The 72,089-nt window shown below is 35.4% G+C and overlaps 1 protein-coding gene and 1 long non-coding RNA gene across 2 annotated transcripts; one reads left to right on the plus strand and one right to left on the minus strand.

Annotated features, from left to right (window-relative positions):
- Positions 1 to 3,667: 3,667 nt before the first annotated feature.
- Positions 3,668 to 19,126, minus strand: LOC127841614 (uncharacterized). Its single transcript, XR_008031182.1, has 3 exons — positions 19,072 to 19,126; positions 5,310 to 5,892; positions 3,668 to 4,414 (listed from the first exon to the last, which is right to left on the minus strand). It is a non-coding gene; the product is annotated as an uncharacterized LOC127841614 (long non-coding RNA).
- Positions 19,127 to 22,228: 3,102 nt separating this feature from the next.
- On the plus strand, positions 22,229 to 54,582 carry LOC127842307 (uncharacterized). Its single transcript, XM_052371738.1, has 17 exons — positions 22,229 to 22,245; positions 24,516 to 24,600; positions 25,173 to 25,308; positions 27,514 to 27,706; positions 29,273 to 29,285; positions 32,254 to 32,341; positions 32,737 to 32,912; positions 35,112 to 35,237; positions 37,271 to 37,944; positions 40,686 to 40,791; positions 45,158 to 45,283; positions 46,843 to 46,952; positions 47,146 to 47,743; positions 47,912 to 49,291; positions 49,858 to 49,953; positions 51,146 to 51,241; positions 51,844 to 54,582. The coding sequence occupies exons 2-17, from the start codon at positions 24,516 to 24,518 to the stop codon at positions 51,984 to 51,986; spliced, it is 4,146 nt and encodes a 1,381-aa protein (XP_052227698.1). The 5' UTR covers positions 22,229 to 22,245; the 3' UTR covers positions 51,987 to 54,582.
- The last annotated feature ends 17,507 nt before the right edge of the window (positions 54,583 to 72,089 follow it).

Raw genomic sequence — 72,089 nt, forward strand, 5'->3', positions numbered from 1 at the left:
ATCTGTGAATTTATCATGTTTTCAATTTCAAACTGATCAACTGATTCCCTTAATGTTACATGGAAGACACATTTAAAGTCTTTCAGAGACGTTAAATCGTCAAAGACATTTGAGTATCTCATATGTGTATTAGAGCTGAATGTAGTAGTATTGTCGTCAATTGGCAGCTTATTCTCTGCTGATTGTTCTGATGTTATAGTACACCAATCCATAACCAATTTTGCAAGAAAAGTAGATTTTCCATACCCTGCTTCCCCTTGAATAAATATCTGTTGGTTCGGTTTGGTATCCGATAAAAAAATGTGTTCGTATTTCAAAATGCGTTCCCCAGTTTTCTTGAAAAACCCTCTTTCCTTAGCCATTAGTTTGATATTCGGTGGCATATAAATATCAAGTAACTTTTCCTCAGCCCAGTCATCCAATGGGAAGACATTTGCATAACAGAAACGATTCCTGTAATACTTTGTCAAAGCTCCAAGCATTTCTGAAATCACGGAATGACAACATATTGGTATACATGAAACAAAAGACTCTTTAGAACTATATTAATCATTATTCAATACATAATGCATGTTTGTACACATATAGCTCAATTATAATTCAATGATTGCAAAGACATGTGTGAAGTTCCATATAATACCTATAGCAGAAACTGCAATGCTATGGAAAAGTTGCAAGAACAGTATGAGGACACCGACGCAAACACTGGGATGAGTAGTATACGTGTACTTTTGACTATTTGGTAAATATAATTATTATCGAAGTCGTAGTGATCAGTATACATTTTGAAAATTAATGACAATTTTTTATTGACCCCCAAACTCATATCCTTTACACAAATGCGTACAGAGAACGAATACGTTATCTGGAATGTTATCATGATCTGAGGTGACTACAGCTAATCACTACTTGCAGATCGTAGTGATCAGTACACATTTTGAAAAATCAACTACAAATAATTGTCCTGAGCCCCATGGTCATGTCATCAAAAAATGCGTACACAGAACGACTAAATTATCTTAAATATTATCATGACCTTAGCTGACCACAGATTATAATTTCCTGCAGAGCCTGTTCCCCGCTACACGTAATGATTATCTGTCTCTCAATCATCCAAAGTTGACCAGGACAACAGCTTCACATTTTAACCAGATACAACTTGGATTATTCAAAGGATACGCAAACAAAACTTTGAGTCAAATGTGTTTAAAACTTCGTCTACACTAATATTTATTAATTTACTTAACGATGAAACTGAGGCCAAATACTAATTATCGAAATCGCAGACTATTACCAAGTGTTTATAATGATACATGTTATTGAAACACGTTTTCATAGATTAGCTATTGTTATCTTACACTGACATAGCATCAGTAAGTTGTACGATAATATACTTAAGTGGATTTATAAGTTGTTTTGGGGTATATAATAATTGGAATCATATACGTTTAATACTGATTATACTGTTATCAGGGCGTTTTTTCTTGATTTGGGTAAAAAGCCTGGCCTTCAATTTTGAGGGAACAATTATATACAAAACTGAAATAGGGGAAGACATTTCCAAAAGTACTTTTGATATGTGGAACAATTGAATCATTTTAAATGTATTCTATTAGGGACAAAGAAGGGGAAACAGCTCTAGTTATATTTTACTTTTATCCAGTATATGCGTATACTTCTGTTTATTGTATATTAGGCAAAACATTGTTTTACTTTTTAACATCAACATGTGAATGAATATATTAAATTGATCAAGATCATTCGATTTGTTTGAAACCCACTGTTGAATAAAGTTAAATGTTTGCTGTTTCAAAATTGTATTGTGGAATAATAAGACGTTAGTTATACCTTTACATAACTGTTTGTAGGTTGTTTCAGTGAAAGCTGTATATCCAAACTGTTCTTGGATGTCCTTAATGCATTTTACTGCCTGCTCATCTAAGCCCTGTTTGTGTCTACTGGCGTGTTCATCTATGCCCAGTTTGTGTCTATCCGAATGTTTATCCATGCCCTGTTTGAGTCTACCAGCGTGATCATCTATTCCCTGTTTGTGTCTATTGGCGTGTTCATCCATGCCCTGTTTGTATCTATCGACGTGTTCATCCATGCCCTGTTTGTGTCTGTCGGCGGTTTTATCCATGCCCAGTTTGAGTCTATTGGCGTGTTCATCTATGCCCTGTTTGTATCTATCGACGTGTTTATCCATGTCCTGTTTGTGTCTACCAGCTTGTTCATCTATGCCCTGTTTGTGTTTTCCGGTGTGATCATCCATGCCCTGTTTGTGTCTACCAGCGTGTTCATCCATGTCCTGTTTGTGTCTATCGGCGTGTTCATCCATGCCCTGTTTGTGTCTATCGGCGTGTTCATCAATGCCCTGTTTGTGTCTATCAGCCTGTGTATCCATGCCATGTTTGTGCCCATCGGCGTGTTCACCCATGCCCTGTTTGTGTCTATTGGCGTGTTTATCCATGCCTTGTTTTTGACTGTCGACGTATTCATCGATATCCTGTTTATGTATATCTGCCTGTTTTGCAAGCTCTTGCTTACATGTGTACAGAAAATATTTTATGTTATCAATACACAATGCTGTGTTTACTCTGAGGTCATTCACTGATGCGTCAACAACGTCTTTGGCAACATCTTTCAAGTGTTGTTTCAAAGTTGTTTCTACAGCATCCAGGAAACACATCATCTCTACTGTCGTCAATAGTAATGTGTCTTTTTCCAGCTGTATCATCAAATGGAAACAGTTATATTTAATGACAAAAACAGCTAAATTTCAAAAATAGGACACGTTATCCTGATAGTGAAGGGAAGAAACAAATGAGTGAATTTTATGTGTATTTTAGTGCACGTTTGTCTCCAGTTAGATAATTTACTTGATACAGACAGCCAATGATTGTTCTTTACTTGATATTGAAGGCAATTATAACTCATTAAGTGCGGTTCAGTTTCCATATTAAATACTTGAATTGATAGCGACAGCCAATTATAAATGATTTTGTGTGGTTTAGTTCCCAATTAAATAATTTACTTGATATAGAAGCAAATGATACAGTACGAATTACCATGAATTTAATTGAGTATTATCAACTTCATGGAGTAGTTCTCATCTTGAATTGAGTTTGAGTAAAGTTTACATGTTTGTAGCCTCCAAATAGACGTTCATTTAAGGAAAAGCAATACAAAGAATTATATTATATGCGTATATCGGCTGGCAGGCTGCCAGTTGTCAGAAAAACAAACATTGTTGACCATGCAGAAGATCAAATTCGACAGGGTTTTAAAATCCCAACCCCCCGATGTGTTCATGCATAATCGTCTCCACTTGAGTTCTTTCATCAGAACATTTTATTTCCAAACAAAATCAATTGCACAATTTTAAGCCCGCACAATAATGTTTACAATTAAAATTGAGCGGAATCGGTAACAGAGATTTCAAGTGACTTCACATTTGTGATACACTGAGAATCTCCCCTCACTTGTTATCTATATATTTCAACTGTTAGGGACGATTGTAAACCCGGCTGATATCATAAGAACAACCTTTTACGGAAGGTGTCAGGTTTCACGATTAATGAGCAAAAGGTATTACTTTTTGCAAGATTTACTGTACTGTTATAGCAAATGTTCCAATCGAAAACCATACATTTCTATTTATCATATCATTTATCAAATTTTGCATGGATATTACAAGATTTAAGATGTCTGCAACAATGTGTTTTATGATTCGGTAAACGGTGTTACTACCAGAGGGTTAACAATGTTTCGTAGTGAGAATAGCTTATGACTTGACTGATGGTAATTAAACAGCCCCACCACTTGGAAGCCCTGTTTTCCAGAAGAGTAGCAATACTTTTTATGTCGAGATATCATAATAAATATCGTGAGCAAGTTATGTTGATATATAAAGTCTGTATAATGCCAAAACAAGCTCGCTCCTCAAACCAGCCATAACTATTCAGTCAAAGTTATACAAAATTAGTCACTCAATATGGCGACTAATGTTAACAATGTAAATGCTGACGACGCACAACAATCGGCTCTGTACACATGATACAAAAATGATCACAAAATCTCCCCATAAGCGGTAAGAGCCCATATAAGCTCAAAACGATATAGTGATGGTGCTTTATCTGTTTGATATGAGTATTCAATGGTGAAAAAGGCAGGACACAATATGTTACGTTATAATTTGTATACAATAAGCAAGGGAAGTCGTAAAATGACAAGACATAACGCTAATACACCACCTGGGCTAATTTTTAACAACAGCATTTTTGGCAACGTTATCTTGGCTGAGATATCTTGAATCTTTCAGCAGGTTGTTCAATGTTGTGAAATAGTCTTGGAGATCGACATCAGTGACTTTCATTTTTGAAGAGTGCCGCACGGCTTGGTGGACTTCTCGAGCCTAGTATGAAAACACATTATCTAAAGATGTGATGTTTTTTGCAAATGTGCCAGTTATCCTATTATCAAAACATGCACATCATTTTTTTTGTAAGCGTTTGTATATCATATCTCGCCATTAGCGCAGAAAGGTACCATGCGCCTATTAAGTTAAATGTCACATAGTACCTTTTTGCATCAATTGGGCGATATGCGAAATATAAAACAAACACGTTCTGTTTAGACCGCTACTGTTTAATAGCGCGCCAAAAATAGCTCCGCAAAAATGTCAGTATTTTTATTTAAAAGAAAACCTTGGACATTACAAAAGCTAGGTTATGTAAAATGTTTATAGCAGACAATTTCAGTGCAATGCTTGTTTGAAGTGTTACATCCTTTAAATGTAAAGTTATTTATTTTATGCTTTCCGGTGATTTATAGAGAAATATCAGTGAAATAAAACTGGTATTGCACTGTTTCAAACTGTGAAAAATAACAGTGAAAAATATCGATATTTTCCACTGTTTTACTGTGAAATGACGTCATTTTTGCGACAAAATGACGTCATGATTCCAGCGAAATTATCCAGATAAACTCATTTTCAAAGTAAATAAACGGTGAAAAAAGCATAAAATAAAAAGAAAATTTGTTGGATTCGATGGAATATCGATTTTATTTCACTCGTGATCATAGAAAATATATATTTTCACTCGTGGCTGCGCCACTCGTGAAAATATTTTTTCTATGATCACTTGTGAAATAAAATCGATATTCCACCGAATCCAACAAATATCCTATATATATATCAATTTCACATCATTGTACATTCATATACACTTATAACTCCTGTAATACTTATGCTTAAAGTATTTAGTATAAAATACACTACCTCTGTCAGAAGGCACTGGAGTTCTTACCTTATACAGGAGGCATGCAGGCTTGTTGTGGGTTGGCTTTCCTTTTGTTATTGGAAAAGAAAACTTGCTATCAAAGCGTGTGTGGACTTCAGCATAAAACTGACAACTCCGTTGAAGTCTGTATCTTGAGTCGATATCTTGTCAGCATATCCATTTGTTTGGATGTAACATTTTGCTATTTCCCAATAGTTCGTTTGCCATAATTGCGCAGATGTATTATTCCAAGAACATTTTTTGTACCGATGTTCGTTGATAATTTCTTGGCAAACTTTATCACAAATATTGTTTGGACACTGTTGGTTTCGCAGTAAATTTGCCATGTTGCAGATGTTGCATGTATTCCATTGTGACTTAAGAGTAGATGTTACTTGGTTGTAAATGTGCTGGTGAAAATTCTGAGCCTCGTTGTCAGCTAAATGCTCCAAGCCAGATTTTGCAATGTCTATTGCTAGCCATGCCTTGAGCCAGTTCGACCGTTCCTTCTCCTTAAACACTTCTGCTAAACTCGCCATAATGTGAACATCAACAAAATTGTCTTCATAGTCATCTTTTGTCGTAGAAACACGCCATTGTTCAGTGTCACCTATTAAACATAATTTAATCATGATTAAACACAGTGAAAATTATTTAGAACATTTGGGTGATAAGCCCGCTCTACAATTAGAATACGTCCTCTGAAAGCTCAGATAGAACGGGCACATTCATTTACCTAACGATGACAGACTGCACCATAAACAAAACATTCCATGCAAGTCCAGAATGAAGGAGCACAATAATTAACATAAGGGTTTTGCAGGCCACACAATACGCATACATGTACGTTCTATAAAAGCTCAGATGAAAGGAGCACACTAATAAACGTAACGTTGGCAGGCTCCGTCGTAAGAATACATCATTTAAAAGCTTAAAGAGAAGAAGCAAATTCATGTATGTAACACCGGAAGATTTGACAATAAGCATGCATCAATGAAAGCACAGATGGAAAGCGAAAACAAATAAACATGATACTGGCAGGCTAAAAAATAATCATACAACCTATGAATGTTCTGACGGAAGTAGCACACTTATTAACATAGCCCTGGCAGGCTCTGCAATAAGCATACAACCTTTGAAATCTCAGATAGAAGGAACTTACTTATTAACATGAAGCTGGTTGCACACCACAATAAGCATATAAAGGTTGTAATATACCAAGATTCTTGCATGTTGAGAAAGAAAATCGACATTGATTTTTTTTACTGTAACACATTTAATTTCTTGCATTTATTTGACCAATTCTCAGTGTGCTATCTATAGTTGTTTTATATGGCATGATAAATATTTGTTTCCGATTAAATTCTTGTTCTCGAAGAAGGCTTTGCCATTTATTCTGAATCTTGAAGTTTTCTGCTGGGTGTTTAATTTGTAGTTTGTAAAATAGTTTGTTTGTTTTGTTTTGTTTTGCAAGTATGTTTTCCGTGAATGATGTTTGAGTACATGGTGTGTTATTTGTATTAATTGTAGATTTAATATGTACGGGTATGCTTTTAATTAATGTGTAATACATTCGGAAATTGCTTGACGGTATTCCGTATATATATAACATATATTCTCAAAAGAATAGAAGTCCTATATTCGATAATCGTACAATTGGTCGACATATTTAATGTTTTGTTCAAACCAGTGTTTATAGAAAAAAGTATTATTGTTTGAAGTTATGTCTTTGTTGTTCCATAAAATAGTTTTACTCGTGATTTGTGTTTCTAGATTATGAGTAACATAAGTCCATGCCGATAAAACACTAGATAGAAATATGTTTTCGTTTGCAATTTCATGCAAAATGGTATTGTTGATGTTACATACAAAAAGTAAGGAGTCACCATATTTTTTTAGGATTTTCTGGTAGAATAATTTCCATTTACTCGTATTGGTATTATTTAGGTATCTTTTAACCCAGCTGCATTTAATTGCATTCAAGAATGGGTCGATGTCTGTTAATTGGATACCTCCATTTTCTACAAATTGAATAACTGAGTTCGTTTTATTTTATCAGGCTTACCGTCCCATATGAAATTAAATATTGCTGATTTTATATCGTTGATAATATCATTTGGTGGATATGGGAGAACTGTTAGTACATAAACTAATTTAGGGAGTGCAAACGTTTTCAACACCGTGTTTTTTTCCGATTAATGTAAGTTTACGGTGTTGCCATGATTTTAAGCAGTTTTTAAATTTCTGTAATTTAGGCAGTATGATTTTTAGAACTGTTTCATTTTCATTATTTGTAAATGTAATTCCTAACGTGGCGGCTTCATCTGATGTCCAAATGAATTTCATTTCTTTTTTATGATGGACATTACTTTCCTACTCGTAGCACAGTACCTTTATTTTTGTTGAGTTTAAGACCCGATGCCATTCCGAAAATGGTTAGCGACTCTATAAGGTTATGGAATGTGTCACTATTGTCATTTAAGATATAAGTTGCATCGTCAGCAAATAGGGACTGTTGAATTTCGTTGTCATGTTCTAACGATATGCCATTTATATGATTATTTGATTGGATGTTATGTGATAGAAACTCGATGCATATGATAAATAGAGATAATGAGAGTGGACATCCTTGTCGAATCCCTCGTTCGATGTTAAAACTGTTTGAAAAGAAGCCATTGTTAATGAGTATACTGTTAATATCGGTATAGAATAGTTTGCATGAGGCTTTCACCAACGTTCATATTTTCTAAGCAAGATAACATAAATGAATGATCAAGTGAATCGAATACCTTTTCAAAGTCTGCAAAGAATATTAGACCAGGATTATTTGAATTGTTGAAATAGTTTATGCATTCTTGGATAAGACGAACGTTTTCACCAATGTAACGTCCTTTTAAGAAACCAGATTGAGATTTTGAAATGATTGATGGTAATATTTGTTTTATTCTGTTTGCTATACTTTTAGTTACTTTTTTTATAATCATTATTCAGTAAGCTTATCGGGCGCCAGTTTGACAAGGATTCTAAGTTTGTTTCGGGTTTTGGAATTCGTGATATTATACTTTGTTTTTGAAGCGCAGTTAAACTTCTGTTGTGAAATGAATAATTTAGCGAATTATTTAAATGTGTTTTAATATCGTTCCAAAATATTTTATAAAACTCGATTGTGATGACATCAGATCCCAGGCTTTTGTTCTTTTGCATTTCTGTAAGAGCTTATCCTCATTCATATTCAGTCAGTAATCCGTTACATAATTGTTTTTCCTCTTCATTTAAAGCATGATGTGTATTTTCAAAAGGGTGTTATTTTCGACATTCTTTCGTTTGTATAAGTTTTCGAAAAATAGGCGTTGTTCTTCTAGTATTTGATTTCTGTTTGTTATGTCTTTGCCATTGACTACTAACTTGTGTATAATTTTTTGTTCGCTTCTACGTTTTTCAATGTTTGCAAAGTATTTTGTATTTTTTTTTCATTATGTTCAACATGTTTTGCTCTCGCATGAAGTATTACGCCATTGAGGTGTGTATGATAGATTCCTTCTAATATTAGTTTTTTTAAGGCAGTTTCATTTTCAATGGCGGTGGTATCATTTGTGTTTGTTTCATGCAACTGTTTTTCAAGTTTGTCAATGTCTTTCATGGTTTCAAGTTCAAGTTTATATGTTTCTTTTTGTTTAAATGATGTGTATCTTATTGTTGTGTTACGTATATTACCATTAATTATTTCCCATAAGGTGTTTGGATTTGCATCTATGTTATTTTGAACTGTATTGGTTATTTCCTGTTTTATTTGTGTTTGATAGTGTGTATCTAATAGGATGCTATTATTAAGTTTAAAGTATCCTGGGCCTCTTTCAGGTTGTATTTTATGTAGTTTAAGTTCAACTAGCGAGTGGTCAGTCATGAAACCTGGTTTAATGTTGCATTTGTCAATTATATTGCAAAGTGACTCAGATATCAAAAAATAGTCTAATCTGCAAATATTGTTGGTTTTGTGTTTGAGTGCCAGGTGAATTTTCTATCAATCGGGTTTACTGTACGCCAGATGTCTATTAAATTGTAGTTTTCAATTATGTTATTCAAAATGTTTCTATTGTTTGAGTGAGTATAAAGGTTCCCATTTCTTTTATCTAATAATGGGTTAAGAACAATATTGAAATCACCTCCGATTATAATGTTTTGTTTTGGTTACTTATTATATAGGATTGCAGTGTTTCGTAAAATTTTGATTGATCTATGTTAGGTCCGTAAACGTTTATTAATGTTAATTGTGTTTCGTGTATTTTTATATCTATACTTGCTTGTCTGCCAATTATTATTTCGTTAAAGTTATCCACTGTTATTCCTGTATTAGTTTTGATCAAAAAAGCGATTCCTTGTTTATTTGTGTGTTGTCCACTAAGATAAATATCTCCGTCCTATTCGTTTTTCGAGGTTTGTGCTAAAGTAAGTGTTAGGTGATTTTCCTGTTAACGACATATATTATATTGTTTTTCGTCTAACCATTTGAAAATTTGTGTGCGTTTGTCTTTGTTATTAAGCCCTTTAACATTTAGAGTACGTATGTTAATACTCATACAAAATGATAGTTAAGTAAATGGTTATTTGTTGTGCGCCAGTCCAGTTGGCTGTTAGTACCGTTTGTAAACAAAGGCAAAAATTTTAAGTTAATGATCTACAGTTTAAACGGTGATTTGTACAGCACCCAACAGACATTCTAGTTACAAAGGTTACAACAATATTGCAAAAGAAACAAAGTCCAAAAGATAGGTATCCAGACATAATACATGTATCTACAATCATATTGCATATGAAAAACACGATACAAAAATAACGCTATTATGATGTATATGTCAACAGCAAGTAAACAGCACACAGGCCAATGTTTTAACTTAAGCAATAGTATGGTAGTACGGGTATCAGCTTACTGATTTACAAAAGTTTCCAGAAAGTTATAAGTGTGACGTAAGTAATAAAACAAACTCAAGCATATCAAGCTGAAAATTGGTTTTTTAAGGCAGTTGAAAATGATGATGATGATGACGATGATGATGATGATGATGATGATGATGATGATGATGATGATGATGATGATGATGATGATGATGTTGTTGATGATGATGATGATGATGATGATGATGATGATGATGATGATGATGATGATGATGATGATGATGATGATGATGATGATGATGATGATGATGATGATGATGATGATGATGATGATGATGATGATGATGATGATGATGATGATGATGATGATGATGATGATGATGATGATGATGATGATGATGATGATGTTAAAACCATGAAAACAGGAAAATAACGAAAAACACACACCTTTATATTAGCTACACTGATTCTTGCTTTCCCGGAAAAATGTTATAAATTGTCAGTAAATTAATACTGGTTAGTAGTGTTCTTTTTTATGAATGTGTCTTACCACGCTCAATTATTTATTCATGATTAAAGAAGTGGTATTGATGGAGTTTACTTTTGCTGTATTTAAATAAGACGTCTTGTCCATTGCCTTGCAGTCACTTAACGTTAATAACACTTAATATGAACAGCTGCTGACCTTATAGGAAAAATACGCGGGAAGAAACGTCACCTGGTAAAATAATTAAAAAACGAATGTTCTGTACCAACACGGAGCGTATATTGACTGGAGTTGAATCCATTATTTGACCCTTACTTTAGTAAATTCAATTTTATGCAAAAATAAATCATCCGATTTTTTTGGTTTATACGTTTTCTTGTTGTTTATAAATTCCTCTCTCAAAAATATAACTTTTATAATGTTTCCGTTTTTATTAATGGATTTATAGTGAGTTAAACACGAGAAATGAACATGTTAGGTTTTACCCTCGCGCGTTTAACCCATAGGGACCGTTAAGTAAAAATATTCTATTATACTACATATATATATATACAAGGGATTCAACTGTGAAAATTCCTGCACACAACCATGGTGTAAACAATAGCGAAAAATGTGCTTCCAAACGCAATAAATACACCAATTAAACTGTATTACAACAGCCAAGACATTTATCTTTCAGAAAATAATACACTTGGCAATAAAGTACAAGCTTTTCATTGAACTAAGAGAGAAAGTTTCATTCAAAATGCTAAAAAATCCTTACTTGGACACAGGTGTGCACAGCTGAAAACTGAGAATTCTAGAAGTAATTTTCTTATTCCTTTGTTATAAAGCTCTTCTGCTGGTACATATTCCTTTGATAGTTTTTTTTCATAGTAAAATAGAACATAATTACTATTTAGTGAGCATATTTTGCTAGAAATTTATATCAATCTGCTTCAATTTCACAATGACAATGTTTTACTTTCATTTTGGATAGTTCACATGTATTTCTAACTTGGATTTGATTGGTTGAAATTCCACTGCAGTAATAAATCCAGCCATTCACGTTCCACGTAACATTACCTGACAAATTGCATACAAATCCTTGAAGATAGTAGAAATGTAAACAAATTTAATATGTACGGTGTTTTACATATATGCAGTTACATGCAATTATGGAAGGTGTCTACTTTCATTAATAAAGTGTCTATGGATAATAAAACAAGGTAAAATTTGCTCAACTTCTCTGTAATTATTAAATTATGAAAAGTGGGTGTGCACACCTGTGTCGCATTTCGAAAAGTTTACTGTTTTTCATGAAACTTTCGTTTCAAACACAACTATGGACACTTTTACTGCTATAAACATAGTTATTATCTGATAGATAAATGTCTGAGCTGTTGTTATACAGTTTTTTTGGTGTAATTATTGCTTTTGGAAGCGATTTTTTTGCTATTGTTCAAACCATGATGTTGTGCAGGAAATTTGACAGTTGTATCCCTTGTATATATGTATATAGTATAATAGAGTATTTTTTACCTAACGATCCCTGTGGTTTAACCTTGTCGATACTTTGTCACGTGACCAGTCGCTATCGATTAGCGTACATCGAAGCGCCGAGGTTATACATTTGTATGTACCCACTAACGTCTTTTTTCTAATTTTACTTTTATTTATCATTATTTTATTTGACAAATTATACATCATTAGAAAGCCTACGTTTCGTAGTTTTCAGATATATAAATATATATTAAGTTTTTCTTCTGATATGGGCAGCCTGGCGAGTTATATCTTTAAATTTTGCAAATATCATACAGTTTTAAAATCTATATTTACGGTAAACATGGTCGTACTTTATAATGATTTGTAGCGTTTATATTTGGAGTTTAGTTTTTAAAACTTCATCCTGCTTAGGAGAATAGAATTTTGTATACGATAGAATTAAAACGGGTTTTAAAATGAAAGTAAATAAAGAAAGAGTTTGTACGAAAGTAGCGCGCGGTCATAACGCTCCGAACGTTTGGAGTTTTAGAATCTAGACTGACATGTTTGTACTTTATACCGATTTGTAGCGTTTATATTTGGAGTTCAGTTTTAAAAATTGGATCTTGCTAAGGAAAATAGAATTCTGTATACGATAGAAAAAATGGTTTAAAATGAAAGTAAGAAAGGAATGAAGACGGAAGAAAGTATTGCGCGGTCTTAACGCACCGAACTGATGCTACGGTCTTGGCGCTTATGCTATTGTTTAGATACCGGCCATTTAATTTCCTTTGACATAATTATTATTATTTTTATGGAATAAATTGAATTTTTTGTTCTAAAACATATCAATTCAGCTAATTATTATTGAAGCTTAATTAATTAACGATTACAGCTCTTGTTTATAACACAGTCAGGGTGTTAATTTTATTATGAGACAGCGGACCCTCTTGATATTTTTCGGCTTTGCATACTTCAAATAAAATGGGTGTTAAACAATTCATCGTTTGTTGTTGTGTTTTTTCAAAGAGGTTATTGGCGTCGCACTGAATTTCGGCGACTAGTATGTACTACGTTTTCTTTTTCGCTTTTGGGAGAAGTTATTTTACTGATCAATGTATATATTTTTGTCAGAATATCTTGCATAGTGGTGATTTTTTGTGTAAATTAGTGTAAATAAGTACTGCATTTACTACAATCTGTATTGCCAATAATGCAAAGCTAATTCTTTTAATTAATAACTGATCACAGGGACTGGGCAATAATAAAAGATCACAGGGACTAGGCAAATGTGACATTCGCAGCGATTTGGGGTATTGTTGCGCAAATGACGTTGTTGAGAAAAACGTGATTTTAAAATGTCAATTAGATTACGGCAAATTACACACTTTAAGTAATTGCAATTCCATCTAAAAAAGACGTGTATACCCTTCTTACTACTAATAATACATCTCATACACTGGCAATATTGTTAAATGACATTTAATTACTATAAATTACGATATCGACAACAGACCTTAAAGTATTTGTCGGAGTATGTGCCCTTGTCGGATTTCCAAAATGGCGATGTCAACGACTGAGAGTTAATCTCGAGCGAAATAACTGGCTTAGTGTTAATAATACGTACATGACACGGCTGATAAATGGAAGGATACATCTCAGAAAGGTATTTATTGATTTTACGGCAGTTGTCATATGAATATTCTGTTTTATTTAGTTAGAAAATGAACAAAAGAATTAACCCGGAAGTGACATTATAATACTTTTATGTCAAACTTCTTTGTTTACTTTTACATCGCAACATCAATATTAACGGAAGGAAATTTGAAAAAAAATGTCATAACAAAGTCAAGGCTCCATGATTCCTTATGAATATAGTCAGGGCAGTAATTTTTTAGATGAAATTCCTGAGGTTGAATCTCTTTACTTTGGTGATAGTGTCTTACAACCCCAATGTGCAATCAAAGCCGTACATGGATATTCAGAATATTCAGTATCGCTATCAGATGAAAGTGAACATGATGAGAAAAGTGATTTAGATTATTCAGATACTTGTCATACATGTAGATTGGTTAAATAAAAGATGACGAATTCATTTGTAATATGTCAGTGCATAAATAAAATTCATTTGATAAGGTAAATAAATTGTAAAAAGACTAATTGTTTCTTATGTTCTTTTTTCAATAACGAAAAACAAGTATTTTACATAGCTGATGAGGGTAGATCACCAGGTAATGGTGCCAACACTTTGGTCAGCTATCTGCACCACTACTTCCAGTGCTATGGGGCAGGTGAGGCACATGCACTCCTTCATGCTGATAACCGCAGTGGCCAAAACAAGAATATAGTCGTTTTGTGGAATCTAATGTGGAGAATAGCAAAAGGTGTGTATGAAAAAACAAGCCATGTTTGGTTATATTGATTGTTAATTTATTTTGTGCCTTATAACTATATACTTTGATAGAATTAAGTAATAGTTAATAAGGGTTAACAGATTAGCTAGACTTAATTGGACCAATTCAAATCTTGTTGTGAACAATTCCATTCCATTTTTAATGTAATTTTTCTTTTAGGTTTGCATCACAAAATTGGGTTCAGCATGATGATAGCTGGACACACCAAATTCGCTTCGGATCAACACTTTGGCATTTGGAAGAACAAGTTGAGACACATGGATGCAGAAATTTTGCAGGTAATTCTACCACTTTCAATGACTTAATACCATGTTAGACATATTTTAGTTTGGAGATATAGTTAATAGACATGCATTTTTAATTGACAGTAAATACGCGCCTTATTACATACGTGATTTAACAATACTTGCTGTTCTAAACATGAAATCGCGTTTATAGAATAATTTATAAAACTCACTTTGTTAGTTTCTGGATATTGCAAAACTGTTTTGTTTCATTTTTCACGGTTAGATTTTCATCAAACAATTTCTTCAATTTTTACTTATTATATGTGTACTTGGTTGTTATTCAAATGAAATAAATTAAATGTGTTTTGCTCCTTATTACAGGATGTAGCAAACAGCGTAGAAAAATCCTCCCGCAACAGACACACCCACCCACACATTGTAGATGAGGATTTTGATTCCCATGGCTGGCGGCTCTGCTTAAGCAAGTTTTTCGTGCCTTTGAAGGGACTTTTGAGGTATCACAAGTTTCTGTTCTGCTCAATAGAACCTGGTTTTGTTTCATGCAGTGAACTTCACAATGGTGAGGTAATAAAAATAAGCTTATTGAAAAAAGAATAAGCTTCAATGACATTCACCGGTCACAATTGCCAGTGACAATCTCAGGACCAGGCCTTACACCTGAACGAAAGTGGTATCTGTACGATTATATTCGGGAGTTGTGCAGGTCACAGGTAACAAAAGACTCTACCTGCCCATTGCCTAATGTTGAAAGGCCCGGTAAAGCCACAAACAAAAGCGGAAAGAGTAATGTTTTGATGTTGAAGTAATATTGAATGTTCATGATTTGACAGTTTTGCCTTTTCCTTATTGTTCATACTCTGAAAATGGACAACTTACAGATAACTTATGTTCATGTAATGTATGTGTTCGTAAGAAAATTGGTCCAGTGCTCGATCAATTTTGAACATGGTAAACAGATTATGTATGTATTTGTAAGATATTCCAGAGTCTTTACATATTTTGTTCAATTAATCTGCAATTTTACTTTGAATAGTAAATATGTAATATTGTACTATCTATCAGACGTGTATTTGGACTAAGAGCTTATTTAAATTGTTGACAGGTTTTGTCATGCAAATATGTATGAATGTTCTTACAATTTAACAAAGAATGATTTTAAAAAGTGGTTCTTTCAGGCTAAATTTTTAAAATTGTTATCAAACTGTAATCAACTTTCAAAAAAGGTGAGAAGTGAATGACTTAATAATCAGCTGTAAAGATGTAAAATGTAGCTATATGTTTGTGGTGTCCTGGGCCCGTATTCACCAAACAATTCATAGACTTAAGTCTAAGAATAAAGAAAAAATTTCAAATTAGAATATTCACAGATTTCTTGAATTTTGAGTCAAACTCTGCAGTAAACATCTCTATCTATATTATTCTTCATATAGAACATTTTGTTGACGACATAATCACCAGTGGAGGCCTGTATATATTCAAGCACTGAACACATTTTTCTTGGTTCCAAGTCTATTCTGTATTCTTAAGTCTAATAATCGGTTGGTGAATACGGGCCCAGGATAACTGTTTGGACCAATAATTTGAATATAAATGTATTGTTATCACTGAGTAATGTACTACTTTAAGCACAGTGCTTCTTTAACATTTCATAGAATACATTGCAATGCAGTGTTAATCATGTTATTGGGTTAATTTTAGTTTTGTAAATTGAACGATATTGTAACATATTTTTATTGTCCTATTATTTTTTAGTTTCCATAGCAACCAATAATACTTTTTATTTGATAATAAGTGGTGTGGTGATCGCGTGGTGACAACGTTAATTAAAATGTCTTACATCACTTAAATATCTTATAAAAGTACACGTGTTTTTGTATTAACAAATAAATGCAAACAACACATTTATTGTCCATGTATTTTTATGGTTGTCTATCATAGGCTCTTAGTACTATCCCTACCACATATAGAGCGCAAAGCGCGACACGTATTATTGATTTTAACATTGAGATGCGATAAAGGAGGAGCAGCCGCTTATCAAGGAGGAGCTGTGTCCCAGCAACCCGTTTCCATGGAATCAAGCAATACTCCTAGTTTGTGTTTTAAGAACCACATATAGAGCGCGAAGCACGACACGTATTACTATCCAGGTGGTATTGACCCTTAAGTATTATCTGACCATTACGTCCATAGTTATCTTCCTTAGAATATGAGAAATTTTGAAATCCTTGTTCCAAAATTTTCATCCGATTCTTCCCAAACTTGCACAGGTTTTTTTATCAATGAGGACCCAACCCAAACACTATATGAGCAATATCGGACCATAAGCTCATAATTATATGATTATGTCATCATTTTTCATCAGATTCTTTCCAAACATACAGTGTCTTCATATCAATGAGCATTTTTACCTCATTTAAAATGAGAAACATCGGGACAATAAGTCCAGATTTGTTTGTCTATTAAATTTGAGAAAATAAAGAATTTCCACTTGTTTAAAATATTTCACAGCTTTCGTCTGAATCTTTCCAAACTTGTTAAATGTTTTATATCAGTATTACTCGAACCCTATTGAAAATGATGAATATCGGAGCAATAAATCTATTATGATATTTTACTGAATTTGTTAATATTGTGAAATGCAGCTTGTTTATACAATTTACAGTTTGCATTCATTTTTTTTTCAAACTTTTACAAAGTTTTCATATCAATGATTACTCAAGCCCTATCGTAAATGAACCATATAAGAATACGTTAATAATCATCTTCCCTTGAAGTTGATAAAAATATGAAATTACGCTTACAAGATGAAGCAGATTTTTTAAACCTACACAGTTCTGTTCTATTAATGAATACTGCACACGGATGCCAGTAAAAAAAGGAAACCAATGTAAATAAAATGAACTATGAAATATTTGGGGGTTACAACACAAAATCATAGATAATGGTTATTTGGTAGTTGTGACACAACATCATAAATAATGGTTATTTGGGGTTATAACACAAAATCATAGATAAGGGTAATACCAGTTTCTTTTTATATTTTGTCTAAAATAATCGGCCAATATATAAATATTTACAGTAGAAAAAAAATTGTTCGATGTAACTTCATTGAGTGCCTTTTACACTGAAATTCCCGACGCCCTTTGATGCTTTGCATCCATACTTATCTTGTAATATATAATTATGCGAAAGGTTATTTACCTTAAATTATCAATTAGTTAAATTTATTTAAAGATTCTTTAAAATCCCGGCCGAAAAATATCAAGAAGGTCTGCTATATACGCTGTCTCGTAATAAAATTAACACCCTGTCTGTGTTATAAACAAGAGATGAAATCGTTAATTTATCAAGCTTCAATAATAAATAGCTTTATTGCTGTGTTTCGTGAACACAATCTTTCAATATATTCCATAAAAAATATAATAATCATGACAAAGGAAATTAAATGGCCGGTATATAAACAAAAGCATAATCGCCAAGACCGTAGCATCAGTTCTCTGCGTAAGAATCGCGCGATTCTTTCATACAAACTCATTCCTTACTTTATTTCATTTTTAAAACCATGTTTTATCGTATGCAGAATTCTATTCTCATAAGCAAGATGTTATTTTTAAAACTGAACTCCAAATATAAACGCTACAAATCGGTAAAAAGTACGAACATGTCAACCGTAAATCTAGACTCTAAAACGGTGTGATATTTGCAAAAGTTAAAGTTATAACTCGCCGGGCTGCCCAAATCAGAAAAAATATATATATACTTATATATCTGAAAACAACGTAACGAAGGCTTTCTAATGATATATAATTTGTCAAAATCGGCCGAGAAATGAAAGTATAATATAAAAAAAGACACGAGTGGGTACATCAAAATATATAACCTCGGCGCTTCGATGTACGCTAATCGATAGCTACCGGTCACGTGACAAAGTATCGACAAGCTAGTTGCCGATACGGTCCCGTTGCATATGCGTCTCATCTAGAGTCGTTGGTACCAAGTAAGATAAGTAAGCACGACAGGCTTTGAAATGTGTTGACATTTGGAGGTTCTTAATGGTCTAAATTAATGTTATATATACGTAATTATTCTTTTGTATGAGTAAGTGTAACATTTTAAAGTATATACTCTATCAATAAAACAATTACACAATAATCTATCCTTTGTTACATTGTAGGCTCGAAGTAAATTATATTTGTTTTAAGCGAACGTTCAGTCAATTGAATGAATTTAAGTTAAATAAATATAAAATCGTATTTACATTGTTATACGTTAGAAAAGCTTACCTCTAGTTTTTCTGTTCGTACTATGTTCAATATCCTTCCCTGATATATCTTAATGCACATCAGCGAATCGCTTTTATTCCACAGTTACCAAGCATTTTAATCGATGAGTTTATCAGTCCCACCGATCCTTCTTTTACAGGTTCGTCTAATTGATGTATACATAAATATTTACTGATTAATAAGATGTTCTGTAAAATAAACTGACGGAGCATAAACAGTTAGATATATGCTTATATTTTCGGAGACAAAACAGAACAGCTTGTTCGGTCATAAACACTCTATTAACGCATAGCACCGTAAAACAAATCGTTTGTTAAAAACACCTGTTCATGCCCATGTCAAACTTTGATTTTCATTATCAAATCATCATGTGGGTACGCTATGTGTTTAGACCATTGGTTTCCGTCTTAAGTTTTCGGGTTCGTCTGTTAGGAAATGGATTATCATGAAGCCAAAACACAACATATTTAAACTGACATTTACATATAAGTACATAATTCGTTTACGTATATCGTGTATTAACAAAACATACAATAATCAATCTAAAAAAAATACCGTCGTTCGACAATATCCGTCATTATACCGTGGTAAACCGATTCGTCACGAACGATGCCGTATTACCCGATAAAACATGAGGCTATGATAATAGTTCTTCTGTAGTATAAGCGCTCACTAATCAACTACGAACGGGTAGTGTAAATACGTGATGATGATGATGATGATGATGATGATGATGATGATGATGATGATGATGATGATGATGATGATGATGATGATGATGATGATGATGATGATGATGATGATGATGATTATGATGATGATGATGATGATGATGATGATGATGATGATGATGATGATGATGATGATGATGATGATGATGATGATGATGATGATGATGATGATGATGATGATGATGATGATGATGATGATGATGATGATGATGATGATGATGATGATAATGATGATGATGATGATGATGATGATGATGATGATGATGATGATGATGTGTTAGCAATCCGTGTCTACTCACGTGAAATCGAAAGTATCGTTCTATAGGGTTTACTAGGGTATTTCCATTAGCGTATTCGGTAGTCATTAATTTACAATGTAACTATGGTGCAAACAATACATTAAAGGGATCTTTTCACGGTTTGGTAAATTTACAAAATTGAAAAAAGTCGTTTCAGATTCGCAAATTTTCGATTTAGTTATGAGATTTGTGAGGAAACAGTATTACTGAACATTAACCATAGTCCAATATAGCCATTATATGTATATTTTGACGATTTGAAAACCTAAAAAATATAAAGCGTTGCACGCGAAACGATTGCATAATTTGGAGAATTATGTTGTTGTTGTTTAAATTAACGAAACTACGAAGATTGCATATATAAGGTATAAAATACTTAATATATGTATGCCCGGCGGAATAGCCGAGAGGGCTAATGTGTTTTTACTTCAGACTTACTCCAGGACTCCGAGGGTCACTAGTTCGAGCCCTGGTACCGGCCACTTTTTTTCCTTTTTTAAATTTTATTCTTTATTTTTTACTGGAACTTGTAAGATCCAATGCTAATATTTATCAATATAAAGCATTTAATGACAAACTTCAAAATATGCCAAAATCTGTGAAAAGGCCCTTTTAAAGCTGCTACGACAGAGATAATCACATGATTAAGGAGATAAATACATGATGCTGCACATCTTGTTTGAATCGTTTGAACAAAAAACTCATTCATCGAAGATGATTAATCATTGTAAAATTGTTTAGTCAGTATACAAATAATATTGGTCGAAACGACTATTTTGGGTTGGCCCTTCTACAAGTAGATTTGAACGTTTCACAAGGAATGATTAATTGCTTGTTTTTGGCAGTTCAAACCAACTATGATTTCCGAGCTTATAAACCGGTATGATTTAACATTTCATAATTTTTTCGTATTCATTTTTTTGTTACTTGAGATATAAAAAATACACTTACTAAAATAATTGAACACTGTCTATACGAAGTGAGTTTTTGTTACCAAAATGACCAACCATCTTAGTGTTATAATTGGCTAGTTGAAAAAGTTTGCAACGGTGTAATGGTAACCAAAAAACGAATGATAACAATATGCGTTGGACATACGTCGATTATGCGTCTTTGCCTTGATCGCATTGACGCTGCAAGCCCAACTAAACAGACATTAGCACAATCCTTTCAGTTAACGCGTGCACCCGTCGTAAGGGCGCCATGCTCACATCGTTTGTTGAACTTTCGTTCATCGCGCGATGTTAAATTTAATGCGCGTTGGTGTATGAAGGCGTCCATTTAATATGTGCTTGTTTAAGTGTGTTTGCATGAATTCTTATGTACGAGCGTGCTTTCGTGCGTGCGTGTTGGGAGGGTGGTTGCATGGAATGTGCGTGCATGTGTGTGTGTGTGTGTGTGTGTGTGTGTGTGTGTGTATGTGTGTGTTAGTGTGTGTGTGTGTGTGTGTGTGTGTGTGTGTGTGTGTGTGTGTGTGGTGTGTGTGTGTGTGTATGTGTGTGTGTGTGTGTGTGTGTGTGTGGTGTGTGTGTGTGTGTGTGTGTGTGTGTGTGTGTGTGTGTGTGTGTGTGTGTGTGTGTGTGTGTGTGTGTGTGTGTGTGTGTTGTGTGTGTGTGTGTGTGTGTGTGTGGTGTGTGTGTGTGTGTGTGTGTGTGTGTGTGTGTGTGTGTGTGTGTGTGTGTGTGTGTGTGTGTGTGTGTGTGTGTGTGTGTGTGTGTGTGTGTGTGTGTGTGTGTGGTGTGTGTGTGTGTGTGTGTGTGTGTGTGTGTGTGTGTGTGTGTGTGTGTGCGTTGGTTTATATCACACCTCGAGGTACTTCATAGAAGTACACAGCCACACTTCGAGGTACCAAAAAATAGCGAGGTACTTTTCCCTAGACCTTGGTACGTGTACCTCGCCAACCGCTTGTAAAAACCATTTTACACAATTTCCGCTCGTTTCTACGGGTACCTCGGTATAACGTTGTAGTACTGGTTTGTGTGTCAGAGTGTGACCCCACACACTTGATGATCATCTCAGACATTTATTAGTTTCTTTGGTTCCCGTCTTAAATAAGACCGCGCGCAAATAAATAGTCGCATGGATAGAATAGAACCAAACGGGAACCATCGTACCGGAAGCATTCAGCTGACCAATATACCGAGGTAGGAACACACACTTTTTACCACCGAATGTTCATTTAATATTTAAGAAATAAATAATGTCGTCGTGTTTTTATGTAATAATAAGTAACAGTAATTTACACGCCATATACTCCATACATAAATGATATTGTTATATGCAATTCTTAAAAGAAATAATACAAAATAGGGAGGGGGCATTACTCGTATGAAAACAAGATGGCGGTATTTGTTATAAACACGTGTAAAGCAGTTGGATTTTTTCTGGCCGAAAACAACTATTCATACGACCAAATTCTTAATTTTTGCATAGCTCGTGAAATTGATTGCCATTCTGATTTACTTCAGCAAAAAATCTACGTATTTCATATCTCTGATGCCAATGCTGTACATATGTTTATAAGGAGAGTAAATCTGAGATCCGCTTTCATTAATGATATTTGAAATGGCATGTTTAGACGAAGATTGATCTATAAGGTGAGTTCTCAATTTCCAACATTAAATCGTCCTAAAAAGTTATTGACTCGGTCTTCAAATTATGAAGACAAGGTCACATGGACCACAGGTGTAGGGCGCGTGGCCAAGTCACTTTAACACTATCAATTTGTCATAAAACAATATTTTTTATCATATTGACCCAAAAATAATTTTTTTTTCTGATATGATATAGATCTATATGAACAAGGTAGGTATCTCTTGACACAGAAAAATCACCTTCATCAACATTTAAAGCGATTAATTGCCTAAATGGCGGTCAATTTTCGTAAACTATGTACCATTTTGTTGGGAAAGGTTGCCTCGTGACGAAAAGTGTCCACAAAATAGCTACTTGCCAACATAAACTACAAGAAAATACTTCTCGAACTCGTAGAAATGCTAGGTCGGCGTCGATTTGACCGATAGTTCAGTGTCGATTTTACAAGAGTAAACCTATCGAAATACGCCAGCTACCGAACATAATCCGCATTAGAACAAAATTGTCACATTGTCCAAAATTCGGTCAATGTAGCTAAGCTTGTCCACTTGTGTTTACATTGGAGGAGTCCTTTAAGGCACGTAATAAGCCATTCCCCGATAAATTGCCTATTTCTTCATATAAAACACATCCAAGGAACACTATCCACGTCAATAACTTGCTCGGTCTCCAAATATTTGCCAAGAAATCAACTTGTTTTCACACACAATAATTCTTAACCTTTTCGGTGCGGGAACTGAATTTTGAAGGCCTTTGCAAACAGTTTGGATCCAGATGAGACGTCACAGAACGTGGCGTCTCATCAGGATCCAAACTGTTTGCTATTCTGATAATATTCTTTGGAAAAAAATCGAAGAAAATGCTAATTTTAGAAATTCAGCAGACAACATTTTAGCAGACGACAAATTTCCCAGCATGCAAAGGATTAACGTCAAATGCAGCCATTTACCGGTGTCAATGTCAATTGTTACCTTACCTTTGAACTTTTTACAATTTCAACCAATCAAATAACGGCGTTCCAAAATCTGCGCGATGCGGCCAGCAAATGCCAGAGATTAAGCTTTAAATTCATATTTAAATTATAAAACTTCTGAGAATTATGATAATTTTAAGGAACTGAGAAATAATACTCAGTCACTTAATATTCCCTATGCCAAGAACAACTATTTTAAATACAGTATCACATGTAAGTGCAATAAATCTGATTCTAAGCCTCTTTTTAAGTGTCTGAAACGGATTGGCTTACCATCCAAACAAGTGTTAGTTCTTTTAGTAACATTGGTTTCAAAATTGATGGTGAAATAATCTCATAAAGGAAAATCCGTTGGAAGCGCAAAAAACACTCAACGTACAATAAATGTGCATAAAGTCAGTTTTGATTTTTCAAATGTTATAAAAATGCTGAATTTTTTTAAAGCTTTATACAATCTAATTTTGTTACTGCATTGCAGCAGAGTTATTTTACATATGGTAAATCTTTCGTATGTAAATCTTATTTATACAAGGGTATTTTAAGTTTGTTTTAAATTGCAAAGTTGCCAAATAAAATTAATATAAATTATCACTATTATTTAATCCCAGAATAATTTTCACATATTTATCTAAAAAATAAACAAATAAAACTGTTCAAAGAGCCGCCAGGCTTAGAAAAGTACATGATATTTTACTTAAAGATTTAGTTTTTACAGTTACACACAAGCTATTAAGCTCATTTCAAGGCAAAACACCACCCATTGATGTTTTTGACATGGAAAAATTGTGTTATTTGACAATCATGCTGTTGACAACTTGTACACAGTTACTTAAGTTTTTTTTTCAGATGCTTAGAGTAAGTAAAAGAAAAAGAACACGAAGCGGCGGAAGTCAGCTTGCTGACTTATTTGTCAAAATCAGCACAGTTAAAGGTATATTAACCTGCTTGCATGGACACTTGTTGACATCCTAAATCCGACAGTGTGCTTAAGTAGAACCTGATACTTGGCTAATTAATTACGCAGATGAAATTTCACATGTGTTGATTCAAGTATTTTCTTATTTTCATTGATTACTTTAAAATAATTTTGTATCCAACATTCGGTTGGCATATAGATGCGTGAAATAGTTAGAGCACAGAGCATTATTAGGTTGCTATCTACATGATAAAAGTCATGTCATTTGTCATCGTCTCATACCCACGCATAAACATTACATTTTACTCCATTATTATGATCAATTATGGAGAGTAACAGAATGGTTGAACATACCCGGTGCCCAAAGATGTGATTTACTCAAAAGCATATCATGAGTTTTTAATTTAGCACAATTGTATTGAAAATATAAATGAGTTGGCATCGTCTCTCTTGACCCATGAATGCAACTCACCTATATTTTACGTTTTAGAGCTAATATAAGTTTGAAAATTAAAAGACATTTATTTTAAATTTTTGCATTCTAACACTCAGAACTTCAGTATCTTCAACTGAATATTTATTCACAGGAAGATGTGTACATACTAGTACAAAAATTCACAAAGGCACCTGTTTCCTGAAATACAAAGGAAACCTCTGTACAAAAGAGCCAGAGGGCGATGATAAATACATGTTTGAGTTTAAATGGAAGGGAAACAGATACTGGTATGTAACTGTAAACTGTGTAATTTTTGTGTCTAGAAAATTTCTGAAAATGACATATATGGCATATTATTTGTAAGGTTATGAGTTCTTGAGTTGCCGTTTAATATGCTTTATGAATGGTTTTAAATTTCCCTAAACTTACGAATAAACTTCCTTTTGACTTAGATAATAATGGTAAAAAAAAACTTGCAAATAAAACTCAATATACACCAATTTATATGATTGTCAACAAGACTTATAATACATATCAGTTAGTATAGTTGCCTTATAACCATCTATTTGTTTCATATATTATCAGTGTCATGTCGATATCTCCAAGATCAAGGTCACACTTGGAGTTCAAAGGTCAAATACTTGTCCGGGTATAACTTTATCATTTATTTTGAGATTTAAAAATCATTTGAAAAATGTATTCTCCATCATTGGACGGTCACAGGTGGAAGTAACGTATCCAGGATAGTATTTTTCATATATATATTTTTAGGAGCCCAATATATTCAAATAAATATATAAAATTATGTTTAATGAGAAAAAAATTGACAAAGAGCCATGAAAAAAAATCCCCACCCTCTGATATTGGAATCATAACAAGGTCATTAACTAGACTTTATTATAGAACTGTCTTCGCGGGCCGCAATAATGTCAAAAGTAGCTTTAATCCAAAGCATCCCTTAATCCTCCTATGGGCAATTGGACAACCTTTCAAAAAAAGTTCACTTTAAAAAAATCTGTCCAGCCGTTAACTCACAGTCGGTCGAAAACCGAGCACTATTTCGAGTCCGTTTGTCAACCCGAATAAATCTTCTACAGACTTTCAAACAATATTTTTGAGTTTTTTTACCCCTTAATCGATAGCTAGCGTCCTATTCCTTTGAAACAACGAAGCGTGTCAAATAATGCATGCATATGCAACCACTTACCCATAAAAACTAATTCCAAAAGTTTATATTTTCGTTGCAACAACTGTTTTAAGTCTAAATTTGATTTACTTAAAAACGAAAGTAGCCATCGCTCTTGAACCCGGCTTAGCAGTGAATTACACTGACAGAGCCAGGCACATAAATATACAATCAACAACAACAACGATGTTTTAATAAATGTAAATAAATGAAAAATACTTATCATTCTGATTGTATTGGAATAAGTTTTGAGGGGTAAGTGGTTGCATATGCATGCATTATTTGACACGCCTCGTTGTTTTAAAGGAATAGGACGCGAGCTATCGATTAAGGGGCAAAAACTCAAAAATATTGTTTGAAAGTCTGTAGAAGATTTATTCGGGTTGACAACGGACTCGAAATATTGCTCGGTTTTCGACCGACTGTGAGTTAACGGCTGGACAGATTTTTTTAAAGTGAACTTTTTTTGAAAGGTTGTCCAATAGCCCATAGGAGGATCAATGGATGCTTTTGATTAAAGCTACTTTTGACATTTTTGCGGCCCGCGAAGACAGGTCTATGATAAATTCTAGTTAATGACCTTGTTATGATTCCAATATCAGAGGGTGGGGATTTTTTTCATGGCTCTTTGTCATTTTTTTTTCTCAATAAACATGATTTTATATATTTATTTGAATATATTGGACTCCTAAAAAAATAAATAAAAAACAATACTATCCAGGGTACGTTACTTCCACCTGTGTGGACGGTGTGTCGCGCGGAAGAATTACGTCAATATCTCCAAGGTCAAGGTCACACTTTGAGTTCAAAAGTCAAAAATGGCCATAAATGAGTTTGAGTTTGTCTTGGCCATAACTATGTCATTCATTGTGAGATTTTAAAATGACTCTGTACATTAATTTTGTTCACAATCAATGGACAGTGTGTAATGCAAAAGAATTCAAGAGTTCAAAGGTCAAAATGGCCATAAATGATAATGGCATAATAACTCTTAAAAATTTCCATACATAAGATTCTCTTGTTTTGTGAAGACAATGCAAAATAGTCTGTGTCAATGCGACTATTGGGGTATATGTCACGTCTGTGACAAAGCTCTAGTTTTAAGGGGCCTTGACATTGTCATGCAGTGGAATTGTTTTTTAACATCAAAGCTGAAACTTATATCATGCTTGGTGACAATTATCAATTCACTATTTAGTGCAAGTTACATGTCTTTGACTTAAATTGTGTGAGGGTTGAATTTTGGGTTTGTCTAGCATACTTTTGTGTATAGAAATTTTTGTTATTTATGTTAAATTGACTGCAGGATTGATTCTACAACTGACGATGGATCCTTCGGACGTTTGGTCAATGATGACCATTATAAACCGAACTGCAAAGTCAAGGTTGATGACTCTAAAGGGAAACCAGAACTATTTTTTCAAGCCCTCAGAGATATCGAGAGCGGAGAAGAAATTTTGTATAACTATGGAGTCGGACCATATCCGTGGAGAAAAAAGGTAATGTTATAGGCATCAGGCCTGGATCATTTTAAAATAATTTAAACTGAATTACAAAATGTGAATAGTATTATTCTCCTGTAAGGTAATAAGATTCAGAAATTGAATAATGGATTTCCATTATAATAAGTGTTTGTTGTTGTTCTTGATGGTTGTGTCTTCAAGTTATATATGAGTTAAGGAGTTAAGAAATAGGAAGTTATCCAATTAGGTCAAATTTATTCATTTATTAAACTAAAATGGCACTTGTTAGGATAAATATGGGTCTAAGTGCTCTAACACACCAATTCCATCAGAAGATGACATTCTTAATATGTACTTGCAGTTATGAAATAATTCTTTCTTCATATTTCTAAAAAATAATGAAAGTCGGATATTTAGATATTGATTTGCTGCTGATTATTTAAAAAAAACGGTAGTTAACGAATTTTTAATACTGTCCACTGCGCAATCTAGATTAATTTCCTTATTCAAAGAAAACTTTGACATTATTAAGCGGTTCAGGGCTCAAACCTAAAACCTCCTGGTCAACTACTGAGCGCTTTTCCACTTTTGGTAAACAGTCAAAGCGTCTTTTGTGGCTCACTGCTCCATAATGTATATATGCATTTTGTAAAAAACTGAAAAAAGTTAAGATATACAGACTGAAGGTTCAGTCTTTGATCCCAGACATGGCGAGTTGAAACAGATATTGTAAGATATAATTCACTCCCACAACAGATTTAAGTTGTGTAGTGTTTCAGCTAGTTGCTTACAAAAATTGAAAGGAGTTTGCTGGTGAATAAAATCCATGTAGATTCTGTGTGACTGACGCAGGGCTTTTTTCCCTGTTTTTGTGAAGCAGCCTTGCCCCCCCCCACCCCCCATTTTGTGAAAAACATTGGTTGCGAACTGTTCAAAATTGTGAAAAATTGAGGCGCAAACATTTTAAATGTGTATAAATAAGAGTCTCAAACTTCTTGATATTGTGAAAGTTTGAGTCGCGAACTTCTTAAAATTGTGAAAATTTGAGTCGCGACTTTCCCAAAATTTTGAAAGACAGCCATTCTCACAGAAGGAAACAAAGCCCTGTGACGAGGCCTTTGATATAATTCACTGTAAAGAAGTATGTTATGGCATTAAAACCAAAACAACCATACAATATAGTATGAACTAAGCATAATTCAATTAAACATGTTAAGTTTAGCCTTTATTATACCCCCACAAACTAAATTTTGGGGGGTATATAGGAGTGAACTTGTCAGTCTGTCTGTCGGTCGGTCGGCCTGTATGCAGTGTCCGCTCTCTAATTCAAGTTGTTTTTATCCAATCTTCACCAAACTTGGTCAGATGTTGTATCTAGATGATGTCTAGGTCAAGTTCGAATATGGACAATACCTAGTCAAAAACTAGGTCACAGGGTCACTTAGTGCTTTTTAAACATTGAGCATGGTGTTTGCTGTTTTATGTGAAGACAACTTGAACATGCAAAATATTCTGTGTCAAAGCGGCATGTGGGGTATTCGTCACCTCTGTGACAAAGCTGTAGTTGTTTGTGTGTTGATTGTTGTTATATTCATTTTACAGAGAGGAAAATGTAGTAAGTGTTCATGTTTAGCTGGTTTATTTTATTAGCTTGACTATTATATATGAAATATATATTGTGGAGCTATCCTACACACCCCGGCGTCAGCGTTAGCGTGAGCGTTGAAATGTTAAAGTTTGTGTACCACCTCAAATATATTGTCCCTTGACATATTGCTTTTATATTTTGCATGCTTCTTTGCCAACATGACTCTAATCTATAAACAACAGCAGACAGCTGTATCAAGCATTTTGTAAGAATTATGGCCCTTTTTTCACTAAGAATATGCATATAATTGATAAATCTATGTTAAAGTGTGTGTACCACCTCGAATATTTTCCATGTCCCTTGACATATTAGTTTCATATTTTGCATACTTCTTTACCAACATGACCCCAATCTATTAACAAGAGCAGACAACTGTAACAATAATTTTGTAAGAATTATGGCCCTTTTTGCACTTAGAATATTCATATTATTGATAAATCTATGTTAAAGTTTGCGTACCACCTCAAATATTTTATATGTTCCTTGACATATTGCTTTCATATTTTGCATACTTCTTTACCAACATGACCCCAATCTATTAACAAGAGCAGACAACTGTATCAAGCATTTTGTAAGAATTATGTTCCCTTTTTATACTTAGACAATTGAAAATTTGGTTAAGTTATGTGTTTAGTTCCACTTTATTCCTAAAGTATCAAAGCTATTGCTTTATACTTGCCACACTTACTAACTATCATAAGGGGACTGTGCAGACAAAGATATGTAACTCTGACTGGCATTTTGACAGAATTATGGCCCCTTTTATACTTATTTTATTGAACATTTGGTTAAGTTTTGTGTTTTTGTCCATTTTTACTCCAGAAGTATCATAGCTATTGCATTCAGACTTGGAACACTCGCTAACTATCATAAGGGGACTGTACAGGGCAAGTTGCATAACTCTGGTTGGCATTTTAACGGAATTATGGCCCTTTTTTGTCTTAGTAACTTTGAATATTTTGTTAAATTTTGTGTTTAAATCCATTTTACTTCTAACGTATCAAGGCTATTGCTTTCAAACTTCAAACACATTCTTACTATTCATGATGGTACATAATTAATAAATTATGCTTAGATTGCCATAACTTCTTTATTTATGATCAGATTTGATTCATACTTTGACAAAACAACACTTACCTGACATAACGCAATGGACTCCACCCAAACCATCCCCCACGCCCCACCCCAGAATCCCCCCCCCCAATTTTTTTTATATTTTTTTCCCTTTTGTTTCTTATTTTTGAAAGATCATCTGAAATGACCACACACCCACATTATACCCCCTCTCAATTGAATTTTTTTTTAAACATGCCACATGGAAACAAAACTCAATAATTATTTATTTAATTTTTGAAGGACTGTCCAACCATCCTGCTCAAACTTGAAATAAACTCATATTAGTTTTGTTTATGTCTTTACAAATGTTCAATAGATTGTGGAAAATATACCTGAACTCAGAATCATCTATAAAGTATAACTTCTTTAAAACATAAGCGATCAATATGTTTGAATTATGGTCCTTTTCCACTTAGAATATGACTATATTACCTTGACCTTATTGAATATGAACAATTTCCCCATGATGGCTTACGTTATCAAGCACTCGAATAGTGGAGCGCGCTGTCTTCTGACAGCTCTTGTTTGCTTACATGTTCAGCAGTTTAAGTTTGGAAAAAATTGTTACTGTCATTGCAAGTTACACATATACTTTCAAAAATCTTTTTGCATAGCTGTTAATGAGCAAATATCTTGAAACTCAAAATTCAATATGCAATGATACATGCTGCAAGATGTATCAGGCAGTTTGCTATCCAAAAGCTAATAGTATGAGTAAAAGTATTTCTTGGAATAGAATGTCAAACTTCCATTTTTTGCACATGTCGGTCCGTCCGTCAGTAGGTCCGTCCACCAAATGGTTTCGGATGATTACTCAAGAACGCTAGGATCACGAAACTTCATTGGTACATTGGTCATGACTGGCAAATGACCCCTATTGATTTTCAGGTCACTAGGTCAAAGGTCAAGGTCACAGTGACTCAAAACAGTCAGGGCCCTCACACTACTTTGGGGGAAGGGGTCCGCAGCCCTTAGGAGGGGGAATTTTTGGGGCGTTTCCCTTTTTTGGGGATTTTTTTTACTTACTCTCTCATTATTACATTTGTACATGTTTTCACTATATTCATTGCATTTTTCATAATAAAGTATGTTTGAAAGATTAAATTGAAATAGAATTGAGATATAATAATCATGAGACACATCTTTCTATTAAAAAAAAAAAAAAAGAATTTTTTTTTTTTAGGGGGAATTTTTCCCCTCAAAAGGGGAAAAAAGTATACTTTTCAGGTGGGGGACTGCCGCCGAAATTCGGCGGCAGATTTGATAGATTGAGGGCCCTGACAGTAATATGGTTTCCGGATGATAACTCAAGAACACTTATGCCTAGGTTCATGAAACTTCATATGTACATTGATTTTGACTGGCAGATGACCCCTATTGATTTCCAGGTCACTAGTTCAAAGGTCAAGGTCACAGTGACCTGAAGCAGTAAAGTGTTTTTTAAGGATTCACACAATGGCTGCCACTACAACTGACAGCCCATTTCATTAGTTGACTATTTTCTTTTTTAGGTTTAACTGGAAAAAAAAAATGCACAAAATCAGACAAAAGATTGGCCAATGTAATGTTTATCATCACTTACATTCAAGAAACCGAATTGGATGCATTTAAAATATGTATTATACAAATATATGTATACATGGATGTAAAATAATAATCATTAATGAATCAATATATGTTTTAGTATTTTACACAGTTCCAGAAAATTCCCTATTTCACATTACAATTGATGGTTTTCTTCCTAGTTATGTCACATTCTCTAGTCTTCAAGCTTGGTAATTTCTTTGATTGCTCTGACACGTGTACATATTTCTTGAAGATTCTGAGGGTGAGATATTGGATGGTGGTGCCCAGACTGAGCTTATCCAGGATACCCAACAGTTCTATGACAACGATGCTCATCTGAGGTAATAACATACATGTTTTTATAAAGAAAAATGTGCATATATTTATGACTTTTCTGCAAATATTATTTAGATGGAATTTATACAATTTTCCAACAAAGATAAAGCCAGAATATACAACAAAAAAGTAACAATCTCATGGTGTCATTTGTTATGTTGTTATGCTAGTCTGCACATTTCATTTGAAGTTATATCTTATATAAAGTAAATGTCAAAAAAGGAACTATGTTAGTTCTTTTTATTTTGTTCATAATCTTAAAAAAGGCCTAGATAGAACACTATTATTTTACAATATATCCTTTAATTCTTTCTGCCACTTACCTGTATTGGGCAGGACTGGCATAAGTATTTCCACTTTCAGAATTTAACATATTGATATAAATCCCCTGTTATTGCAGCAATGGCGTGGGTCTTCTTGAAGAGGAGCAGGTGGAGACACCATCCAGCCCCAAGTCTGAGCCCGAGGAAGTGAATAATGTGAAAGAGGATGTGTTCCCCTATGACACGGTGGTCCACAACGAGGAACCCAAACTGGAAACTTTGCATCTGGAGGAGGAGCCACAGCACATCCATGGTATTCATAGTCAGATAGGGAGTATCTTCATACATTAGCAGGATTCTGTGAATAAAATTTGTCTGATTACCGTACAATGTGTATTTTTATGCCCCCGGATCGAATGATCGGGGATATATTGATTTTGGCCTGTCTGTATGTCATTGTATGAATGGTGTATACCTCTATATGTATGTACTGTGTTTCTAGTGTGTGTGCCTCGTACCTCACAATGTCTGTTCAGTTAATTGTATATATTACATCATTGTACTGCACTTTTGACAGCAATAACTAAATGCTGTGGGTTTGAACCCTTCTGAGTGTGTTCAACCAGTCGTTGGCCTCTGAAGATATGGTTAGTTAGGATATGACTTATGAATGATAATTTTGTGAACTGCTTGATAAAAAAAATGAAAACTGTTTTGATGTGCAAAACCCAATTAATGAAAGCTAAAATGCATTATTCATAACAACCACCAAAGGTGCGTCAGTGATGAGTCTGATTTATATAATACGTGTGCTCATAGACCATGATTATAAGGCCTTATGAGCTGACTTGGCCTTCAAGACATTTTTATACGCCTGTGCTTTTCAAAACAGGTTGTATTATAGTTTCACCCTTGTCAGGCGGCGGGCAGGCAGCGGCGGTGGTGTCTACACCAGTGCCCGCTCTCTTATTCAAATAGTTTTCATCCGATCTTCACCAAACTTGGTCAGAAGTTGTATCTAGAAAATATCTAGGTCAAGTTCGAATATGGGTCATGCCAGGTAAAAAACTAGGCCACTAGGTCACTTAATGCATTTCATGGATTAAGCATGGTGTCCGCTCTCTAATTGAAGTAGTTTTCCTCCGATCTTCATCAATTAGGTCGGAAGTTGTGTCTAAATGATAGCTAGGTCAAGTTGAAATTTTTGGGTCATGCAGGGTTAGAAACCAGGTCATGGGGTCACTTAGTGCATTTCATGCATTTAGCATGGTGTCTGCTCTCTAATTGAATAAGTTTTAATCTGATATTCACCAAATTTGGTCACAAGTTGTATCTAAACAATATCTAGGTCAAGTTCGAATATGGGTCATGCCAGGTCACAAACTAGGTCACGGGGTCACTTAGTGCATTTCAAGGATTTAACATGGTGTCTGCTCCCTAATTGAAGTAGTTTTCATCAGATCTTCACCAAATTTGGTCAGAAGTTGTGTCCAAATGATATCTAGGTCAAGTTCAAATATGGGTCATATCAGGTTAAAAACTAGGTCAGGAGGTTGCATTTCAAGCATTTAGCATGGTTTTCAAAATCCTTCAAACAGGCGTATGTTGTGACAGTGTGGCACTCTTGTTGGTCAGGATTACCTCAATGTTGTTGTTTGATATTTGTGTTTCCTTTACAATAGACTATGTATACCTCTGTCTGTATGTGTTCAGTTGAGTAAATAGCATTCTACTGTGTGTGCGTAACTTGTACCTCACAGGGTTTTAAAATTTCCAGATATCAATCCTTATACCTTCCATATACCTTAATGCATTGTGTTTGTTAACCAAGGTGTCTGGCTGCTGTGGGTTCGAGTCCCACTGAATACAGTAAATCATGTAAAAATATAGAGTATATGCTGACTTAAGATGGTAGTCTTATAGCACTTCTGGTATTCCCAGATACAGCAGTAATGTCAATAGCGTTTTTGTATATCAGTGGAATGCAATGCAAGAGGTAAAGACAACATAAAATGTCAAAATTAAATGCTTGCCACAAGTGACAGGAGAATGCTCTATTGTCCCCTACTGGTTTCACCGGAGGGGACTTATGGTTTGCGCTCCGTCTGTCAATCCGTCCGTCACACTTTTCTGGATCCTGCAATAACTGTGAAAGTTCTTAATATTTTGTCATGAAACTTGGAACATGGATAGATGGCAATATGGACATTATGCACGTCATTTCATGTTGTTTCTACGTCAAAAATTCTGGTTGCTATGGCAACAAATAGACTAGAAATACTGCTGAAAATGGTGGTTTTCTGGATCCTGTGATTGCTCTAAAAGTTCTTAATATATTTTCATGAAACTTGGAACATGGATAGATGGCAATATGGACATTATGCATGGCATTTCATTTTGTTCCTATGTCAAAATTGTGGCAACAAAAAAAAATCTGAAAATGGTGGAATTTCTGACAATGGTAGAGCTGGTAGGGTACTATATTGCTTGACAATAGCCTTGTTTAATACAGGTACTGAAGGTGGAGGTGATGCAGAAGCTTTCTCTGAACCTGTAAGTTCCAATGCACTGTTAGAAAAGGACACATCTTCACGCACATCTGGTTACAAGTACAGAGCAGAAAGGACGAGCGTAAGGGGTAAGGCTGGTATTGTATCAAATGATCAGCTCTCATTGGATTGTTGTGGAGATTTGTTTGTCACAACTACCAACTTACATAAAGTGTACATTTTGTTGAATACCTCTATATGTATGTATTGTAACTACCAACTTACATTAAGTGTACATTTTGGTGAATACCTCTATATGTATGTATTGTGTTTCTAGTGTGTGTGTATGTGTGCCTTGTACCTCACAATGTCTGATCAGTAAATTGTATATTACATCTTTGTACTGCACTTTTTACAGCAATTACCAAATGCTGTGGGTTTGAACCCTTCTGGGTGTGTTCAACCAGTTGTGGTCTCTGAAGAGATGGTTAGTAAGGATATGAATTATGAATGATAATTTTGTGAACTGATTGATTAAAAAAATGAAAACTGTTTCGATGTGCAAAACCCAATTATCGAAAGATAAATTGCATTATTCAAAACAACCACCAAAGGCGCGTCGGAGATGGGTCTGATTGTTATAATACGTGTGCTCATAAACCTTGATAATTTGGCCTTATGAGCTGACTTGGTCTTCAAGACATTTTTAGCTCTGCTGTTTTCGAAGAAAACCCGAGGTATTGTCATAGCCAGCTCGTCTGCATTGAGTTAAAACCTTAAAATTTGCTCTAAAATCAAAGTGCTTCCACCTTCAACTTTGAAATTTCATATGTAGCTCCACATTAATGAGTTCTACATGCCACTCCCATTTTGGGTCACTAGATCAAAGGTCAAGGTCACTGTGACGTCTAAACAAAAATTAAAACTGCACCCGCAGCCGAGCATTGTCACCCGCTATGTGATGCGCTTGTTGGTAATTATTACCACCATGTCGTTGTTTCATATTTTTATTTCCTTTACAAAGGACTATGGATACCTCTGTCTGTATGTGTTCAGTTGACTAAATAGCATTATACTGTGTGTGTGTGTGTGTGTGCCTTGTACCTCACAACGTTTTAACATTTCCAGATATCAATCCCTCTACCTTGCATATACCTTAGAGCATTGTGAAAGATGAAGTATCTTTTACTATGTGATGCTCATGTTGGTGATTCACCTCCTTGTGTTATGCAGCTGTTTTCTTTCTGTAATTCAATGGTTTTAATTCCACAACAGAATGCAGCCAATATGATGCACCATGTTGGACTCTATCCAAGTTGTAAATTGGACTATTTTCTAAAAACAACTGTCTTTAAAGACGTCCTGTTCTTAATTGTAAAAGCATGTACAAGTAATTGCATACTTGAATAAGATTTCTTCTTCGATTAAACTGTTTATTAATGGAAAATTACAAGATTGTACATGTTTTCATGGCAAGATTATGGCATATTAGTTAGAGGTATTGTGCTGAATCTGTGTATGTTGGATAATTAACCAATTCAAATTTCGCTGTAATATTTATAAACTTTTATTAGCTCGGCGTTTTCAGAGAAAACCCGAGGTATTGTCATAGCCAGCTCAACGTGTTGTCCGACGTCCGCATCGTGCTTAAACTGTAACATTTTGTTAAGATTGTGAACATTGGCTCAAAAATCAAATTGCTTCCACCTACAACTTTTAAACTTCATATGTAGATGCACCTTGATGAGTTCTACACGCCACACCCATTTTTGGGTCACTAGGTCAGAGGTCAAGGTCACTGTGACCTTACAAACAAAATATCTGACAAGCTTTCATTTATTCAAAACTGCACCCGTAGCCGAGCGTGGCACCCGTGGTGCTCTTGATAAAAATGTCATGTCACAATAGTTTTATGCAGATACCAAGTACAAGAGCTTGTATGTGTTAAGATCCAGATTAATTACCCTTGACTTAATAATGATATAACTTAATCATTCTATTCTATGTTTTTCGTAGATGAAAAAAAAACAACAGAATATATTTTCTTCAAGTCAAACCAAACATGAAAGCAATTTAGGTGCATTTTAAACACTTTGTCAGAAAGCAAATGTGCAATTTCTGTTGTATTTTGTACACATTTGCAAATATGAAATTGATGTTCTTATTTCTTTTGCATTTACAGCAAATGAATCTACACTACTCAGCCCGTTGTCACCAGATTCGGAGAGGGTGGGAGATGGCCATGTTTCGGCAGACGGCAAATCAGAGACACCAAATAACACTGAGTCTCTTATCCAAGCCTCGACTGTCACGCCAGTAAACAGTCCACAGAAACGTGACGAGTACAAACGACGTATTGAGAAAAGTCCAAGTTCACCACCAATGACAGTTGTTGACGATTTCTCCGAAGCGTTCCCATTTGACACCGTCACAAGAACGCCATCGTATCTTCGTATCAGCAGTGCGGTCAGTGGGTATGGTCACTACTTGAAATACTCGGCGTACAGAGGAATAGAAAAACGGTCGCCCTACTCGAGTACTCTGTCCCTGCGGTCGAGTAGGTCTGATTCGACGACCCCGCAGTCGCCCGTTGAAATGCCCATCGGAAAGATCCCGAATATCTCTCGTCCAAGGAATTACCCGCCCTTGAAGAGTGAGGTTCTGTCGCCTCGCAAGGAGATTTTCTGGGAAACTGGTGTAGAGACATTGACCCCTGTGAATGGGTCAAATGAGGGTTGTTTAAATGGTAGGGACGATTCCAGTGGATCGCTATCCATGAGCGAAGATGTAACGATAGAAGGCAATGGACATATTGAACTGATTGAGAATTGTGTGTCAACTGGAAACCCAGAGAAGGTATGGATTATTTAAAATAGGTCTATCGCACTATGAAGTGCTGTGTTTAATGTTAAGTTTGTTTTACACTTTAGGATATTGCTTTTTATTGCAGTAAACAAAGAAAGTGAAAATCATTTGCTGTACTGTTGTGAACTTTTCAGACGTTTTCTTGTGAAATTTGATAGAATTGTTATTCTTCATTATGTTATAATATTAGTGTCATGACTTCTTACTGACCCTGTAGAGTACGATACAGGGACAGAAATATAATAATATAATAATAGGTAGCTCATCTACCCGGTATCACACAGTGCAGTGACAGTAAGAAGCCATCTAGCAACTTTATCTTAGTGTGTACCATTTCTTCTTCCATCATCAACTCAATAACAGGATATAATTGCCGTATTGTATAATGTGTTGCATACATCCATGATGTCAAAAGCTAATGAGATCTTATTGAAAGATATTTAACAGTTTTTTCTGTTGAGCTTTATGAATGGAGGTCTCTTAGAGCTCAGCAATTTTTTTTGCCCAATTGGGAAAAGTACAGGTACTAGCCAAATTGGGAACAAAACGTGCGCGGAAACCTCTGAAAATGGGAAAATTCACGCTGTGAAGTCGTCATAATGGGAAATTGGTGTATATGACTTTTTGCTCTCAAATTCTATAAAATTGATAACTTGATTTGTAAGTGTTGTTAAGTTGTCAATATTATATCTAATTAGGTTCAAGCCATAGAGCTGCATATGGGAAACAAACTAAATATTGCTTTTTTTTAGTTCCCTACCGGTTTCACCGGAGGGGACTTATGGTTTTGTCTCAGTCCGTCCGTCACACTTTTCTTGATCCTGCGATAACTTAAAAAGTTCTTAATATATTTTCATAAAACTTGGAACATGGATAGATGGCAATATGGATATTATGCACGTCATTTCAGTTCGTTCCTACGTCAAAAATTATGGTTGCTATGGCAACAAATAGACTAGAAATACTGCTGAAAATGGTGGTTTTTCTGGATCCTGCGATAACTTTTAAAGTTCTTAATCTTTTTTCATGAAACTTGAAACATGGATAGATGGCAATATGGACATTATGCACTTCATTTCATTTCGTTCCAACGTAAAAAATTTTGGTTGCTATGGCAACAAACAGACTAGACATACTGCTGAAAATGGTGGTTTTCTAGATCCTGCGATAACTTTAAGTTCTTAATATTTTTTCATGTATCTTGAAACATAGATAGATGGCAATATGGACATTATGCACGTCATTTCATTTCGTTCCGACGTAAAAAATTCTGGTTGCTATGGCAACAAATAGACAGATACAGCTGAAAATGGTGGTTTTCTAGATCCTGCAATAACTTTTAAAGTTTTAAATATTTTTTCATGAAACTTGAAACATGGATAGATGGCAATATGGACATTATGCACGTCATTTCATTTTGTTCCTAAATAAAAAAAATTGTTTGCTATGGCAACAAATATATATTTAAAAAATCTGGAATTTCTGACAATGGTGGAGCCGGTAGGGGACTTATATTGCTTGACAATAGTCTTTCTAAACCTTTAATTATACCCCCACAAACAAGTTTAGGGGGTATATAGGAGTGAACTTGTCTGTCGGTCCGTATTAAGTGTCCGCTCTCTAATTCAAGTAGTTTTCATCCGATCTTCACCAAACTTGGTAAGAAGTTGTATCTACATGATGTCTTGGCCAAGTTCGAACGTGAGCCATGCCGGGTCAAAAACTAGGTCACGGGGTCACTTAGTGTGTTTTAAACCTCATCATGTTGTCCGCTCTCTAATTCAAGTAGTTTTTATCCAATCTTCACCAAAAATTGGTCAGAAGTTGTATCTTGATAATGTCTAGGGCAAGTTTGAATATGGGTCATGCCGGGTCAAAAACAAGGTCACGGGGTCACTTAGTGAGTTTTAAACATCACAATGTTGTCCGCTCTCTAATTCAAGTAGTTTTCATCCAATCTTCACCAAACTTGGTCAGAAGTTGTATCTAGAGGATGTCTAGGTCAATTTTGAATATGGGTCATGCCGGGTCAAAAACTAGGTCATGGGGTATCTTAGTGCATTTTAAACCTCACCATGTTGTCCGCTCTCTAATTCAAGTAGTTTTCATCCAATCCTATCTAAATGATCTCTAGGACAAGTTTGAACATGGGCCATTCAGGGCCTAAAACTAGGTCACGGGGTCACTAAGTGGTTTTTTTTAACATTCAGCATGGTGTCCGCTCTCTAATTCAAGTAGTTTACATCCGATCTTCACCAAACTTGGTCAGAAGTTTTATGGAGATGATCTTTAAGCCAAGTTAGAGCATGGGCCTTACTGGGTCAAAAACTAGGTCAAGGGGTCACTTAGTGCGTTTTAAAAATTGAGCATGGTGTCAGATGTTTTTGTGAAGATGACGTGCAAAATATTATGTGTCAATGCGGCATGTGGAGGTATTCGTCACGTCTGTGACAAAGCTCTAGTTGGGATTGTTTTTACATCAATTGGAAAATTTGTAGTATTTCCCTAATTGGGAAAGTGCCGTTTTCCAGTGCTTTATAAAGAAGGTAAATAATCGCTGGAGCTATATTTGATTTTATCGCATCACCATTTTGTTGCATCATGCTGTGATCAGAATTGAGACTAAATTGCATCGCTGTTTTGATAGTTTAAAGATAGATTGGTTCTTAAATGTAATGTCTTTAGAAGGAGCAGTAGGTATCAAAAATCAGAATTTTGTTGGTTTGTTACAGGATGCAGATATCTTTCTGTCGGTGACTCAAGCGGAAGAAAATCGGCTGCTGGAGTTGTGTTCGAACTGCGAGGGGGAAATGTGTAGCAGTGATGTGCCCGAGGAAGGTGCGTATCATGGGATTACTGAAGAATCTGAGATCTAGTAGTCTAATTAAACCTAATTCTGGGAAAACTGGTCTTAATGCATGTGCATGAAGTGTTATCCCAGGCTAGCCTGTGCAGTCTGCCTAGACTGGACTTTCGTAAAATAAAAGTCTTAAAAAGAAAAAAATACCATTAAAGCTGACAGTGCGGCTCCTTATTAGCCCTACAGAAACTTAATGCACAGGCATTAAACAAAGTTTACCCAGAATGCAGTTCCTATAATACAGCTTGGCTAGCTCATTTGGTAATGCACTAATTGGTCATGAAATTATTTCTATCACCATTCACCTCGTATCTCTCATTCAAGAAGGGCACCTGTCTGTTACTGGAAAAAGTGTGGGCAATTAGTTGTGGTAAACCAGCTCACCCATGAAAAGTAAGAGCAGGGTATACTGCTATTGTTATATAACTGAAAAACTGTTTAACTCTTTACCACTTAAAAATGTATTGTTACGTATTTGTAATCCTTCAGTAAGTTCAATTTTAAAGTCCTTTGTTACTAGATCCAAGTTTTAAAGGTTTCATTTCCAACCCTTAGTTACTGATGAGCAGCAAACAGCATAAAATCCGAACAGACTGTGAGTTACTAAAACTTACCTGTGGGCTGTTCTGGTTTTATCCTGGTTGCAAAAGATATTTTCACTTTGCTTCTGAGAGGGAAAGGGTTAAAATAGACAACCTAAAGAAGAAAACATTTAATTAACAGGGCACATTTGGAATTTTTCTTCCTGTTAGCCAATTTCCTCATATTTCAATATCAAAATTATTGGCCAAAGAAGTGAATAATCTGTTTTTCTTCCTTTACAATTACATACTGTGAATGTAAATCATTTATATTTGTTGGAATGAAATTCTTTATTGTTCATGGAGCATACAGTCAGGGATTTTCGATTTTGGACTAGATCATGGGGAATTTGTGTCGGTCCTTCTATGATGTATTTGTTTTCAATTCGTGGATAGGTCAACTAAGGAAATCAACAAAAATTTATGTCCAACAAATATAAAAATGGGCCTTGCTTTGTGAAAAGGGGGTTTAATGCATATGCGTAAAGTAACATCCCAGATTAGCCTGTGCAGTCCACACAGGCTCATCAGGGACGACACTTTCCGCCTTAACTTGAATTTTGCTTGGAAGAGACTTTGTTGAAACGAAAAATATCATTAAAGCGGAAATTGTCGTCCCTGTGAGGACACTTTCTACAATATCTGGTGTTGCGGCAGTTTATTTTACCGAGGATATATTTATAGCAACACTGATGATGCTATTATCACCACTCAATATTTTTGTTATACGTATCATTAGAAATGACAGAGTTAGTGCATAATACAATTGTCAGTGGTTCAATCCCAGGTGGGGTTAACTTTTTTTTTCTTTCTTTAATTTCATTCTTGTTTTATACTGTAGCGCTTTAGTCCTGTTGTTTACATTTATCAATTTAAAGCATTTAAACTCAAACTTCAAAACATGCCGAAATCTGTGAACATGTATGTTATAAATGATTAAGGTCGAGTTTGATACTGTATTGTATTATGTTTGTGATTAAATATTGTTTTTTTATTAATGTCTTTTGGTAAGCTGTTGTGATCCCAGTTAAGATTGTGAACACTTTCTAATGTTTATGCATATTTTTATGACCCCCTTCGAAGAAGAGGGGGTATATTGTTTTGCACATGTCGGTCAGTCCGTCGGTCGGTCCATCCACCAGATGGTTGTCAGACGATAACTCAAGAACGCTTAGGCCTAGGTACATGAAACTTCATAGGTACATTGATCATGACTGGCAGATGACCCCTATTGATTTTCAGGTCTCTAGGTCTAAGGTCAAGGCCACAGTGACTGGAAATAGTAAAATGGTTTCCTGATGATAACTTAAGAATGCTTACACCTAGGATCATGAAACTTCACAGGTACATTGATCATGACCGGCAGATGACCCCTATTGATTTTAAGGTCACTAGGTCAAAGGTCAAGGTCACAGTGACTTGAAATAGTAAAATGGTTTCCGAATGATAACTCAAGAATGCTTACGCCTAGGATCATGAAACTTCATAGGTACATTGATCATGACTGGCCAACAACCCCTATAGATTTTCAGGTCACTAGGTCAAAGGTCAAGGTCACAGTGACTTGAAATAGTAAAATGGTTTCCGGATAATAACTCAATAATGCTTACGCCTAGGATCATGAAACTTCATAGGAACATTAATCATGACTGGCAGATGACCCTATTGATTGTCAGGTCACTAGGTCAAAGGTCAAGGTCACAGTGACAAAAAACGTATTCACACAATGGCTGCCTCTACAACTGACAGCCGCCCATATAACAGCCCTTGTTATAATACGTGTGCTCATGGACCTTGATAATTTGACCTTAACGCTGGGTTTTGCAGACCTTCAAGACATTTTTGGTCATTATTACCTCCATGTCGTTGATTCATATTTTTTTTATCTTTATGATAGACTATGGATACCTCTGTCTGTATGTGTTTAGTTGAGTAAATAGCATTCTACTGTGTGTGTGTGTGTGCCTTGTACCTCACAGCGTTTTAACATTTCCAGATATCAATCCTTATACCTTGCATATACCTTAAAGCATTGTGTTTGTTCACCAAGGTGTCTGGCTGCTGTGGGTTCGATTCCCACTGAAAAGAGTAAATCATGTAAAAATATGAATCAACGACATGGAGGTAATAATGACCAAAAATGTCTTGAAGGTCTTCAAACCCAGCACTTAAGGCCAAATTATCAAGGTCCATGAGCACACTTATTATAATAATCAGACCCACCTCAGACGCTTTAGCCTTTGGTGGTTTTTAAAAATAATGTATTTTATCTTTCATTTATTGGGTTTTGCTCATCAAAACAGTTTTCTTTTTTGTTTAATCAAGCAGTACACAAAATTATCATTCATAGGTCACCCCCTTACTTACATGTACCATCTCTTCAGAAGCCAACAACTGGTTGAACACACTCAGAAGGGTTCAAACCCACAGCATTTAGTTATTGTTGTCAAAACGTGCAATCGAAAGGTGAAATATACAATTTACTGAACATACATTGTGAGGTACAAGGCACAAACAAACAAACATACTAGAAACCCAGTACATACATATAGAGGTATCCACCAAAATGTACACTTTATGTAAGTTGGTAGTGGTGACAAACAAATCTCCACAACAATCCAATGAGAGCTGATCATTTAATACAAAACCAGCCTTACCCCTTACGCTCGCCCTTTCTTCTCTGTACTTGTAACCAGATGTGCGTTGTCTTTACCTCATGCATTGCATTCCATAGATATACAGACACGCTATTGACATTACCGCTGTTTCTGGGAATACGAGAAGTGCTGTATCACTACCATCTCAGTAAGCATATACCCTACATTTTTACATGATTTACTGTATTCACTGGGAATCAAACCCACAGCAGTCAGACACCCTGGTAAACGAACACAATGCTTTAAGGTATATGCAAGGTATGAGGATTGATATCTGAAAATGTTAAAACGCTGTGAGGTACAAGGCACACACACACACACACAGTAGAATGCTATTTACTCAACTGAACACATACAGACAATGGTATCCATAGTCCTTTTTAAAGGAAATAAAAATATGAAACAACAACATGGTGGTTATAATGACCAACAAGAGCACCGCATAGCGGGTGCCAATGCTCGGCTGCGGGTGCAGTTTTAATTTTTGTTTAGAGGAAACTTCATAGGTACATTGATCATGACTTGCAGATGACCCCTATTGATTTTGAGGTCAATAGGTCAAAGGTCAAGGTCACGGTGACCCGAAATAGTAAAATGGTTTCCGGATGATAACTCAAGAACGCATACGCCTAGGATCATGAAACTTCATGGGTAGGTTGATCATGACTCACAGATGACCCCTATTGATTTTGAGGTCACTAGGTCAAAGGTCAAGGTCATGGTGACCCGAAATAGTAAAATGGTTTCCAGATGATAACTCAAGAACGGATACGCCTAGGATCATGAAACTTCATGGGTATATTGATCATGACTCGCAGATGACCCCTATTGATTTTGAGGTCACTAAGTCAAAGGTCAAGGCCACGGTGACCCGAAATAGTAAAATGATTTTCGGATGATAATTCAAGAACGCTTATGCCTAGGATCATGAAACTTCATAGGTAGATTGATCATGACTCGCAGATGACCCCTATTGATTTTCAGGTCACTAGGTCAAAGGTCAAGGTCACAGTGACAAAAAACGTATTCACACAATGGCTGCCAGTACAAGGGACAGCCCATATGGGGGGCATGCATGTTTTACAAACAGCCCTTGTTTAATACAGGTAATGAAGGTGGTGGTGACGAAGAAGCTTGCTCTGAACCTTTAAGTTCCAACTCACTGTTAGAAAAGGACACATCTTCAAGCACATCTGGTTACAAGTACAGAGAAGAAAGGGCGAGCGTAAGGGGTAAGGCTGGTATTGTATTAAATGATCAGCTCTCATTGGATTGTTGTGACGATTTGTTTGTCACCATACCAACTTACTTAAAGTTTACATTTTGGTGAATACCTCTATATGTATGTACTGTGTTTCTAGTGTGTGTGTGTGTGTTTGTATTTTTTGACAACAATAACTAAATTCTGTGGGTTTGAACCCTACTGAGTGTGTACAACCAGTCCTTGGCCTCTGAAGAGATGGTTAGTTAGGGTTTGACTTATGAATGATAATTTTGTGAACTGCTTGATAAAAAAAAAAAAACTTTTTCGATGTTCAAAACCCAATTAATGAAATATAACATACATTATTCATAACAACCACCAAAAGGCAAAAGCGTCAGAGGTGGGTCTGATTATTATAATACATGTGCTCATAGAACATGATGATATGTCCTAATGCGCTGGCTTTGCAGACCTTCAAGGCATCTTAATCCCCTGCCATCGAGTATTGGAAGTGCTTAGGCAGATTTCATTGAAACTTGGTATGAATATATATATGGATAAGAGGATGATGCACACCAAATGGAATTGAACACCATATGTTTATAACGGAGTTATGGCCCTGTGTATCTTTAAACAATGCTTTTTTGAGTGTCAAATATAACACTTTTGTGTCCAGAAGCATATTGGCAGGGGATATCAATTCAACGAATTTGCTTGTTTGTCATTATTTCCTCCATAACGTTGTTTCACATTTGTGTTACCTTTACAATAGACTATGGATACCTCTGTTTTTTATATCTCCATCTTATTTGAATTTCATAGCAACAGTCGTGGACATTTTTATGTTAAACTATACTAATGAATAAACAATGTATTATCTATAATAATAAAATACAATGTTGCTAACTAAATAACCTTATTGATTAAATATACGTTTTCCTAACTTTTGGGTGGAAATATTCATGAATCAGAGGGGTAAGCCAAATAAAACGCGCGAAGCCAGTTGATTGGTTGAAAGCACTGATGAAATGTAACGAATGTAGATTCAACTGGCGGTTTGCCAAGCCAAATCACGCATCAGACATTCAGAAAAAATAACCCATGTCTGGACAGTTATAAAACATGGAATTAATCAAAAAATAATAAATAAAGTATAAACATACATTTTCCACCATATTTAAAGGATATTGATAACAATATTCTTTAAATTAAAGTAATTTATTTAACTTGGATGGGCGCCAATTTTGGCGTATGAATAGTCCTAGTTATCGGCTACACACGGTTTAACGATCATAGTACACGCTCAATGTTTTGAATCTTCATAACAAAACTGTCAGCCGAGAGAGCTAGACGCGATTGATAAAATTTCACTTCACTGCAAATAACTGTACTAATAAGTGCAATAAATAGCAGACAAAATGTTGAAAGAAAAAATGGGATATTTAAACTGCAGTTCAACTAACTTCAATCACCAAGAAAGGGATAAACAATGTTAGTTTAATGCACTTGCTGGTGTTCGAAATTATGTGTTTTCGCGATTATTGCTTGAATTATTTGAAACTTATGAATTTTCTTTACTTCTTTCAGACAAAGATCCGAGTGACTACATCACGAAAAACTACCATGTCGGACAGATGCTTGGCAGCGGTGGCTTTGGGACAGTCTACAGTGGAATTCGACGAAGGGATAATATGCCTGTAAGAAAAAAATACAATTTAAAAATGATAGATTTTCGCGCGAATTTCTGAATTTAATAATAATATTTATTCATTTTTAACATTCGTTGTTATTGTTGATAAATTTCTCCTATTAAAATAATTTATAAAAATATGAAGGAAAATTAATTACTGCATTTTATATCAAATAAATATTGTTTTATTTTTTTTTCAGGTTGCAATCAAGAACGTGATAAAGAAGAAAGTAACAGAATGGGGCCAGTTGAACGGGTATAATGTTCCAATGGAAATTTGTCTTTTGAAGAAAGTGTCACATATCCCTGGAGTAATAAAAATGCTAGAGTGGTTCGAAACCCGAAATGGATATATAATTGTGATGGAAAAGCCAGAATGTGTAAAAGACTTGTTTGATGTTATTACAGAAAAAGGTGCATTGGACGAAAACACTGCGAAGGACTTCTTTAGACAAATTCTCAATGCTGTGAATAACATTCACAAGAGTGGGGTAGTTAACAGAGACATTAAGGATGAGAACATTCTTGTGGACTTGAAAACAGGAGAACTTAAAATCATTGACTTTGGTTCTGGAGCATATCTCAAAGACACTGTCTACCTTACTTTTGATGGTACTAGAGTGTACAGCCCACCGGAGTGGATCCAATACCACAGATATCATGGTCCTGCTGCAACCGTGTGGTCTCTTGGCATTCTACTCTTCGACATGGTCTGCGGTGACATTCCCTTCGTGCAAGATGAGCTAATCATCAAGGCAGAGCTGGATTTCAACAGCTGCAAACACAAAGTGTCAATTGGTGAGTTGAAGAAAAAATATTTGAAAAAGATATGTTTTATAATAAGAGGAATGTATATATAATGTATATAAAATGTGGATTACAAGTCAAAATAAATGTTAAACATTTAGAAATTAGTTTTTTTTTATGTACAGTATCTATAATGTTTTCCTCCTTTTGTCTTAACAGAAGTTCAAGACCTCATCAGAAAATGCCTCAGCATTCGTCCATCCGACCGTCCATCAGTTGAGGAAATTCTGGAGCACCCCTGGTTGTGTGATTCCATGTTTATGCAAACCTCTAGTCAGAAGGAAATAAAAATTGCCCGCAACAACAGTGAAACTGACTCTTTGGCTAGTGAAATGGATTCCCTCGATGGACAGTCAATGAGCAGCCAAGTTGGCGAGAAACTATATCAGAAACACGGACATTTGACACACCTCTATTCACACATAAGCCAAAAAATGAGGGAACTTGGGCGGTTTTTAATATGCTCAAAAGCCCAAGATTTAAGCATCTATTGTTTAAATGACATACTTCGCGCTGAGAAGTTCCCGTTGGCAGTTCAATCAACCAAGGCTTTGTGCGAGTTCAATGAAGTGACAAATAGCTACAAAAATCCTTCTTTAGCCTTGAAGATAGGGCACCTGCTCAAAAAATGTGCGAAAGTGGCAAAATCTGAAGCCCTGATTATAGGTGATTTAGATCAAGGAACCAGAGCAAACAATTTCTTAACACTCTGTAATGTCGAATGGGTAGATGAAATTTCAAGCTGTGCTTTACAAACTCTTACAAAAAACAAGATGAATAAAGGCTCATTATTGCCATTATCAGAAGACATCATGCGCCTCAAAAATTTCCTGGACAAAAAAACAGAGTCTTTATTGGAAACTCTTTGTGATCATTTCAACAAAGCTGAATGGGACTTGCTGAATCAAATGACCCTGGCACAGATTGTTATGTTCAATCGTAGGCGTGGGGGCGAAACGCAAAGAATGCAAGTGGATTCTTATACTTCGCGAATGGTAAATAAAGATTGTCCACAGGAAGTTTATGAAGCTCTTAGTGCTGCAGAAAGAATCCTTGTTAATACAATGGTGCGAGTGGAAATCAGAGGGAAAATGGGGCGAACTGTTCCCGTGCTTCTGACCGAAAAGTCACAGAGTTGCCTTGAAGTTCTATTCAAATGGAGGAACGAAGCAGGTGTTGCTAAAGATAATGTTTACGTTTTTGCAAAGCCCAACTATGGCTCTTTAGAAGCACTAAGAAGCGCTGATGTCTTGAGGACTTTTTCTAAGGCAGCAGGTTTGACCAATCCAGAATTGATTACCACCACAAGACTTGGAAAACATGTAGCCACAGTTGCACAGATTTTAAGTTTAAACAAGAATGATCTGGACATTATGGCAAGCTTTTTGGGCCATGACATAACAGTTCACAGATCATTTTATCGCCTTCCTCAGGAAACCCTACAGGTGGCTAGAATGGGACGCCTTCTGACAGCATTCAACAATGGCACAGTTGGACAGTACAGCGGAAAGTCATTAGACGAAATTCCTTTGGACGAGAGTAAGTATTGTATTGTATTATATGCATTAAAATTTTGCTTGGGCCTTAAACCAATGTCCATGCCAAATTAGAGCTCTGGTTATGGCCCCACATTAGTATCATGCCAAGCCCTATAGTAATCACATAATGATGGTCCGTCCAAATGTCTGTCTGTCTGTCTGTGCTTCTATAAATCTTAATAGTCTTTTGCCTAGGACTTTAAACTTTGTGTATTTGTAGTATACCATTTGAGGAAAAGGCCTATTTGTTTTGGGGGTCAATAGGTCAAAGGTCATGTTTGAGATTGTTTCTTTCCTTGTAACTTCCTCAATATCTTTACAAAGACATATGTCACAAATCAACATGAAACTCCATAAATGGATACATCTTAATAATTGCAAAAATAACTTTAACTTTATTATTTATATCTGACTTCTTCCACTTTGTCAAATATAACTTATTGTCTTTTAGCTGAGAAAATAAGCTTGCATTAGCCCCGTTGTGTAGTTTCCTTTGTTGTTTTTTCGTTAATTTCAACAATAGATATATACTGTGGCATCATCTCATCATCATCATTTATTTTACAGCTGCAGCAGAATTAAGCAGCGACGAGGAAATGGAGGAGGAGAATGAAAACGATCTTCAAGAGAATGAAAATGATCTCCAAGAGAATGAAGGAGAAGGTATTCAGTTTTTTAGCTCATCTAAAAGTTCATGGTCACAGTTAAGGTCTTTTTACTTGTATTTGTGTCCTGGCTGTAACCTCGTTACCTGTAAGAATTTCAAATTAACTTTGTATAAATGATCATCATAGATGGACATGTGTCATGAACAAAATACAAGTCTCTTTGGCTAAGGTTAAGGTCACAATTTGGGATTCAAACTTCGTCAAATTTTCATATGAGCATATTGGTGTGTCTGGGCCATATCTTTGTTATCTTAAGTTAAATATGAAATATCTTGACACATTTGTCACCTCAATGAGATGTTGTGTCATGACCTTGGCAATTGTCTCATGTCTCAAAGTTAAAGGGGCGGTCAACCAGATTTAAGAAAAAAGAAGTTCTAAAATAGTGTGTATATATATTATGTCACCTATTTTCACGATGGATACTTTCGATTTCGAAGTTATCGCACATGGCGACTGAAAATATGAAAACTGAACAACATTGTTCAAGTAATGTAATATACCAGTCGTGATTATTTAATCAATATAAACTAATAATTGTAAAAAATACGGTATTTTAGAACTTTTCTTTTTTCGTGAAATCTGGTTGATGGCCGCTTTAAAGGCCACAGTTGGCATATAAAATCATTTCACTAATATAAGACATATTTAAGTGAAAGCCTGTTTGGGCTGTACCTATACTGAATTGATTTTGATATTATTATTACATTGAAATACGTCTCAGGACCTTTAGTTAGACCCAAAGGTGAAGGTAAGGGTTGGCAATCTTAATTTCCTATGATATAACTTGGTCATTGTTTCAACATAATGGCCAATTTGGGAAGCATCCATTAGCACAACTGATATCCTTGTTGTCCCCTACCAGTGAAACCGGAGGGGACTTATGGTTTACGCTCCGTGTGTCAGTCTGTCTGTCCGTCACACTTTACTGGATCCTGCGATAACTTTAAAAGTTCTTCATATTTTTTTCATGAAACTTTAAACATGGATAGATTGCAATATGGAGAGTATGCACATCATTTCATTTTGTTCCTACGTCAAGAATTCTGTTTGCTATGGCAACAAATAAAAAAAAATAATGTTTCACCGACAATGGTGGAGTTTCACCGGTACGGGACAATATTGATTGGCAATCTCTTGTTATAAGATAGTGTAAGAAGATTATTTTTTAAATGAAACTCTTTCAGACCCTGAATCTTCTGACACAGACCATTGTGTGCCAGTAAGACAGCCAGATGCAAAACCTGGGCCATCCACAACTGTAACCATGTCAGGTCAACCCAGTAAGTAGGCTTTGTTTCAACAACAAAACGGTATTCCTGAAAGTCACAGTATAATGTTTTTGTTTAAAATTTCGTAATGAATGTACAATTAACACAGTAATTGAAATAAGCTCACTCTACTTTGACACAATTTAACTTTGCCAAGAAGCTTCATAGGCGTTCCTAGCTTATCTTTAAATCGTTACTTCAATCTTGCTCATAACTCAAAAATCTGTAAGACATATCAAAATGAAACTTAATAAATGGATACATCTTAATGTGTGGACATTTATTACTAAAAAACTATTACTCAAAGTATCCGGTTATATTAAGCATAATTATTGTTTAGATGTCTTCAAGAGAATTGAGAAAATGTTCAAGTGATATCACTTCAGATCTTTTGTTTCAATAGAAATTCACATTCTGAATAGTTTATTGTGCAACATTTCATTTGATTAATTACAAGCAGCATTTCAAATAAAAAGATTACCTTAAATCATGGTTCATTTTCTGGAACAGTTTTGAGATGAACTTGTTTATAACTTATTATATTTCTGAGATGCTTGTTGGTGGTCATCATGGAACAGAATAGGCAATTGAATATGATTTGATTACTTTTTCAGAGAGGCTTCAGAAACTCGGTGAAGACCAGAGTCATCTTCTGAAGACGCTGTTCAAAACGAATATTGCGTTGAGAAAGGAACTTAAGCGTGAAGACTGTAAAAGAGTAATGCAAAAATATGAAATTCTACACGGATTGTCATGAAAAAAATAAAAAACACGATTCATAACTGGATTACTGCTGAAAAGCGAAAAACAAAAATGATTATATAGCTTTTTAGCCCACCTGCGCACAATGTTCTCATGGTGAGCTTTTGTGATCGCCTTTTGTCCGTTGTCCATCTTGCGGCATCAACATTTGCCTTGTTAACATTCTAGAGGTCACTATAATTGTCCAATCTTCATGAAATTTTAATTGACGACTTGTCCCAATGATATCTTGGAAAAGATTACAAATGGTTTCGGTTGGTTGAAAAACAGTAATTTACACACCATATACTCCATACTTAAATCAATATTGTAATATGCAAAGCAGCAATGCTTAAAAGAAATAATACAAAATTGGGAGGGGGCATTACCTGTATGAAAACAAGATGGTGGTATTTGTTATAAACACGTGTAAAACAGTTGGATTTTTTCTGGCCAAAGACAACTATTCATACGACCAACTTCTTAATTTTTGCATAACTCGTCATATTGATTTCCATTCAGATTTACTTCAGAAAAAATCTATTTCATATCTCTGATGCCAGAGCTATACATATGTTTATAAGGAGAGTAAATCTGAGATCCGTTTTCATTTATGATATTTGAAATGGCATGTTTAGACGAAGATTCTCTACAATTTTCTACATAAATATATATATATATTTTTTGTAAAAATGGTTTCGGTTGGTTGAAAAACAGTAATTTACACGCCATATACTCCATACTTAAATCAATATTGTACTATGCAAAGCAGCAATGCTTAAAAGAAATAATACAAAATTGGGAGGGGGCATTACTCGTATGAAAACAAGATGGTGGTATTTGTTATAAACACGTGTAAAACAGTTGGATTTTTTCTGGCTGAAGATAACTATTTATAGGACCAAATTCTTAATTTTTGCAAAGCTCGTCAAATTATTTTCCATTGTAGAATTTACTTTAGTTCGGAGTTGCGAACCGAATTGACCATGTTTTTGTTAGCAAGTAACACTGTACAACAAGGTCTATTTTTTCTCCACTCTCAATAAACATGTTTTACTTACTCTGAAATAGTTTATGAGTTACTAAATTCCTTTGAAACATTGGACCATTTTCTTTATTAATAGATCATACTTGCACAATTGTTGTTATGTTTTCTTTATGGTTAAGGCATTGTGACATGTATATTAATTTGATTTTTATGCCCCCCGATAGAGGGCATATAGTGATCGGACCGTCCGTCTGTCTGTCTGCCTTTCCGTCACACTTTGCGTTTAGGTTTCGCATTTAGGTTTCAAAAAATGCTCATAACTTCTATGTCCCTTCAGATAGCAACTTGATATTTGGCATGCATGTGTATCTCGTGGAGCTGCACATTTTGAGTGGTAAAAGGTCAAGGTCATCCTTCAATGTCAATGGTCAAATATATCACTTCAAAGCTGCGCAGAAGGGGCATTGTGTTTATGACAAACACATCTCTTGTTTCCAGATGATATTGTCTGAACTTGACATTAGTTCTATGTGTGATGATTAAAGCATTGTGTCATGTATGAAGATATTTTGCTTAAATGTTTTCATGTTGTGGTATTTACTCTTCTAAATACTTTGTGTCAAAAGAAATTAAGTCTTTGATTTTCATAATATACAATTGTAATTAGATTTTTTCCTGATGATATTGTCTAAACTTGACATTTGTTCTAGGTGGGAGGGTTAAGGCATTGTTTCATGTATGAATATATTTTGCTTAAACGTTTTCATGTTGTGGTATTGACTCTTCTATATAATTTGTGTCTGAAGAAAGTAAGTGTTTTCATAATATACATCTATAATTTGATTTTTTATACGCCCGTTTTTCAAAACGGGACGTATTATGGTTTCACCCTTGGCGGGCGGGTGGACGCCGCCGGTGGGTGGACGGGTGGTTTTCACAGCAGTTTCCGCTCTCTATTTCAAATAGTTTTCATCTGATCTTCACCAAACTTGGTCAGAAGTTGTATCTAAACAATATCTAGGTTAAGTTTGAATATGGGTCATGCCGGGTCAAAAACTAGGTCACGGGGTCACTTAGTGCATTTCAAGGATTAAGTATGGTTTCCGCTCTCTAACTGAAGAAGTTTTCATCCGATCTTCACCAAATTTGGTCAGAAAGTGTATCTAGACAATATTTAGGTCAAGTTCTTATATGGTTTATGCTGGGTCAAAAACTAGGTCACGGGATAACCAAGTGCATTTCAAGGATTTAGCATGGTGTCCGCTCTCTTAATTGAAGTAGTTTTTTGTGTGTACATGATATTTAGGTAAAGTTCAAATATGGGTCATGCCGGGTCAAAAACTAGGGCATGAGGTCACTAAGTGCATTTCAAGCATTTAGCATGGTGTCTGCTCTCTAATTGAAGTAGTTTTGATCCGATCTTCACCAAATTTGGTCAGAAGTTGTGTCTAGATGATGTCCAAAACCTTCAAAAGGGTGTATCCTATGACAGTTTGGCACTCTTGTTTCCAGATGATGTTGTCTGAACTTGACATTGTTCGAAGTGTAAATACATTTTGAAACTACTTTTTGTCATAAAAATGTTTGGGAGTATTTTTTGGAGGAATAAACTGTTTTAAATCGACGTTTCTTGTGGATTATATTTATAGATATTAATATCTTTAAACTAATATTCATGAGTTAGTCCGTACACACATTAGAATACGCATTAAAAAGCACAAAATACTGTCGAATGAAATTGAAAAAGGCCTAAATAAACAAATAGATGGTTTAGCGTAACGCAACTGACCCACGAAAAATTGCTGCGAACCAATTTTTGGGGGCCTTCCTGGATTAAATTTTGAGGCTATACACTTAAAGGCAAAATAACAAAAAAAATTGGACCGATCGACACACCTCCAAAAGTCTTTTTTGTGATACACCAAATTTGTTAATTGAATTAGGCATGATTTGATTAAAGGGATCTTTTCACGGTTTGGTAAATTGACAAAATTGAAAAAAGTTGTTTCAGATTCGCAAATTTTCGTTTTGGATATGATATTTGTGAGGAAACAGTAATACTGAACATTTACCATAGTCCAATATAGCCATTATATGTATCTTTTGACGATTTGAAAAACTATAAATTATAAAGCGTTGCAACGCGAAACAATTGAATAATTTGGAGAGTTCTGTTGTTGTCGTTTAAATTTACGAAACTACTAAGATTGCTTATATAATGTATAAAATACTTCAACTGTGTATATCCAGCGGAATAGCCGAGAGGGATAGTGCGTTTTTACTTCAGACTTACTCCAGGACTCCGGGGGTACTCCAGGACTCCGGGGGTCATTGGTTCGAGCCCTGGTACCAGCTACTTTTTTTTCCTTTTTTTAATTTCATTCTTGATTTTTTACTGGAGCTTTTAAGATCCAATTTTTACATTTATCAATATAAAGCATTTAATGACAAACTTCAAAATATGCCAAAATCTGTGAAAAGGCCCCTTTAAGGTATACATCTGTGTGATGAAGAATACTTAATAAAAACATTGTTTGATGGTACCTCTAAATGATAACCTGATACATGTGTGCTCTGTGTAGGACATCTCGAGGTATGCACCTCACAATGTATGTAGAATACTCGTATCTTAAAATGCAAAATATTGAAAAATACAATTGATGCATGGGTTTAAGTTACCAAAACTGTTGCCTGTCTATATTTATCATTCAAATATTTCATCAAAACAAAGGACCTCTCCATGTGATATAAACCGGTATGTGTGTGTGTGTGTGTGTGTGTGTGTGTGTGTGTGTGTGTGTGTGTGTGTGTGTGTGTGTGTGTGTGTGTGTGTGTGTGTGTGTGTGTGTGTGTGTGTGTGTGTGTGTGTGTGTGTGTGTGTGTGTGTGTGTGTGTGTGTGTGTGTGTGTGTGTGTGTGTGTGTGTGTGTGTGTGTGTGTGTGTGTGTGTGTGTGTGTGTGTGTGTGTGTGTGTGTGTGTGTGTGTGTGTGTGTGTGTGTGTGTGTGTGTGTGTGTGTGTGTGTGTGTGTGTGTGTGTGTGTGTGTGTGTGTGTGTGTGTGTGTGTGTGTGTGTGTGTGTGTGTGTGTGTGTGTTTGTTTGTATTGATATATACATTTAATTGTTACAAAAAACACGGTTACATGTTACAAAAGCAACATTTTGATGAGGGAGAACGCTTAGGCTTATACGTAGAAGACGGTGCCATATCTGGACCAGAGCTTATTGCCACCGGTTTATGTTCCGTTGGTCAATCTTGAGTTGCTTCAATCTGACACTTTTCGGGCGTACGTTGTTCTAGTTGTCACCGCTTTCATTTGTGTTTGGCCATGGCTTAACCAGCTAAAATGTTAATTTGTCAAAATAAACTAGTTCGTTGGGCTCTTGTTCACTCTAGCGAATACGAATAGTTTTCCGTATCAATGCCAGGCCCCTCCACGAACTCTGGTCCTTTAAGGCGCAATGATATTAGAACTTCTGCATGGATCTTTGTTAGGTCTTCGTTTATGAAAATGCCAGTTTGTTTAAGAAGATCGACACTTTCATTATCTCGATTTTGATTGGCGTCGTTGTTGTTCGCCTTAATCGCCATACGTGCCTGCACTGGGCTCAATGGCAGAAATCTTCTCTTAACGACAATGTACATTTGCTTAGTTGAGTATATAAGATTATAAATGTCAACATTTTTTTTAATCTGAAACCAACATATGAACATGACAGATGAATGTTGAATTAAATTAATTGAATATATTGTAACGGTTTTATAAATAAAATCCTGTTAACTTCATGTAAATAATAAGGAATCGATTCAATCGATACCCACACGTTTTCACTTTTTTGTTGCAGGACCAAACATTGTGTCCATCAAACCTGAACATTTAAGGGTAATTTCCCGATAGTGTACATGACTGAGTTTTTGACATCCAAACAAAATTCAAATCAATTGCAAACGCCTCTTATTTCGTTGTTACTTAATCTGAAAGTATATTAGAGTGCGACTTTTTTCAACGTTTTATCTGTTTAAAGCGACAATATCCGATTGTTATGTCGACATTTTATTTATGCAATCTAACCTAACACATGACTTTAAACAAACAAAAAGAATGTCCATTATTAACATATACTGCATTTTAAATATAAATATATCATAAATCAAATATTGCCAACTTCAATAAATGAAATAATACGAACTTTTTTACGCCGAGACCGACACGCTCATAATCATGTCTTGCAGTTTTAACAAAAACATATTTGAGCCTCCATAAATAAAAAAGAATTTCAGCGTTTATCCTTTTTTCGAAAATAAAGATTGGCCATTGAGGATTCTAAAAAGTTAAATTGAAAACACAGGTGTAATCGTCGATGGTTGCTTTTCAGTTGTAAGTCGCTTATCCACGCGCGTGAAATGTTTGTTATGTAGTTAATTGCATATATACGTATTGCATTATCGATTCGTGTTTATGAATCAATACATATTACATAGCACATGTTCTATCTTTTTATATATGTATGGTGTAATTTGCAGAATAAATAGCATGTAGGAAGAATTTGAATACAGCACATGTATGTACTTTGATATTAATTATACTTCAAAAGATCATATGATACTAGTATGTACCATCTTATTGTATAACACACGTTCAATGTAAGTCTGTTATTCTTGAAGTATATGGAATGCTAGCATTATAGAAAGATGCAGTTTTCTGTCCAATCATTCGAACCGCACATTTATATTTGATGCGTTTTTTATGAAAATCTTTCCACGATACGTTTCGGTACAAAGTTGACATGTCAGTAGCCTATTCTGCCTGGAATTTAAAGAATTCATAAGCACTTATGGTATTAATTCATTATGGAAAACTAAATATTTGTGGTATTTGATATTGCAACTTTTGCTTTGCCGATTATGATGATGAAATAAGTAAGTATTATAAATATATACGTGTGTTCGAAAGTGTACGATATACGTACATGCCATTTGTTTTTTGTGATAAAGGGACTAGTTCAGAGTTTGGTTAAATGACAATTTTTAAATGATTGCAATATATTCAAAAAAATGTATGCTTTGTGTTAAAATAAGCGAAATAACGCTCTTGACGAAGAAACATGTTTAAAACATTTGCTCATTAACGGATACACAACATTCGAAATCGGTAAAATAATAAAGCGTGTGTAACGCTTTTGATCGATTATTTTGAAAACAAGTAAATTATTATTATAGCATTTATGTTTTGCTCATTAGTACGAAAGGCTGCGTACAGCAGTGTTAATGCTTTTGGCTTTTGCTTCGCAACAGGGTATGCATCCAAGGGACAGCGATACTTTTTAATACACGCTTTTTTCTTGCCATTATAATTAGTTACAACTTATAGCAACATTATCGATTTATTGATATACATAGTTCATTTCATTTGATTTACAAGAAATAAGAAAACTGTGCAAATGTCCCTTTAAATACTGATCAGTGAGTGCTATCAGCAAAAAGTTAGTCAGCAGAATCCATTTCAAGAGATCCTTGCAAAGAGTAACACCACTGTTCGTCAGCGGAATCCATATCAAGAGATCCTTGCAAAGGGTTACATCACACGTTGGTTGACCGCCTATGGGTAATTAAAGACATAACACATTAAAGACGTACAAACACAATTGACATTTTGCAAAGATGGTACCTCCATCTGTATGGATGTACATTTCAGGATGTAAATTGGATTTAAAGTACTCTGCCATCTTTTAACATTGACTGTTTCGTGTTAAAAGCAATATACCATTGGATTTCAAAAGAGGCGATACGTGCTAGGCAATTTTGTAGCCGTAGCTGTAAATGTGGATTGCCATTATATATGCACCGCGCTTCGGGAAAACCGTACTTAATGCATGTACGCGAAGCCTCGTCACAGCTTAGCTAATGCTTGCGCTAATCTTGGACGATACTGTCCGCTAGACAAGATAGTCGTTTCAAAGTGAATTCCTCTACACGAAATTACCATAAAGGCGAAAAGTGTCGTCCCTGAAATTACTCGGCGGACTGCACTGGCTTCTATGGGGCGATACTCTACGCACGTTCATTAAATCCGGTTTTCCCAGAAAGGCACTCAATGATGTATTCCCCGTAATACACACCGTAATTTTGCATTTCTTGGGTTCTCTAGTAACTATTCCATACGTAACATATTTATGTGAATATTAGCCCTTAACAACGATGTCATTTTTAAGGTCAGCGATGCCTTATAAGCCCCGCCTTCTGCCTGACTCGACCTTATAACCTTTCGAATATATCATCAGAAGTTTCTTAATGGCTCATAAAAGGTGACGATCTGTAATTTTTACCGATTTTAAAATAATTTTTGCATATTTTATTTATAAACGTTATCAACGTTATCAATAAACAATATATATATGTTAGTGGACATTACCATTAAAATGTTCAATACAACTTGCTTTAAGCTCAAAATACAGTGTCCCCCATGTCAATTTTGTTGACACATATTCGGTTTAGTTACATCGCTGTTTGCCGGTGTGTAGAAATATCGAAATCCCCGTAATTACCGAAATCCCTGTTATAACCGAAACCCCCGCTGTAAAAAACGTCAAGTGTCAAAAAAATTCGTTGGAGTGCTTTTTTTAGTAAAAATCAGTGATATAAACAAAAACGTAACAACAATATAACCTTTTTATGAGCCTTTAAACGGAAATAGTTTAGTGCAGACACAAACATAATAATATTTTTTAAACGAATATATTATAATGACATTGAACTTAAAACTTTCAAAAATTAGATTAAGTGCTAAAATAGGACGATTTTGATGATCCGTAATTTCCGGGAAACGTTCAGCTATTTCCGCCTCCATTTACTCACTCTGGACCCAACCGGCTTTTTATTGCATAACGTAGCACTCTTAACGGAGACTCCGGAGATGGACGAAGTGTTACGATTACCATTTACTCTGATAACGTACTGTTTGCACTGTCTTCCTTCGCCGTGAAATAATACTCTTTGGAACAAAGAATAATAATGCCGCAGGATGTACACTGAAGGCCGCGACGTAGCAAGTTTACATCCCCATACCTGTTAGTATTTCAGCCGCGTTATGCGAAAACTGGCTTAATGCATGTGCGCAACATGTCATCCCAGATGAGCCTTTGCAGTCTGAACAGGCAAATCTGGAACGAAACTGCTCGCTTTTATGGCAGTTTTCGTTTAAAGGAAGCTAAGCTGGAACGACAATTTACGCATATGCATTAAAACCTGGTTTCACAGAATGTGCTCATTGGTTAGACGCAAGTTAGCAACAACACATCCCATACATGTTATTATTGGTTATACATTGGTACTATTGGTCAACATGTTATCCGCGTCATGCAAAAAGGGGTCTTATGTCATATGCGGCTGAGCATCCACATATTCTTGTCAAGAGCTACCCGCAGTCTGGTCTGTAGCTACGGTGGCCGCATATGGCATTTAACCCTGTTCTTAGGGCGCGAATTATGTAATATAAAGATAAGTGAAGAACAATCGGCTCACTAATGGCCAGCAGATAACCACAGCACATTGTCCTATCTTTTGTACTAAATAATACCTTGAAGTTAAGTAACCAGGGACTGTATTCTTAAACCGATTCTAGGACATAAGTCTCAAAGAAGAATATTCTAAAACTGTCACGTACTAAAACTTCTTGAAAGTCAAGTCTTACGTGGTACTGAATGTATTTAATTATATAAGTCTTTATTAAGAACAATATGTTAATGATATGAGCACCAATGTAAGCCTTAATGTATGAAAAATATGGGCTAGTATAATTGAATATCACACCATTCTTAAGTCTAAAAAGAAGTACGGGTCCGGGACGTTAAACCCTTTGAGTCGTTTGGTTTGATTTTTTTAACTTATCTGGTCTCGTCTCTATACTGATATGCTATTTTTCATCATCATGTTCGCAATTTTCCTGTATTTGAAAATAGACTGTCAAACGGTGTGACGTATTATTAGTTTCTGTTTAGTTCAGTGTATCCGATTATTCATTATGCAAATAAATTGATGCTTACACTTCAAGGAGAACAACTCGTACGAAGCGCATGAATTAATAACAAAGTGAGTTATCTTATCTTTGACACTTGACAATCAAACGGCGCGTTCATTAGACGTTTTATTGCTTAAACAAAGGAGGAGACCGGAGATAGCCAATTGTCAAACACCGGTACAAGGAACTTACCAATTTCAAACTGATCATCGGGTTAAAGAGGTTGCGGTGGCGTAGTGTATATGGTGTCCCCTGACTATCACGAGATTCTAGGTTCGATCCACCAATCTGGGTGAATTTTTAAACATTTCATCTATCAACACTTAGTACTGATTCTTCCCAGGAAAAGGACTCTATTGAATGACAATAAGGTAACAGTTTTCGAAACAATCTATCTAAAGTTATTTTAAACTAAATTCCGCGATTTATACAAGTGTTATGATTGAACTAATCTTATATGACCACAACAAGCTTAAAGCTTTTTATGCAATCGAGCTAGGATTACTAGGTTTAAGCAACATAAGGGAGTTCTATACGTATACTTACCGGATGTGATGCCGGTGCACACCACTATTACCCACAACTCCTTCGCAAAGCAGCTTGCTATCAGCCCACCGCTGCACACGATCAACCCCGCGATTATAGCGGGGCCGGTGCCGTACCTTTGTATCGGAAAAGTCCACAGAATGACTTGAAAACACAATCCAATACGAATAAAATACGAATATTTCTTCAATACGAAAATACGATAAAACACATTAATAGCAGGCCGGGACCGTACCTTTCTATCAGAGACATTCACAAATGTAGATAAAAAACAAACAGATGGAAGAGTTTGTCGGAACATACGTTGTCGGCTAATTTTCGTTATACTCGTTTGTCGGGTCATTTGTTTTTAAATATTTTTTTTTAAATAATTGTTTGTCGGATTATTCGTTTTAGGTGATTGTGTTAGAATTGTGTTTCGGCTCATTCGTTTTTAGCTGATTTGTTAAATACTATTTTATCACATTGTTGTAACTACTAGTATATCTCCCTGGTTGTATTTATGCATACCTGACAGTAGTAAGGTATTGCTCTTTTCTAATTACCCAAATGTTTTTGCGAATGTGTTATTCTTATTATCACGGCATACACGGCAGAGTCAGTCGGATATTTATGTTCTGCAAAAAACTTTCAACTACTTGATCAATTAATTTTGATAAACCAGAATAAAATATGTTGGTCAAATTGTTTGATTACTACAACGTATGCGTAAACTAAAACAAAAAACATGGTCAGAATAAAAATAATTTTTCTTTAATTTACAGCAAGTGAACAATCGCCAATATACATTTCGCTAGTCTTTAATTAACGGCAAGTGACCAATTGCCTGTATACAATCCGCTAGTCTTTTTATTAACGGCTAGAAAATATATATTTCCTATATACAACATATATAATTACACAATTAAAACACAAGAATAAGCGAGGCAAGATAAATCTTAATGTAAAAGTAAAATAATTGCCACATTATCGGGACTGTTTTTATCTTTCTTAAACAGGAGTATTTTAAATACCTTTTTCCACAAAAGAATTTCGTTAACGTGAAGCCATTCGCAACTTCTCATTGTTTTCTCAGTTTATGCACTTTCCCAAAATTCAGACAAAAGCTATTATACTGTTTATTTCTTACCAGATTAAAAAACTTAACTTCACTTTTCCCTTTTATTATCAACATACATGTACAAACATACATAAACGTGTATATATGGACCAGAAAAATCAACATAAAATATTTTTGTTTATTTACCGTTCTGTTACGAAAAGCCCCTTAGGGCATATAAAATAAATACATGTTTATAGATAAAGACACATGTTTTGTAAATGAGCCGAGTTCTGATAAAATGTGGCTGTGTAAAGCGTCGTCCCAGATATGCCTTTACAGTCTGCACACGCTAATCTGCGATGACAAGTTATGCCTTAATGGATTTTCACCGTTAAAATAAAAGGTATCATAAAAGCGGAAGGTGTCGTCCATGATTACGTATGCGGACTGCACTGGTTTATCTAGGAGGACTCTTTTCACACGTGCATTAAGCCACGTTTTCCCAGAACGCGGCTAACATAGATGGTCACTCACTTCCTCATGTAACAGATACAAGCCCTGAATTAGTGCGACCTCGGACCTCTTGACGTCGAACACGCTTATCAGTTCCGGGTAACATCACGGTGAAACCAAACCCCAGTCCCACGCTAACGAACAGAAGGACAAGACCGGACACCAGCACGGCAAACTTCCGCCATTTTGGTGCCACTTGCTGAATTCATTGTAAAAGGAGCGTCGTTATGCAAAAACTTGGCTAAGTGCATGTCCGTAAAAAGTCAGTCCAGGCTAGATGTACAGTCCGTACAGGCTAATCAAGAACGACACTTTCCGCTTTTGGATTTTTTCTTCTAAAGAAAGGCTCTTCTAAACAAAAATCCATTTTGGGCTGAAAGTGTCGTCCTGGTTATCCGTGTACGGATTGCAAAGGCTAATCTGGAACGCCACTTTAAGCACATGCATTAAGCCCAGTTTTCCGAGAGCGGGCCAAAATGCAAAACTTTTGTTTTAAGCTGAGCCGGTTGTTGATGCCGAGACCGATACGTTCAAATGTTCTATATGGAGCAATGTGTAAAGGGTGAAAAGTTATAAATTTAGTTGTCAGCCAAACAACTTCTTTTGTTTTGTACTTACATTGCCAAACGTTTTTGTTGTCAACTGCTTTCTAAATAATTCCCTATTAACATTTATAAAACATATGGAATGACATGCAGAAATCTGCCAAATCTCCATTGAACATTTGTTCATCGGTAAATGCAATGAATTTAATGTAATGTTGCAAACATGATTGAAACCTAAACATAATTTATCAGCAAACGATAAGTAAACTTCACCTAAAAGACAAAAGAGGTTAAGAGTCGGAAAAAAGAAAGGTTTACGGTTCGGGTTAATTTATATGAAAAAAATACGCGTCATGTGATATCAAAGTGAAGATAAATATGGTGTAATATAAAACGGTCTAAACGCATGTGCGAATACGTTCGACAAAAATAAATTCCGCCAAGTAGGGACTTAATGCGAAAAATACCAGCGAAAAGTGTGGTCCCTGAATAGACTGTGTGGACTGCATAGGCTAATCTGGGAGGACACTTTACCGACATGCATTAAGCCTCGTTCACAGAGCGCTACTCACATGCGTTTTTAATATGGTATCTCAATAAGGAATAAGGCAAAATGGTAGACAATTAACCATACCATTTAACTGGATTTCCGCTAAATAGAGAATTCCTTTTCATAAAAAAAAACATTAAAGCGAAAAGTGTGGTCCCTGAATAGACTGTGCGGACTGTATAGGCTAATCTGGGAGGACACTTTACCGACATGCATTAAGCCCCGTTCACAGAGCGCTGCTCACATGCGTTTTAACAATCGTATCTTAATAAAAAAGTATGCAATACAGTTAATGCCAGTGTTGTTACACATTCAAATCTAGAGGGCGACAATGCGATAGTGCAATAGTACGATGGCGAAATTGCAATAGTACGAAGGCGACACTGCGACAGTGCGACAGCGACCATGCGACAACGCGATAGTACGATGGCGATAATTCGATAATCATCGTACTGTCGTCATCGTATTAGCGCATTGTCGCTATCGTACTACCGCACAGTCGCGATCGTATTGTCGCATTGTCAACATCATGCTGTCGCATTGTCGCCATCTTACTTTGGCACTGTCGCCATCGATTGTCGCATTGTCGTCATCGTATTATCTCATGATCGCATTGTCGCATTGTCGCCATCGTACTATCGCACTGACGACTATTGCCTTGCGGTACACTACATATTTTTATTGCAGAAACAAAAATAGATGACTTCATTAAGATGTACTTTGAAAGAGGTTACAAATATAATAAAATCAAATTCTTATTACGTTGTAGATTGGGTATTGATGCAATGAAAATAATTTTTAAAAGTGGCTCCATTTAGGAATAAATAAGATATGTGCATGTGTACAGAAAGGCAATAGACGACAATGCGACAGTGCGACAATACATTGACGACATGGCAATAAAAATATTGCGATATAAGAATATACGATGACGACAGTACGATAACGCGATAGTACGATGGCGACAATGCGATGATACAATGGCGACAGTATGATATGACTTTCGAATTGTCGCCATCGTACTATCGAGTTGTCGTACTGTCGGCATCGTATTTTCGCATTGTCGCAATCTAACTATCGCAGTGTCGTAATCGCATTGTCGCACTGTCACATTGTCGTCATCGTACTGTCGCATTGTCGCCGTCGTACTATCGCATTGTCGCCATCACACTATCGCACTGTCGCCATCGTACTATCGCATTGTCGCCATCGTACCATTGCACTGTCGCATTGTCGCTCTCCTGATTGTAATGTGTAACCTCGATGGCACTAACGGTATTCCGTAAGAAAGTGCTAAACTATTTAACACAATGATACAGTTTCAATCAGTGCCGGACTAGCTTTGTGAAAGCCTACAGGCAATAAAACTGTCGACCAAGTGTCTGCCTGAACACCAGTACCCGGTCGATTTGAACATTTTAAATTAGCAAGCCAAGGCTGGCAAGATAACATGTGACAATGTCCTTTTATTAATATAAACTGTTATTATAAAACATATATCCAACATTCTGCTCGAGTTTGAGCAACCAAGTGAACATTTTGAAAACGAAATCTCAAGCAAAACAATACGGGTTTTCAAGAATACAAATTATTGACACTCGGTTAAACAGTGTCAAGCCTTAAATCTGAACATATCATTGAGATAAATTAATTTTCTTTGTCAAGTCATTCGATAAGGCTTAGTTAGTAAGGACAAAAGCTTTCGTAACGGTCTCATGGGGCACCTAAAAGTTGCGGGGCTCTTGGGCAGTTCAATACTCTTCCGTATGGGTAATCTTGGACTGGTTGCAATGAAATTCAAGTACGAAAGTTATCGGATTTAATGATGAAGAGAATGCATGGAAAAATCTATAAAAACGGATCCAGTATTGCATTACGGTTAAGTCATAATTATGTGTGTGATATTAATGTTCGAGGATTTATGGGTTAGGCGATCTAAGAATTTAACATAAACACATCGGACAACTCAATTAGACAATTATTTTTGAAAAATAAGAAATCCACGAATTGAAAATCCACAAAAACATATTTAAAAAAGTCTCACGAAATGTCATGCCGACGAATATGAATGATTTTACAGTATGTATTTATCCAACTTCCGCGCAGAGACTTGACGGGAACCAGCTGAGCTTGATCAAATTCATACCTTCATAACCCACCACGTGATGATAGCCTTGCCACGTGATACTATAATTGTATTGTTGTTATTTTTGCTTTTTTACATTAGTTCTTTTTTTTCGTTAAGAACCTTAACATATGCACTATTTTCAAAAAGTAAAAAAATGATAATATTGTTCATATTATAATATTTAAAACAATAAAATCAAATACTACCAAATCTGGAATGGTTTTCTTGTAATGGAAGAGATTTTCTGTGAGAGCAAGGAACGTCAACTCTGCGCGTAGATTGATCTTTATCTAGTTCTTGTCTTTTTGCTAATATTGGTTGCCTTTCATGCCCCTCGTCAGCCCTCGAATCTGTTCTTATTTCTAGCTTACTTGACCTCATAGCTAACGAAGACTGTGTTTATTACACCATAGATTCAGCCGAACACTACGTTTGAAGCCTTTAAAATCAAGAGCACCGCATAATGTGTGCCACGCTCGGCCGCGAAAGCTTGCCAGGACAAGAATTTTTTTTTTAAGAGGTTACAGTGACCTTGACCTTTGACCTAGTGACCCAACACGAGATGTGTTTGTCAGAAACACAATGCCCCCTAAAGCGCCGCTTTGAAATAAAATGTATATTTATCATTGGGCAGGTAAAGAAATCTTCTCCCTTTATAGCTATAATTTCCCTTGAATTTTGTCCAATCCAACCAGGAGGGGGGAGAGGAGGGGAGGGGAGGGTCTCACAGTCAATTATGACCATGTCAGATATCACTGACAACCAAAGCCTGTGGTTTCAAAGAGATCAAAGCCAGAGTTGATCATGTATCTATGGACATAAGTCCACAGGTATGTAATGAACATCAAAGAAAATATAATTATATCATAAAAAAAAATCTTTGACAAATCAATCATTTGAGTTATAAATAATAAATCTGTACATTAACTGTGAAAAAAAACTTCAATTCTTGGTAAGGAAATAAATACTATGAGATTTATAATTCTATAAATTACTTCCCTCGAAAAAATTGACTCTAACAAATGTCTATTTTTAGAAGCAAATAATTAAAAGCAACTACCGTGACTGTAGATTCAACACTCAAAATGTACAGCTCCATGAGATACAAATGCATGCCAAATATATAAAAGTGGCTATGTTAAATTTTGATTAATTATCTCCCTTTAAAGTTAATTACTTCCCGTAAATTTGTATTTTGCACCGTAGACCGTAAAGGGTGACCTTGACATTGACCTTTTACCACTTGGTGTTTGTCAGAAACACCATGCCGCCTTCTGCGCCGCTTTGATTTATTTAACAAAAATATATTCGTCGGCAGGTCAGATAACTATGTCTATTTAAAGCTTTTTAATTCCCCTTACTTTGTTTTTTCGACCCTAGACCTTGAAGCATGATGTTAACCTTGAAATAATTTTACCACTAAAATGTGCAGATCATAAGATACACATGCATGCCAAATATCAAGTTGCTATATTCAATATTTAAAACTTATGGCCAATGTTAAGGTTTTAACACAACGCCTACGGCGGACGGCGAGACAAACGGCGGACACCGGACGGCGGACGACGAGCTGGCTATGACGATAACTCGGGTTTTCTCCGACAACAGCCTCGCTAAAATTAAATTCGCATTATGACGATAAATTCGGTATAATATGTTCTGTTAATATGAATTGTTAAACGGATAAGTAAGAATTATGTATCGTGTTTTTACGGACACAAATTAATATTTATGGTTATAATTACATAAGAAAAGTTATAATTGAGAATTCTTTTCGTAGGCCTGGTAAAATTAGAAGCTGTAGCAAATTCATTATGATTGAAATGTACTAGAAGGACCGCAGTACGCATGCGCATCGTAGTGCCATTATCTGCTTATTGAAGTAGGCAATTTTTGTAGGCGCGAGTTCTAATCTCACAAGAGGCACGATACAAAACTCACAATTAATTTTGTATTGGTATAAATTGTAACAAAATATCAATTTATATAAAATACCAGATAAGTATTAGATATATATCTCACGGAAACGAAGAATTGGGAATTATTGCAATAATTTTTACTATATTATACTTTATATATAACTATATAAATAAAAGCCCCGTTTTCCTAGAGCGCGACTCTTATGTGCTGTGTACTGTTTTGTATTGTTCAGGCGGTGGATTAATTGACTTATGAATGATTTATCACATGTGCTGATTAGTGGCGTGAATTTTGTTAGAGTTAATATATAAATACGGTAAAGGTATACGTAACTATAGCATGTGCTTTGTACTTAAATAAACTACACTATGCATTTTGGCAATATTGTAGTTTTACATTCTGTTCAGGTAGTGTTCATTTTGTCTGTCAAAACAATACAATCGATTTCGGGCATCTGTTTTCATTCTGTTAGGGCACACAGATGCATTTTTTATTTTGTATTCTCTCACAGTTCGATAACCTGCTTCTTTTAAGTGTTAAAACATGTACTGCTTACTTGCTAACTGAACAAACTAATTTACATGGGAAATTTCGCTTTTTTCAACAGAAGTAGAATTTGCCTATTTTATATTTCGTGATGTGTATATACATATGTAAGCCTCGTTCTGGGAAAACGGGGCTGAATGAATGTACTTTTAGTATTGTAGAGTAAAGTCTATGTGCTTTTATAAAAAAATAATGAAGTTTCTTCCAAAAGAAAATCCTGTCAAAAGGGAAAGTGTCATCCTTGATAAGCCTGCACAGGCTATCCTGAGACGACACTTTACGCACGTGCTTTAAGCCCCGTTGTCTTAAAGCGAAATATGTGCTGTGTATTGTAGTGCATCGTGTATTGTTGAGGTTGTTGATTTACTGACTTAGGATGGTTACACTATTTGCTCTCATGATAATGTTTCTGGAGTTATTTGTGCATATAACTTATTATTAATACTTTGGTTCATTAGGTAGAACATATTGAAATGAAAAATATAGAACAAGTATGCCATTCGATAAGGCCGTGAACATTGTAAGAGCTAATGTATACATGCGGTAAAGGTATATCATGCGATTGTTACTAATTAAATTAAATACACCGTGCATGTTTTCACTCATGTAGTTTTAAAGTATGTTCAAGTTGAGTGCATTTTGTCTGTAAAAACATTACAATCGTGTTCGGGCATCTGTTTTGACTCTGCGAGGGCACACACATTAATTTTTTATTTTGAATTATCTCACAATGCGAAAACCTGATTCGATTTACAATTAATGTTATCAAAACAAGGACTCTCGTGTTGTTGTGGGTTTTTTCTTCAAATTTGAATTTGCCACATTGAGCAAATACACCCGTCAAAAGATAAAATTTATTATTAAACAAAAACAATTCTTAAAATAATTTCTATGATTTCAAATGTGCCCAAAACCTTGTCTATACGCTCAATACTTTCGTAATAATTATTTAAAATAGGGGCAAAATCGAAAATAAAAAGGGATTTGCTTCAATAGTGAAGCTGTTTTGCAGTGAAACAGATGTATCAATATCACGCCTTATTTCGGTAAAAAAAACGACAACAAACTATCCTCATGAAGATTTAAATATACACTAGATACAATTCCTAAATACTTAGTTGATAAACATGAGTGATATCTAAAACGGCTAAGCACGATTCTAGTCATTGTTAATTAAGACAAAACGTTGAATTATTCGCATTGTATAACAAAATTGGTTTCAAGTTTCCTTTCTGATATTTGGAATCTCTCCACTGTAACATTCTTCCGCGTCTCCAGTTCCTGTTGGATGACAGTGTATTTCACAAGTGGGATGTTTTCGACAATTAAGATCTCTAAAGAACAACACAATTTCATATTACTTCCAACTTTCTGAGTACATGTAGGCAGCGTGTCCACCAGTTCAAGAACTTCGGATGGAAGCAAACCACCACAATATATATTGAAATACTTCAGACTCTTGATATTCAGACCATGCAGGGCCTTCCACAATCCGGGACTGTCATACTTCACTTCTATACTAAGCGTTTCCAGCTGTGTGAGCGATGATAGTGACTGTGACAGCGATTCTTTATGATCCACGTCCCAACCTCCCTGCATAATACTCAGACTGAGACTGAGACTCAGACTGAGACTCCTGATATTCAGACCATGCAGAGCCTTCCACAGTCCGGGACTGTCATACTCTACTTCTATATTGAGCGTTTCCAGCTGTGTGAGCGATGATAGTGACTGCGACAGCGATTCTTCATCAGCCACGTTCAAAACTTCATGCATTTTTACACTCAGACTCAGACTCTTGATATTCAGACCATGCAGAGCCTTCCACAGTCCGGGACTGTAATACCACACTTCAATACTAAGCGTTTCCAGCTGTGTTAGCGATGACAGTGACTGCGACTGCCACTCTACATTTTCCACATACAAACCTTCCCAGAAACCACGCAGACTCAGACTCTTGATATTCAGACCATGCAGAGCCTTCAACAAACGAGGACTGTCATACTTCACTTCTATACTAAGCGTTTCAAGCTGTGTGAGCGATGATAGTGACTGCGACAGCGATTCTTCATGATCCACGTTCAAACTACCCCACGTACCACTCAGACTGAGACTCTTGATATTCAGACCATGCAGAGCCTTCCACAGTCCGAGACTGTCATACCTCACTCGAATACTAAGCGATTCCAGCTGTGTGAGCGATGATAGTGACTGCAACAGCGATTCTTCATGATCCTTCAAACGTCCCTGCATAATGCTCAGACTGAGACTCTTGATATTCAGACCATGAAGAGACTTCCACAATCCGGGACTGTAAAACACCACTTCAATACTAAGCGTTTCAAGCTGTGTGAGCGATGATAGTGACTGCGACATCGAGTCTTCATGATCCACGTTAAAACTTCCCCACGCAGCACTCAGACTGAGACTCCTGATATTCAGACCATGCAGAGCCTTAAACAGATAGGGATTGTCATACCACACTTGAATACTAAGCGTTTCCAGTTGTGTGAGCGATGATAGTGACTGCGACAGCGATTCTTCATGATCCACGTTCAAACCTCCCCACGCAGCACTCAGACTGAGACTCCTGATATTCAGACCATGCAGAGCCTTAAACAGATAGGGATTGTCATTTTCGGTTGTTACGATGGAGGAATTGTTTACATCTGTATGTATAATTGCCCTTATTTCTCTTTTTGCTGCTTCAGCACATTTAATATAGATCGATTGCAGGTCAAACGTCAACGCGTGATCGAGGGTCAGCAGCTTGCAGAACATACAGCGTAGACAGGTATAGGAACATGTGATATTGCACATTTTAATGTATTTTATAGAAGGCAGTATTGGAGGAGGATCTGCACACTGGAATAGATCTGCACTTTTTAGAACAATCCCGACCAGATATTCTGCCGTTGACGTACTTGCAAAATCTGAAAAAATAACTGAATTAACAGAACAAGGTACTTAAAATACTGACATACTAAAAAAATGTAATGTGGTTACATTTGTTGACATTTGTTCAATTTATTAATAATTAATACATTTAAATTAATGAATGTTCAGAATAAAACCCAATGTATTTCATTGTTGTATTAACTTTGTATAGTTTGGTTTCATATATTTAATAGAAATATCAATGTTATATTCGACTGTTTTAAATATTATTGTAATTTATATTAACACTTTACTAAGATACATATTTATTGGCATAACCTACTTGTCATGATATGCTTTCAACTATAAGTGTATAATCAAGTTATCCTATACACGTATGCATATGTATCATCGGATAAAAACTTAAGTATTTTAAAGGTTTTATCAG

The sequence above is a fragment of the Dreissena polymorpha genome, chromosome 8 (genome assembly GCF_020536995.1).
Source record: "Dreissena polymorpha isolate Duluth1 chromosome 8, UMN_Dpol_1.0, whole genome shotgun sequence".
Classification (NCBI taxonomy): domain Eukaryota; kingdom Metazoa; phylum Mollusca; class Bivalvia; order Myida; family Dreissenidae; genus Dreissena; species Dreissena polymorpha.

Coding starts and splice junctions, on each gene's coding strand:
- LOC127842307 (XM_052371738.1), top strand. CDS start 24,516: ATGCTTAGAGTAAGTAAAAGAAAAAGAACACGAAGCGGCGGAAGTCAG. Junction 24,601..25,172: donor CAAAATCAGCACAGTTAAAG/GTATATTAACCT, acceptor ATTTATTCACAG/GAAGATGTGTACATACTAGT. Junction 32,342..32,736: donor GACAACGATGCTCATCTGAG/GTAATAACATAC, acceptor CTGTTATTGCAG/CAATGGCGTGGGTCTTCTTG.